The sequence below is a fragment of the Temnothorax americanus genome, unplaced genomic scaffold (assembly GCF_048541705.1).
Source record: "Temnothorax americanus isolate GAGA-0224 unplaced genomic scaffold, ASM4854170v1 Scaffold35, whole genome shotgun sequence".
NCBI lineage: Eukaryota > Metazoa > Arthropoda > Insecta > Hymenoptera > Formicidae > Temnothorax > Temnothorax americanus.
This window is the reverse complement of record NW_027509496.1, coordinates 1,774,448-1,846,536: the sequence shown is the minus strand read 5'-3', so window position 1 is coordinate 1,846,536 and position 72,089 is coordinate 1,774,448. Positions and strand designations below refer to the sequence as shown.

The 72,089-nt window shown below is 41.8% G+C and overlaps 2 protein-coding genes and 2 long non-coding RNA genes across 8 annotated transcripts in view; all 4 read left to right on the top strand.

The window, feature by feature from the left end:
* Positions 1-20,781, top strand: part of LOC143901636 (uncharacterized) — a 226,935-nt gene extending 206,154 nt beyond the window's left edge. Inside the window, exons 6-8 of the mRNA XM_077414064.1 lie at positions 6,646-6,850; positions 20,203-20,387; positions 20,500-20,781. Of these exons, the coding sequence (XP_077270190.1) occupies positions 6,646-6,850; positions 20,203-20,387; positions 20,500-20,508 (399 nt within the window). The 3' untranslated portion in view covers positions 20,509-20,781. The remainder of the gene's footprint in view (positions 1-6,645; positions 6,851-20,202; positions 20,388-20,499) is intronic.
* Positions 20,782-32,922: 12,141 nt separating this feature from the next.
* LOC143901583 (uncharacterized) lies at positions 32,923-38,153 on the top strand. Of its 2 annotated transcripts, none has more exons than XR_013258132.1 (3): positions 32,923-36,913; positions 37,129-37,291; positions 37,371-38,153. It is a non-coding gene; the product is annotated as an uncharacterized LOC143901583 (long non-coding RNA). The 2 variants fall into 2 exon arrangements; XR_013258131.1 differs by having other exon boundaries at positions 32,923-36,944.
* An 8,180-nt stretch (positions 38,154-46,333) lies between these two features.
* LOC143901638 (uncharacterized) lies at positions 46,334-48,197 on the top strand. 4 transcript variants are annotated; one of them, XR_013258137.1, is made up of 3 exons: positions 46,334-47,303; positions 47,519-47,681; positions 47,761-48,197. It is a non-coding gene; the product is annotated as an uncharacterized LOC143901638 (long non-coding RNA). The 4 variants fall into 4 exon arrangements; XR_013258136.1 differs by having other exon boundaries at positions 46,334-47,334; XR_013258138.1 differs by having other exon boundaries at positions 46,334-47,434.
* A 21,190-nt stretch (positions 48,198-69,387) lies between these two features.
* Positions 69,388-71,037, top strand: LOC143901625 (E3 SUMO-protein ligase ZBED1-like). Its single transcript, XM_077414051.1, has one exon. It carries the CDS (start codon positions 69,388-69,390, stop codon positions 71,035-71,037), a length of 1,650 nt encoding a protein of 549 aa, XP_077270177.1.
* The last annotated feature ends 1,052 nt before the right edge of the window (positions 71,038-72,089 follow it).

Genomic DNA, 72,089 nt, shown 5'->3' with positions numbered 1-72,089 from the left:
CCTCAGGAAGGGTACCGTATCGATTCCGCAATCGAGCGGGTCTAGCGTTTTTACTCTCTGGTCGTCCGTCGGCGAGATACGTTTCGTAAGATACGCGATAGCCACCCCGAGTCGGGTATTTCGATACTTGTCTGGAGGATCGAGGATCGTGGTGGAGGGCGACGGCGAGGAGCCCAGGAGGAGGCGTATTCCCGGTGAGGTTGCCCGTAAATCGCGATATGTAAAGCCACGACACCGCCCTCCGGTACACGCTCTCGCTCGGGATAACGTCTGTTAAGATTGAGTGTAATTTCGCGATCGATAACGAGAGCGAAGGGCCTCGGGATGGTATCGTGGCCGCGGAATCGTGGTACAAGCGTTGTGGCGAATCCCTGGAGATCACGATAGGCGTTAATGAGTCGATATCGCGAGTATATTGCGTTGTCCTCGCGACCTTGGTGTACGGCCGCATACGGGCCGGTAGTTCGTCAATTGCGTACCGTTTCTTCGCGTCGGGAAATTCTGGTGTTTGAGCGTCGGTGTTAGCGTATCGATCGGTGTTCGGATCTCGTTATTACGGGTTGATAATTGTGCTCTCGCGTTGAGAAACTTTTCGTCCGGTATTACTTGCGTTGCGTCCTATACTCGCGTTAAGAAATTACCGGCGTTCACACGCTTCGTGCGTTTAGATGTTAATTGCGTAGTTCTTCCTGGCGTTCCGTGGATATTAGATACGCACTTCGAGTCAACGGTGGTGTGGCCTTCTCCACACCTGGCGCCCAACATTATTAACGATATCGCGACTGGCTTGGTTAAATGACTCGGCGCCTCCCCGTTGCGCCCGAGCCGAATATCTCGCGTTAAGTTAAGATATTATTGCGACAGAGTTTTTGTACGGTCCCGGACGTGGTTTCCACGCAATCCAAGCGTGACGCACCATTATTTCGCGACATTTTGTGTTGGACCTCACTCTCGTGAGTGATATTAAGCGTCTTATTATTATTCACATTATTCATGTAATATTAGTTCTGTTAAATGAATCTCGACACCCCGCCACCGGCTATTTTTAATTTATTTTTCGAAATTATCTTGTGTGTGTGTGTGTGTGTGTGTGTGTGTGTGTGTGTGTGTGTGTGTGTGTGTGTGTGTGTGTGTGTGTGTTTGATCGAAGCCGGATGGATAAACGTTGTTATTTTCCCGACAACCAGTACTCAATAAATGTTATATTCTTTATTATCTGACTGAGTAAGCAATTAACGTGTCACCCCGCCGAGTATCGCGCCGCCCTTCATTAACCCCGCCCGTGATTAGGTCAAGCTAGCCGATTCCACGCACCTCCACACTTCGTCTTGCGTCTCGTTTAGGTTTTCGCGATTTCGTGGACGCGAAGGTACGCGTCTAACATTCGGAACATTTCGTGGAGTATCGGAGGTGCGAGAAAATCACTGGAGAGGCCAACCATCCCGCTCTCCTAGGTCCTTTTGATCCGGCTCACGTCCCGGAGCGGTCCGGGAGTGCAAAAAGTCGTGACAATACATTCGATCAAATTGTGTATTATTGAACTATTACTGAACCTTATATTAAAGATGTATGTCAGATAGCTATATGTAGTATAATTTTGTTTTTTGATTAAACAGTGTAGATCTAATCTCAGAAATTATTCATAAACAACATGGTATCATTGGGACAGAAAAAACGTAAAAATCGTCGCGAGCGAGTCGTCTCAGTGCGTGTACATTCCGCATCACCCCGTTATTCGCGAAAGCAGTACCACCACTCGGTTACGGGTCGTCTTTAATGCATCGAATCCGACGAGCAACGGCACGTCACTGAATAACCACTTGCTAACCGGGCAAAAACTACAAACCGATTTAGCTGCAGTTCTGCTATGATAGCTGCTACCTCGATACGTTTACTCCGCCGACATCACAAAAATGTATCGTCAAATCGAGATTGATCCCCGTGACGTCAACTAGCTATCAGCAAATATTTATGGTTGGATCGCTAAACTCGAGCCATTGTTGCATTTCTGCTGTTAGTCTTAACGTACGGAACGGTTAACGCCTCTCACGATGCACTTCGCGTTCTGGAACAACTAGTTCGGGACGAGGGAGGCTCATTTTCGTTGGCGGTTCCGGTGATTCGAAAAAGCCGGTATATAGACGACTTTCTCTTCGGGACGGACGACATCCCGCTGCTTCGTCAGACGCGCGATCAAGTATGCGCGTTACTGAGTCGGGGGCGATTCAAATTACGAAAGTGGGCGAGCAACTCTCCGCAACTTCTGACCGACATTGACGTGGAAAATCACGGATTAGCGTGTTCCAAAACGTTGCAGGCCGATGAGCAACTGAAAGTGCTCGGAATAACCTGGAAACCCGTACTCGATGTTTTCCAGTTTGACGTTTCGCTTCCTCCCCTCGTTCCAAAAACCAAAAGATTAATTTTATCCCTGGTAGCGAAAATATTTGATCCGTTAGGCTGGGTCACGCCCGTGACAATAAACGCAAAGATTCTGTTGCAAAAACTTTGGCTGGCGAAGCTGGAGTGGGACGAGGCCATCGCAGACAATCTTCTCGCGCAGTGGGAGACGATTCACGCGTCCCTGGCGACGATCAACGGTCTTCACGTGGACCGGTGGGTGCGATACGGTTCCGACACGGCAAACTGCGAGCTTCACGGCTTCTGCGACCACCGCATTCGCGGCTGCAGTTTATATTCGCGTCACCTCCTTTGCAGGCGAGACCACTTCCAGATTGCTCGTCGCCAAGTCAAAGGTCGCTTCGATCAAATCTCTCAGCATTCCTCGGTTGGAATTGTCTGCTGCCGTTCTATTGGCTCGGCTGTTAGAGTTCGTGCGATCGTCGCTGCAATTAACTGCCATACCTTGCTTTTGTTAGACGGACGCCAGCGTCGTTCTAGCGTGGGTGACTCAACACCTTTCAAAGTGGAAAACCTTTGTTTTCAATCGAATCTCAGAAATTCAATCTCATATTCCTTTCGCCGCCTGGAGACATGTGCCGACAGAAGACAATCCAGCCGACTGTGCTTCTCGCGGCATCCTCGGATGTCATCTCGCGTCCTACCATTTGTGGTGGCAAGGGCCTTCGTGGTTGAGACTTCCAAAAAATGAGTGACCAGCTCAACGCGAACTGTCGTCTCACGATACGACACTCGAGCAAAATCCGCGCATTAACACGCACATAGCTAAGCCGGTCGAGCAGTGGGATTTAATGGCGCGTTACTCGTCGTGGCCAAAATTAATTCAGGTCACCGCTTATATTCTTCGGTTCATATCTCGAACTCGCCGCCTCGACGCTAGCGTCAGCGAGGCAAGTCCGCTTGCTCTGTTCGCGGATGAGTGCCGATCGGCACGAAACTTTTGGCTCAGACGAATCCAGAAAGAAAAATTTCCCGTTGAACGAGAGGCGCTCTTGAGCCGAAAGACAATCTCGTCGAAAAGTGCGCTCATATTGCTCAATCCTTTCATCGGAGAGGATAAATTAATTCGCGTAGGCGAGCGGTTGGCCCACGATCCGCTATCACTAACCGCGAAACACCCAATCATCCTCTCTTCTCACCCCCTAGTCTCCCTACTAGTCCAGCACGCACAATTAAGGTCACTTTACGCCGGCACGCAGCTCACCCTCGCTATTTTACGCCGGAAATTTTGGATCCTGCGCGCGCAAAATATCGTAAAGGCCGCAATCCACCAATGCGTAACATGCGCCCGCGAAAAGGCGGCAACTTCCACTCCGATCATGGGACAGCTGTCTCACGTGAGAGTCTCCCCTCCCGCGCGCGCGTTTCAGCATTGCGGTCTGGATTACGCGGGTCCGATGCATGTTTGCCCGATGTCCGGTCGTGGGATCTCGCACTTCATTCCTCAGGCAGCCCCTCATTTCGGCGGGTTATGGGAAGCCGGAGTTCGAAGCGTGAAGCACCACCTTCGAGAAGTGCTAGAAATGCATACTCTCACGTTCGAGGAATTTGCGACACTCCTGTGCAACATAGAAGCCTGTCTAAACTCCAGGCCGCTAACTCTGTTCACCGACTCCGCTGACGAATATGAGGCGCTCACTCCCGGTTATTTCTTGATAGGCGCCGCGCTAACCGCGAGTCCCGAAGCCTCCGTGCTTCATCTAAATGAAAATCGGCTTTTGCGTTGGCAAGTGGTCCGTCAGATGACGGAACGGTTCTGGAAGCTGTGGCAGACCGACTACGTCAACACGCTACAGCAAAGAGCTAAGTGGCAAAAACCCGGGAAAGAGCGAATTCGAGTAGGGCAGCTCGTACTCCTTCAAAACCCTTTACTTCCACCGTGCAAGTGGGAGTTAGCCCGCATAATTCAATGTCACGCGGGCTCCGATAACGTCGTACGCGTCGTGACAATAAAGACCGCGACGTCCGATTATAAGCGGCCCGTTGTAAAAGTCTGCATGTTACCGATCGACATCGATAACGCCGAAACGCCGGCGTAAATCTGTAAACATTCCTGTATATATATCCAGATTGCCCGAACTTAGCGACCGCCTCAAGCAACGCGCGTCAGCTCAGCCATTCGTTTTGAAACGATGGTTTCGAGGCGGATGGTATGTTGGGGATACCAGCGATTAATTGTTGTTAAATTTGTATCTTTCCGTTACATGTATTGTTATATATTTTTTTTCATTCCTGTTTATCACGCCAAATAATATACATAAGTTAGGAAACGCCGAGAGGCCCGGAATCAATATTGACACGCGCCTGAGTTCGACGAGCGCCAATTAGAGCAATCTTAACGTTAATCCTTGCCAGAAAACCGTTCCCGAAAAGACTCCCGACACAGTCGTCCGGACCTCTCGCAAATGTACACATCAATAATCACAAGCAATTCGAGCAAAGTTCAATCCGCGTTTCGACGATTCAATTTCTGTGCGCTAGGCCGTTCCGTTTTCTCGCGCTGGGCGCGCAACTCTACGCGAACGTTTTTTTTTTCTCTCGCGCCGTGCGTGCATTTAATCGAATTGTGAAAAGCGGTGCGATTCGCAACCGCAGCGTTTAGATAAACCTTCTTCTCGCTATCTGTTGGAAGGACGACTGCTAGACTCGCGGTGCCTCCGCCCAAGTGTCTCGGCCTTTCCAAATTCCATTCCGGACAAGCAACAAGTTAATAAACAGAATAAATTTTGTTAAATTTTAAACGCTGTACTTTCATTTTGCGGTATATAACGGATCGACAATCTTTGTCTGTTGCCTTTGTTCGTCAGTCGTCCTCGTCAACAGTATCGGTCACCGGGTTTAAAGTGTGACTTCCGTACGAAAAACAAAGCGGAGCCGCACGTGATATCTCGCGTCTTTTCTAGATGGTTCCGGCGGTTCGTTCGGCGTCAACTCAGTGCACGCCCGAACATTCTTGTAAGGAAACTATTGTCACTATGTTATGTCTCTTTCCAAATCATACAACTTTTATACATAAACCGAAAGTACATTCGTAATTCGCCAACGATATAATGAACATTAGACGTTCATTTCGTCGACCATAATTGGCAAATAATCCTCGTTTTGGTCCGATTGATCGTCAAGACGTTAATAATCTTTGATACTTATATATATATATATATATATAAGCATCTCATTTTTAAATAATTTAAATTAAATTAAATTATTAAATTTATTACGAAAAATTTAATTACTTAATTATTTAATTTTATTTAAGGTAGTTCGATGATGAACAACTTTTGCCAAAAGTGATAGGTTTTATTTTTTATATCGAAAAAAGGAACTCTCCTGAATCGATTAAGCCCAGAAAAAAGATAATTCACCGTCCCGTTCTCAAGATATTTAATTTTAAAATTAGGTGATTTTAATGATTTTAACATTGGTCTAATAGGAAAAGAGGTTATTTTCCTATGAATAACACGAGTTTGCGAAAAATCTTTTGCCAAAAATGTCTGAACAATATATATCGATGGAAAGAGGATACTGTGAGGAAGCCTATAGTTGAAGGTGAACACGATCCACCGTACAGTTTTTTTTTAATTAACAATTAAAGTTGAAAACTAGTCAAGCGACGCGTTAACACACACTTTATTTAATCTATTTTAGGCAAAATATTCTACAACGTAAAAATTATTTACTAATGGTCTTTTTACGTCGTTACGAAGCTTTGCGATGCGTTATTCTATTTTTTTATAATTATATAAATAAAAAATTATAAACATTGTTTTGACTTCGGCCTTTCATCATCGAACTACCTTAAATTATTTAAAAATGAAATGCTTATATATATAAGTATAAAAAATTATTAATGTATTGACGATCAATCGGACCAAAACCAATGGTCGAATCGTCACGATGATTATTTGCGCCAATTGTAGTCGATGAAATAAACGTCTAATGGTTTTTATACATAACTTTATTCTCATTGTTTGAAATATTTAAGGTAAACAAAATTAGTGGAACACCCTCTATATCGCTTCTAATACTATTTGATAAAAACGTTAAAATTTTGTACCACGTAGAACGTAACTTATATTTAAATAAAAACTTATAATATTTTGAAGTGTAGAATTTTGAAAAATTTTATGTGTGATAGCCAACGTATTTTTCAATTTTTTTGAATGTACTCACTTATCGGAGAAACTAAAAAATATGTTTATAATTATATAAAATTAATTTTTGTAGGACCCCTCAACTGGAGTAAGCACAAATGTCTCCTTATCAATGTTCATGGTTGAAAGCGGAAAAAGATATAGATATCGTATGATCAGTGCTTTCAGTACGGTTTGTTTGGCTGAAGTAACGATCGAGAAGCATTTCATGCAGATAATTGCAACAGATGGCGAAAATGTGCAGCCAATATTGGTAGATGCAATTACTTTGGCCTCAGGTAATATTTACTTGAAGTATATACGGTGAAACAAAGTAATAACCAAATAGATAATATAAACAATGTACCTAATATTTAATATTTTTACATGCTTTTTTTAAGATAAATCTATGGATATGTAGAGTGTCCTAAAATTCCCGCATGTACAAGTGATTCTTTATGTTTCTCTATGATTCTCTAAAAAATGCTCTTAAAGAAACAACTTTTTTCTTTAGCAAAATTGTCCTTAACATTTAACCCTAAAACATCCTGTATAATAAGTTATATATAGCTGCCAAGGCCTTTTTTATATAAAAAAAAAAAATTGAACAAAACTTATTTCTGTAATAGTCTTTGACTAGTACTAAAACATAGTAAAAGGCTATCTTGTTCACTAAAAATTGTTTAAACAATAGTATCAAAAACAAATTATTTTTAACTATTTTGTTCACTAAAAATTCATATTGTTTCTTTATAATGGTAACCGCATTGATCCAAAAGTGATATCTTTGTTGGTCTGACTACTCTGACCTCAGGCTTCTAAGGGTTGAAACGCTGAAACTGCCCATTTTTTGACATTTTGCCTGAGAAAATAAAAGGGACCCAAAAAGTATAACATATTAAAAATTCAGCCATTTTCACCGAGGCCCAAGATCACGTGGTTTAGTGCGGGGTCCATACATTTACAATAAGACATTTACATATATACATCGTTTACATTTAATAGTTTATTGCTCTCATGCTTGATATGACTCCAATTGACTTTGTTATTAGCCATCGATACGAATCCTCAATTCTAATATTTTATTACATTATCTTTAATTTATTATGTAACTTATATTCAATTATTTACTTAACATTGTTTGTCGACTGAAAAAGACTCTGTGCAGTTCGAAACGTCCCGACGTAATATGTATTGTTGCACTCGCGCTGAGTCCGTCAGCTTCGCCCAGTATTTTCCGTCGCGCAACGTCCTTAGCAACGGGCGTTGCTATGGGTTGTTGAAACAGCCCGGCTGTCAGATTTCCGCCGAATTTAAAGATTCGGGCGGACGTTTTCGGTTCGCGCTCCAAGATTGTAAACGTTTCGAGATTGTAAACCATCCTTTTTCCACGCTAAACTTGGTGTTCCCTTATTCCGCGAGTCACGAGTAAACGCGCGAGCAAGTGCGGGAGTGCGGAGAGAGTGTGCTGAAGCCGCCAGAGTGCAACATTTTGGGGACTCGTCCAGGATAGGACAAGCGATCACAGAGACGAGCGGGATGGCTTCGTCAGCGGCTTCCTCGAGAAAGAGAACGCGGGACGAGACCCTTCCATAGACCACGACGCAAGCTGAGACTCTCCAAGCGGTTCTTCAGGAGATGCGGGCGATGCGCGAGGAGCAGGCGCAGGCAGTTTTCACAGCGGAGTTACCACGCCGGGACGAAGAGCTATTACTCCTCCGCCAACAGCTAAGTCCCTTCAATAATAAAGCGTCCTGGGATTCAGACACGCGTTTCGCGCTTCCGGGGGCGAGTGATGTGCGCGCGGACCCTACGGTTTAAGCCGCAAATTCGAGAGTGAGCGACGCACGAGAGAGTACTGGGGCGCGGGGCGCGGTTACGGGCGTGAACGACGTGCGCGCGGAGCTCAGGTACAAGCTTAAGCCCGACGTTTATGACGGTTCGGTACCGTTGCGGGAGTTTTTCTCCCAATTCGAGATTATCGCTCGCGCAAATAAATGTAGCGACGCGTCAAGGACCATCGCATTAGCCTCTTGTTTAAGGAGAAAAGCGCGCTCGACTCTGAACTCAGTAGACCACGTTGAAAACCTAGAATACGCAGAGCTGAAATCAAAGCTTGAATTGCTTTTCGGGAACGGGCACCTCTCTCAAAATTATTACTCCTTCTTCACGAATCGTAAACAGAAATTTGGGGAGGACTTTGCATCTCTCGGCTCCGAGTTGGAGAAACTTGCCCGGTTGGCGTACCCCGAGTGTCCCTTCGCTGTTCGAGATAAGATTGCGTGCTCGCAATTTATCTCTGCCTTAACGGACGGCTTTGTGAAGAGGACTCTCCAGTTGGAGGGAGTTATCTCATTGAAATTAGCAGTAGAGAGGGCGAAGGCCGTTAAGGCCATACAGGGAAAGAAGAGGAAAAGAAGAGGGTAACGTCCGCAAAGATTTCTCGCGCAATTATCGGTACCGCGTCTCCGCAAAAGAATGCTAGCTTTGTGGTAAAGTTGGGCATTTCTGGGTCGAATATCCTGCGAACACGGAAATGGGAAACGCGGAATAGTTACTCTCAGTGGGGGGAGAGTGACCCGCGCAGATAAAACCCCGAAAGTTACAATTTGTTTAATTAGTAATAAGGATATCTTTTACGTATTTGAAATGAATGAAAATATCAATAACTGATTGTAGAGGAACAAAAATATCTAGAGCCATACATATATTAACTCTTCATTCAATGTATTGAATTTTTACCCTACAACAATGACATAATTAAAAAATTGTCATTTTTGAACTGTTTGTAAAAAAAGGGTAAAAATTATATAATATTATATATATTATGTTCTTCTTTTTCACTCACAATCAGACAATATTTTCTTAAATATTTAAAATATATTTTTTAAATATTAATTTAAATCTACATATTTAGTTTTATAATCTTGTTCCAAAAAATATTTAAAAATATTTTAAATTTATTATTGATTCTATGAGATCTTTTTCAAATATTTTTAAAATATTATAAAATATTCCTAATTAAGAAAGATGCATGGTAGCGCATTTTTCCTGGATGTCCTTCGGATTTCCAGAGGATGTCATTGTGCTAGTTTATAACAACGCCACTAGGCGGCGCATAATGGTAAGACAACTCGTAAGAAGATTTCAGTTGAGGGCTAATATAAGCAGGTCTCCGGCAATGCAAAATCATGGCATTCGCAATATGTGTATATTTTTGAAATATTAAGATGTATATTTTTTAGATATTAAAAAAATCTTCCAAACATAAAACAATTATTGCTGATTGAGTTAATAGCTCGATTTTACTTTTAGAATCTTTCCTTTCAGACGCCTAAAAAATGTCCATAACGTATCCCATAGAAGTCCTCAGGACGTCTGATGGGATATCCTCAGGATGTCATGAGGACTAGAATTCGGGGATCATTTGCTATTCCTTAGGACATCCAAAGTATATCCCGGAATTTAATGGGGATATCCCTAGGATATCCCGGTTGTCCGTCCTGGATGTCCTTTGGATTTCCCGAAAATGTTATTGTGCTATCTGGGGTGGTTTCGGCAGAAAACATTACTACAGACTCCGATAAGATTTCCCCTGTAAAAGAATGCCCGGTCCTTTATTCCAAAAGACAATTACGCAGTTTTCTCGGTTTTTGTTATTATTATCGAAAGTTCATAAAAGGTTTCTCTTCTTTAGCGAAGCCCTTTTGTGCTTACCGGAAATCAAGTAAAATTTATTTGGGGGGAGGAGTATCAGAACTCGTTTGAGAATTTAAAGCAGGTGTTAACATCCTCTCCTGTACTTTTTTTCCGAGAGGGGAGAGTAAATTTGTGTTGGACATGTAGAGTGCAGAAGCCGCCGGAATGCAACAATATTATTAACATTAAAACAAACTTTTAAATTTGACATTTACTTATTGGCTATTGTTTTTTCATTGAAAGACTTAAGTTTAAGCAAAACTTATTGTTTAAATAAAAGACCTTACAACAGACCTCATGGAAATGGGGTCACGGTCAAATTGGCTGAAATTTTGATATGATGTAGGTTTTGACTCACTGATAAAAAGTCTCAATGATTACCAGGCCAGAAAATCAAAAGTTTTTGTTATGGCGTTTAAAATACCAAAAATTGACTTCGTCAGCCGGCATGACAACCGTTGCCCGACTTTTACGACGTAGACGTAATGGTAGGTACTTGAGATTTAATGTGTTTCATCTTTTTGAGAGTCTTCATTTACACTTTTATTTATGCACACACTTACACACCTACACAAACGAATACAACATACACATTTATACATACACACTGTCACGTTTTTTTATTAGTTGATTGCGCACAAGGCGCAAGATGGATCAAAAGGGAAGGTGAAGAGAGAAAGATGATAGGCCTCTCCAACTGGTCCCTCACACAGCCCGATAATTACACTCTAAACAAAAAATTGAGCGCCAGACACGTAATGCTCGCGTCCACTAAATTATTAAAAAATCGCGAAATTCATACGCTAAACCGTGATAGCTAATTTAGTTGGTCAGGCGAGAGATCGGCCAGTTCCACCTAACGGCGAAATGGTTGATGCTGGGCTGCGCTAATATTCGGCGGGGTGACAGTCAAGCAACACACAGACGTTTAATAATAGTCAGTAACAATATTTATTATAAACTTGGAAATACTGTTGAGGTCGAAAGCAAACTGAATAGAATAGCGGAAATCAGAATTAAACTGAGTCGGATTATTAAATAGCAGAGATCAAAAATTAAATATAAGATAAATATTAAAAAAAACTAAATAGAAGAATTAATAGAATTAGATAATGTAACGTAAGAGAACATTTATTACGGAATCGAATCAAACATAACAGAAAAGTAAACGCAAAATAATAAAAGTAAAAAGGAAATCTCAACATCTCGTATTCTCGCAACTCGTCGCGTCGCGTAAAAGAGTCACGGTCGGTCTCGCTCCGCGTGTACTTGGCGCGAGACACTGCCGTGTCTCTTGATAGTGTAGAACGTAAGCTAGACTTGCCTATAAAATAACAAGAAACATGAAATACACTTAATTACGAAGTTGAAGAGAATATTAATTACAGATGCAATCAGTGTTGCACCACGCTCGGCGCGCAAGGACTTGACGTCCGAAACCGCAAAAAGATTCTCGCCGGGGCACGTTACGCTCAAAGGAGACGCAGAGTCTTTACTCACATAGATCAGATATAACGCTATTAATAATGCGAAATAACAACACGCGATAATCCGAACGCAGAATCTAACACGCACAATAACACTCAATCCGACGCACTAGATCACGCAATAACACTCAATGCAGCGCGAAGGATTAGACACATTAGGTAACACTAAATATTTTGCACAATAGAACTCGCGATAACACTAAATGTCTGAAAACGCGAAATATAATGCAAGATAATACTAAATCTAACACAAATACCGCGGAATCTTACGCAAGTACGCGGCAACACAAATTACAACGTAAAATGATACACAGAATGTTACACGCGGTCGCGAGCATGAATAACGCGAGAAATATGGCGGATTCGCAATCTCCAAATTCCAGGAGCCTGTAATAAATAATTCGCGATCTCTTTCAGCCTATGAGACTATCCCGGGGCCCCTCGCGCCCGATGCCGACTGCTGACGCTAACACTAAAACTACGCCGTTCCGGCCATTTAGTCTAATTAATCGCATGTCAGCGCCCGAGCGAGACACGACCAAGAGGGCGGTTTCGTGGCTTTACAAAAAATCTTGAGGCAATCTCACAAAAGTCTGCTCCTCTCCCGCGCTGCTGCTTTTACTCGTCGAGGCTCAGGCTGGTTCTTCGCCAAAGTACGCAATAACGGGCGCGAAAAATAACGCAACTTTTCGCGAGCAGAAAAAGCGATCAAGAGGATTTGCTCGATAGCAAAATTGATGACGCGCCCCACTCAGGGCTTGCGCAGCCCTTCGGCGCGATAGCGCGGGCCAATTAAAGGCAGGCTTGCGAGCTCGCGACGGATCCTCGCGTAGTGCCGCCGGTAGCAGATTCTGCGGGGGCGTCTTATGACCCCTCGCTCTCGCAGCGGCCTCCCGGGATCTATATGCAGTGGTCCGGACATGCAGGTTCTCCTAAGATCCTCCCTGGCGGCCCGGGGATGATGGCCAGCCACCATCCGAGTCCAGTCATAACTCAAAAACTTTTGATTTTCTAGCCTGGTGACTGTTAAGACTTTTGATCAGTGAGTCAAAACCTACATCATATCAAAATTTTAGCCAGTTTGACCGGGACCCTATTTCCATAAAGACTTGCGGGATCCTTTTATCATTAATCCTTGCAAGAAATAAAAAATAAAATAAAAAGAAAACTGTTACCCTTAAAAAATGTTTTTAATAAAAGTAATTGTGGCGGTCTCCCGACCGCACAATCAAGACGGTACGCGCGCCGCGCGCGCGCCCACCGATCACGCGCCGAGCGCGTGGGCCAGACTACGGCCCGCGAAGCTATACGAAAGCGCCGCCGACAGGTGGCAGACTTTCTCGCGTTTCAGTTCCCGACAGGGAAGAATAAAAGGCCACAAGGCGACGGCCTAGACAGCTTTCGACTACTCTTCGGCTCATAGCCAAGAACAGGAGAAGCATTTTTGATAACCGATCTCGCCTTCACCTTACCGCCGCCGAAGCTACGGCCACCACCGAGACGAGCTGCGCCACTTCGCCTGCCGCTACCTCCACAACCTCAGCGGCCCCTGGACTACCGCCCAGGCCAACCGTGGAAGCTCGTCCAGCTCCAGCTCTCGCCGGTGCGACTGACTCGTCCTCCACGTGCGCTCATCACAACGTGGGACGTACGAGTTCGGCGCTACACGTCTCCTCGACTAACGTGGACGGTGCCTCCACTCCTGTCGCCGCTGCCACCGTCACCCTCCGAGCGGGTACACCAGGGGACGCAGACCATCCCGCCTGCGCGGGTACACCGAGGCGTGCAGCACCAGCCATCACGCGGCACTCAGGAAGTGCAGACGGACACGGAGTGGGAGACCACCTCATCTCAGGGGACGCAGACCGAGGAGCCGTCGGCACTCTTTCCGGAGTCGACACCGACTGCGGAACCGGAGCAGTCCCTCACACCACCGGGGACACCGCCGGCGTGGCGGAAGTTCAGCTCCTTCCGGAGGACCACGACGCAGCCGAGCACCATCTGGCGTGAGCGACTCCGCGACTAGGAGGAGAAGAAACCAATCGGCCCTTTTTAGGGCCACCTCCACGGCCCTTCTCAGGGCCTTCTTCAGCACACTGACACACCGACATCTGTATAACAGGACCTAGAATAAAAGACCTATTTATTGTACACCTCTGTCTCTCAGTTCACTCGGCGATCCCTCCCTCGCTACGACATATCCTCTGCGAAGGGCACGCGACGCTCCAGCGTAAGTGGCTAGCGCCCACAGTAATTAATTTTTATATAATAACTATTATATTGAGAAACACGGATTTTTTGTCGGGCCAATGGCAACTAATTTTGATAGATTTTTTTCTGTAGAATCCAAATCTGAAAACAAAAATAATGAATTAGCTCTAATTTAAAAAAAAGTTCAAAACACCAGGATCAAAAGTACAAAAAAAACGTGTTTTAGGCCATTTTTGAACATGTAGGAAAACAACGGGAGCTCCTGGAATCTTCTAAATGGGATGAAATGAGAGCTTAAACCTTGCCCTTTTAGGCTATATTTCGAAATATTAAGTGTCATTAACTTGGAGTACTCAGTAGCAGTTTTTCATACAAGCGCGCACCGATTCCGCCACATACTTTCCTAGCCGCACGCACATAATACTTGTTAATGCTTTGTTAGTTTACTTTTGCGAAGAAAAATAAAATAAAAAATTATTGCACATTGTTAGCTAACATACTTTAATTTTTAGTTTCCTTGTACCTTTTCTTTATCTTTTCTAGGGCCGGGTACTCACCAGGACTATGCAACGTGCAACGCAACGGTTGCTACAATTTTTTTACAATGTGTTTGTTCCGGAATAAGACGTATTTACGCAGCAACCGTTGCGTTGCACGTTGTACGGTTCTAGTGAGTATCCGGCATAAGAGAAAGCTTTATCTCGAAAACGCTAGAGCTAATCTAATAAAACGTATAACAAATTTAGAATCAACAACAGTAAATCACTCTGAAATTAACTTAATACTTAATAATAAAATAGCTGGAGAGCGGAGAAAACTGCGCGCAGCCAGGAAAGCATGTGGCGGAATAGGTGCGCGCTTGTATAAAAAACTGTTATTCCAAGTTAATGGTACTTAATATTTTAATTTATATCCTAAAATAAAAGGGTAATGTTTAAGCTTTTATTTTATCCCAATTAGAAAGTTAGAGGAGCTCCCGTTGTTCTACAGGTGTTAAAAAATGACCAAAAACAAGTTTTTTGGCACTTTGACTCCGTTTATTTAAAAAACCAGAGACAATTTAGTATTTACAAGGCCAGATTCTTCTTTAGTGCAACCAAATTAGTAAAAAATACCCATTCTTTTAAAAACAATCTGAAAACAATAAGATTTTGTTGACCAGTATTATTGAATAATATTAATTATTCGTTACTTGAAATATTATCTACAAATTAGCTTCAAAAATTTGTTAATAATATTTAGTTTAAAATATTATTAACAAATTGGCTTCAGAGTGATGGCAAACGCCTATTTTTTGGACCTCGAACTTCAAACTTTTTTTCATGTCAAATAGTACTATTAAATGAAACATTAATCCAAGTAAAATTTCAAGATGAGCATAAGCACGGTTCCGGAGATACAGGGGGGTGAAAGTGATGATTTCCAGTCAGGGTGTATTGCATAAGGAAGAATGCGTGGCTGAAGTTCACGTATTATTGAGAGCATTTTCTGTCGCCATCCCAATATGTGAAAAACAAGGAGACTCATAGTAAGCAGCCCGATCCGTAAGAGGCGGTATCAAGTTTCACTTCAACTCGATCTATCTCAGGGAATTTTCATGCTAGACGAAAACTAAGGTCATATTTAAATCTGGCGTAAAAAAAATCCATAAGAAACGATATGTTTCACTTCATTATATATATTTTATTTCTTGGTATCCCGGGAAAAAATGGAAGAGATCTGAAAAGATCTCATCAGATCCAATCCACTCAGATCTAGTTTGATCAAAATATTGGCCCTATCTGATCAGATCCAATCAGACATGAGTTGATCCGATCCTAGAGGATAGAGTCAGATATGTAACGATAATAATATAATCTATTATATCTGCTCAGATCTAATCAGACATGAGTAGATCTAATCCGATCCGGTGTCCATCCACTGCAGAAAATTGTTGTTTTCAAATGTTATTTTTTAAATGTGCCACTTTATTATAAAAGTGGACTCCACGATACAAAAGTTGTGCCGTTCCACGATTTACATAACTTGGCGCAACTTAGCATAACACTGCCGTGTCTGATACCGTTCTTATACCACTGTTCATCAAATTTTAAATACGAGAATCAGTGTAGGGAGCAGCATATCTGTCTCCCTTCCGATTGGTCAGCCCCCTCTCCTGCGCTAGCAAGAGGGTTGAGAGTTACGAGGTTGGCAAAACTGAGTTTCGACGACCGTTACATTTGTACTGACTCGTGTGGCTGTTGCGTGGTCTGCAATAAAGTATTATTATATCAGCAGTAATCGAGTGTGTAATCATTCCTCGATACCTCTCGTCAAGACGTCGGTAGTAGGCCGACACCCGGAGGAATAATCGATCTCCTGTGGTACCGAATTCCTACATCAGATTCCGTCGGATGCCATCTATCGGATACTTTGAGATGCAACATTATGATCTGATCATATATAATCTTATATGACTATATAAGTTTATATGTAATTATATTATTTTATCAGTTTAAATTATAAGGTATGTTTGCAAAATAATTAAAAAATTTATGTTTTATATATACATATATACACATTAATTTTTTATATTTATCTATTATTAATTAATTTTGCACGGTACTTTTTAAATGGAATATTTATAATAATTTCTAAATATGGTGTCAAAATTAACAATTATTATTAAATATATTGGCAGAGATTATATTTATTATATAATGTTAATGTTTCAAAATTGAGAAAACTGTTTTTAATATAAAAATTAATTGATTTTTTGCTCAAGATCAAGATCAAGATCTTGATCAAGATCAGAAGGATCCGTGGGTCTATGTTTATTTGGTAAAAAAACAGTGTGTTTGGCCTCGAAAGACAGTACCGAGTGTACTAATCTACCGCCCACCCTGAGCACACCAGTAGGATCGAGAAAAGAAGCGAGCTTAAGAAGCTGCTTGGGGATTCGTTTTCCTTGTCTAAGCTGCTCGATTACAAGTCTTACTAAAACCAATAGCGACGAGTTTAATTTAAACCGATCAACAGCTACGGTAGATTCCGCGCGCGTATTCTCGTCGCGAAGCTACAGTAAAATTGCGATCGAGAAATATCGCGGCGGACAAATTATGAATCCGTGTTTGGTGCGTGATCTATGGAAGATCTCTTAGGCAATATGCTAGAACACGACAAATTTTATCCAGAGAGGAGAAGCGATCCAGAAATTTGTTCACGAGACTTGTTGGATCAAGCGAAGTGAGAGAGACGATCTTTTCTTCCTCGCAGGGAAAAGATTCTAAACTAAAGGAAAGTTCAACTCGAGGCTCAGAGCGTACGAGCCACTCAGGTCCAGTCCATCACATCGAATTACTCATTAAAACGCGGGAAAAAAGTCCACGGAAGCAATGATCCGCCGGATTCGACTCAGTATTGACATAGCCTCAAACTGAGACCTGTACGTTATCCTGTGTGCGGGCAACGCCATTGCGAACTGTGTCTTCAACCGATGTGGAGACGAGCGAATCCAAACGAAAAGAACCTCGGAATCTGACCAGGCATATTTGGCATCGACGCTAAGATATCCTTGAAGGATTTGACGAATGTAAGCGATCAATTTTAAAAGAAATAGAACTACACAAAGTTTTAAACAAGGTGTTGTAATAGACCGAAGCGGTGCTACTTTAGATTTAGCGCAGAGTAAACGAATCACTACACCATCTCGTGTAACAAAGCGTAAATAAATCACGGCTCCGTAACCCAGCTCACTGGCATCGCAAAAACCATGAAGCTCACAACGAACTACATTGCACGTATCAAACGTGCGAAGAATGCGAAAGGAAGCCAACGCGTCGAACTCAGTCTGATAGCGTTCGCAACTGCGATAGATATCTATCGGAAGCTCGTCATCCCACTCCAGCTTCAGCGTCCGCAAACGTTGTATTAGACATTTTGCAGTAAACGTGAGTGGAGCCAGGAATCCCAAGGGGTCGAAATCCAAAACTATCTGACTGTGGATGCCAACAAAGGCCTAAGGACCGTTCGGGCAGCTTGACAAATTCCATATGACCGCTATCGAGATAGTCTTGCATGAAACTATTGGAACTAATTCTAAGTTTTAGATTGGATTTGAATCGGCGCTCGAGTGCGCGGAGACGACTAACAGCTATAGAACGCGAGTCGACAAATGTAAAAGAATCTGACGCAAAAAGATATAAAACTACGAAGCGACCCAAGTGGTAACGCTAAGTGGTCTTTGCGAAGATCTCCTTACATCGACGATCTTCTTCCGAACAAGAAGTGTGTTCCGGTACTTCTTCTAATTGCCAAAATTAACCCACTGCGGCCTCGATAGACTCGAGAGTGGTGGGGTACTATTTGTAACGACGGGGACACCGCGCCCGTCAAGACCTAGCCGAATACTGTGTTGAAGGCGTCCGGTTCCCCATCTCCTCCTTTACGACGACCATCACGCAATACTAAGCCAAACAATTCTGCCCCCAGTAGAATGTCAATATTGTCGGGCAAATAATACTCGGGATCCGCGAGCGGCAATCCCTTTAAGTGATTTCACGATTGGACTGCGACTTTACTATTAGGCAACGGCAATGTTTTGCGCGGGAGGACCGTAACCTCGATTGAAAAACGAATATCGCCGCGACCTCGAGCACGGATTAGAAATAAGGCCCTTCATGGTGGCTGTCTTAGCTTCGTTTACCGCGAACACCGTAGCACTGTGCTTGGTCCGACGAAAGCCGCTTTTCCGAAGGCAACCTTCGCTTAGCAACACCGATTAATCGTTAATGCTATTGCGCGAACGAAGCTATTAAGCAAACATTAGGAAACGAGCGAAAGATCGGCAGTATACATTAACGCGATAATCCGGCTCGAAGGACCAGATAGAAAGGGTTGTCTTATGTCCCCTCGTTTGCGAGAAAACTATGAAATGACTCGAAGGAACAGAAGGAGGGTATCTTCCTCGCCTTTAGAGGCGCGAAGAAGCGAAATGCAAGCGAACAAATTAAAAGGCGATTTACCGCCCGGCACGTACCTTGTATTCCGCTCGGCAAGGCCTGGTAATTTCCTGCGTCCGCGATATTAGGCAGCAGTCAATAGGCAACAAAGCAGTGGTTCCAAGGACACGTTGTTCTGAACTGATTTCCGGAGCGATCCTGCAAGCGTGGTCGTGAACGAGTAATCGGCTCCTCCTTATCGTTACCGTCGGCGGATGAGCAATGGCAGCACCGATTGATGAGTCACGCGTAGGCATATCAATCAAAGCTATCGATCGCAATTTGCCGACGTTTCGCGAGACAATAAATGTACAAGACGAACTTATCAAATAATGATTACTAACTAACTATTTACAAAGCAGTACCAAACAATAATTATTATATGAAAATAAATTATTGTTTATTGCAAATATTTTTTAAGATTAATAACATTCTTTATATTTTTTGTAAAAATTAGATATTGATATTTATTTTAAAAAGTAAAGTTTTAGTTAAATTCAACTTTTGTATTCCCATCTATGCTAAAAAAAAAAAAAAAAAAAAAAAAAAAATTGTAAAATGGTCGATGAGAATTAAACGCGGGCCAGCAGCATAGCAGTCAAGAGCTATAGCTGTTTCGCTGCACTACTTCGACGAAAATTACCTCTTACGAGCTGATAAACTTGCGTTGCCTATTTTCCAAAAGCATTCTCGAAAACGGCTAAACATTGCGCGCTAGCTTTTCACTATGTTTTAGTATTAGTGAAGGACTATTACAGAAATAAGTTTCGTTCAAATCCGTTTTCCAGTCCTCAAACTCTCCCTTTGTCAGCGATGTGTCACGCTTTTCCCACTTTGCTTGCCCATGCACGTGGATATTCTCTCGTTGGACGGAGCAGTCACCCTTTTTATGTATTTGATGTCGCGACGCTATCGCGTCGTTTGACGTACCTACTTTGTAAACTATTAATTTTTTAATAATTACTTAAACGTTTTGCATGTATAGAATGATGAAATAAATACATTCACATATGCAGAAAACGTATGATTTTATTTAAAAAAAAATATATTTATATGTTGCCAATAATTGTACCTATAGAACAAATAATGTTATGAGAAGGTAGATAGCATTATGCTCTTTAGGTTTATGCTTTTATTATATTTTATCATTTGTAAAAGATATTTCTTATAATTATACATGAATTATTCCATATATTGTACTGTGAGAATAATGTGGTTTTGCAGTTTATTCGGATAAGTGGAATAGAATTCTAAAAATATACAATTTGTGTGTAGGTGAACGTGTTGATTTTGTTCTATATGCGAATCAAACTCCAGGTTTTTATTGGTTACATGTACGAGGACTCGGAGAATGTCAAGAAAGACAAATATATCAATTAGGGATTCTCGCCTATCAGGATAGTTCTAAATCATCATTATCATCAAATCCAGGATACTATTTTAACCAATCCAATAATGTTGTGAGTATATATATATATATATATATAACACCAAATAAATATTAAATATAGTAAATTTTGCATTTTTAAATTTGTTATAAATTGCATAGTAAAAATCCATCTTTTTCTTTAGCTCAAATAATGGTTATCTTAACTCTTAACTCTTTGAGAATGTAAGAGAAACAAAATGCAGAAAGATATGTGAAAAGTGTCGCAGTAACAAGCGAGCATTTATAATAGACTTACTTGGTACTATTTTTCTATTGCAATCATTAAAACTCACTTAGCCATAAATCAAACTATCGTCTAATAAGTATATATTTACTTACTAACTACAATGACATACTAACAAAGAAACATTTAACCAAACATTCCTTCCTCAGCCCTCGTTCAATTTTGATGAACTTTGTATATGTCATTATATAGATCAAAACAAGAAATTTGTATTTTTTTTTATAAATGCTTAATTTGGCTTTAAGGATTTGAAACATTCTTTTGAAGCAAAACTGATATTGTTTGCGCGCGTGTGAGTGAGGAAAGGATAGTGGGTAAGAGACCACTGACACCGAAGCTTGAAGTAACACAAAGTAACACAATAGTTTATTTTAACAACCAAAAATACATGATAAAATTAAAAAATAACATAATTTAGAAATGTATTTGGATTTAACTGAGCTCGGAAACGCGGGCGTTTTAAATGAAATCTTTATTGACACTTTCTCGCTTGGCGCGAATGTACGCAGAGGCGAAAACGCGTGAGATCCCGTCAATAAATTCTCTATCCCGGCTGGTAGTTAGGATCTCGATTTTGGTCGAATGAGAACAGCGGAATGATCGATGAAATTAGGAGCTGGCTCACGGCGGAATCTGATAATTAGCAAAAATTCGCGGAGTTTTATACCCCGAATTTGCGACGCTGGTGGCGGAGGAATGGTGCCGGTGCACGCGAACGCCGGGGTTGATCGGATGGCGCGGTCGGGAATTACGGACGCCCGACGGCGCGATCGCGCTCGACGGGTTTCGGGCGACATTGGCTTTGCTCGGCGCTTCGAGCCGGTGCTGCGGATCGCGAGTCCGTTAGGACTTCGAGCGCAAATAATAACGTTTAAAAAATAGGTGGGCACACTATGCCCGTTCTTCGTCCGGCGGATGGTCGACCGGGCGGCATCGGCAAGATGTTCAGCCGGGTCGATGCGGGTTTTTCGGGAGCGCATCGCTACACCTTATAGTGATGCTAGATTTAAAAAAAATGTTTTTGTTTAACATACATTCTTTGATTTTTAAAAATTTTATAGCAAATATTAAAAAACATTTAACTTCAAATTTTATTACATATAATAAAGATAGTAAATGATAGGTTGGAAAATTATCACAAAAATAAAATATCACAGAAAAATCACTGTACACATCCCATTCGTTCTTGTCTGATAGTATTCTCGCGCGTGTCGGCCGACGTTGCGGCGCCCTTCTGCAGACGCCATACCCTCGCCCACTGCTCATGGCATTCCCTATGCGTCCCACTTCCTCACCCGACCCCCGACACACTCCGTGAGGTGGAAATAAAGTCGTACACGGTGTGCACTTCGTGAAACGTTGAACGAACATGCTGTAATTAATAGCGTTTTTCACTGGGAGAACTAGTGCGCACTGAGTGCGCACTCGTCATGGGCAACGTGTTTCACTGGGCATTTCGGTGCGCATGAAAACGGTGCGTGCTGTTTCACTGGAAAGTCTAGTGCCGAGTTTTCGCACTTTAGTGCAAGAATTCGGCACGAGCTCTGAGAGACGGTGCCAGTTTAGTGCAATATGGCTGGGCGGGATGCACGATTAATATTTGAGCTGTTAGATTTGCTTTCATCATCATCATCATCTAGCAGTGATGAAGATAATTTTTTACAAGAAAAAAATCCGCGAAAAATTCCAAAGATTGCAAACTTTCTTCAGGTAGTACATAACCTTACGGATAAGGATGTAAGCATACATATATGTACATTTTATTATCTTTATAGATTATAATTTGTATTATTATTGTATTATTATGTAAAACAATAATATGTTTTGTATAAATTAGTATCAATATTACAAATAATTATATTATTATAGTTTAAAAGTCATTTTCGCGTTACACGAACAACAGCCTACAAGATAATAGAGATGTATGCACATTCTGGATTCTATCCATCTGATCGGAGCAAAGGAGGTAGCGAACCTACCACTCCAGAATTCGATATTTTGTCATTTTCACAAATTCTTTGTAAATTATCATTGATGTCCGATAACTTTAAAACTCATGAATCATGGATCTTTCTTGGAATTTCAGTAAAGACATCAATCAATTTTTTTCGTGCATCACATATATCCTGTAATGTAATTGCAGGAATATCGTGCCTATTATATATGTATATATATATATATATATATATATATATACTAGCTGGTTACCCGGGCTTCGCCCCGGAGGACACGCCCTGAAAGACATATTTAATGAGACACGCAAATAGATGATAGCGTATATTTACATTTAACGCCAATAGATTTCCGCATCACCCTTGAGGTACTATTATAAATGCGTTTTTTTTTTTAGTGGTTTCCCCAGTAGGCCTATTCCACTGTAAAGAAATCCGTGCTTTCTTCCCGTATTTAATTACTTTAAATACATGTCTCTCACAGACATGGTATCTCTTACAGACATGGTGTCTCTTACAGATATGGTGTTTCTTACAGACATGGTGTCTTTTACTCTCTCACCTTTTTTAAAATTAGGTCATTTTTTCCATAAAAATTAGCAAAATTATATAAACCTCTTTCACACATGTTTTTCTCCTTATTTGTTTTCTCAAACAGGCATGATGTCTTTCACATACATGTTTTTCTCTCTCATGCGAACATTATATTTTTTATCATAATTTTTTTTTAAAAATGCTCCAAAAATATCTACAACCTTTTTTTTCTATTTTAGAACTTCTTTGTATACCACATTAGTGGTTCTCCCCTCAGGCGCTAGTATCACAAGACTGTTTGGTGAGCTCACTCTCGAACATGCCACATAGAACTGCCCATGTGAGAAACAGTCTTCACTTAAATCAATTCCTGCTACTTTTAACGACTGCCCCTGGGACTTGTTGATAGTCATCGCAAAACAAACTTTGATAGGAAACTGCAACCTCTTAAACTCAAAAAGATACTCTGACGATATTAGTGGTATGCGTGGTATAAATACCGTCTCTCCCCGTGCACATCCGGTGAATATTGTGGCCTCGATAACATTTCTATGTAGAGCCTTCACTTGAAGCCTTGTGCCATTGCAAAGTTTTGGCGGATTCAAATTTCTCAACAACATCACTGGTGCCCCCACTTTAAGAAAAAGCTTATGGGCTGGTAAGCCAGGAGGGTTCATTGTGTTAAGAAACTCTACTGGGTAGTTGACCGCGTCATCCGTATCTACCACCGAGTCCACAGATCTGTAATTCATTTCTCCTTCCTCGAATGATTTAAGAAGAATGTTATTAATGACACCAGCTTTATCATTCCTAGGGGTCAGAATGGCACGCTCGCACAGCCAATCCATAGATTTTTCTTTGATATCCGCAATATCAGGGTATATCTTATTAATAAGACTCTCTAGGCTTTTTACTACTAAACCTAGATTTGCAGGAATAATCACTTTTCCTTCCATCTCAGGATACTCTCCATCTCCAATTTTTAATAGTAGTTTTGAAAATTGCCCTGCAAAAACATCACCTTTCAAGTGTACCCTCATGTTTTTCCTGATAGAGATTTTCCTGATAAGGGACCACAAATGTGATTTCTTTACACAGGTCTTAACTTCGTCTGCTCGAGTTCCCCTTGGCACTACTGGCAAAGTCTGTCTGAAATCTCCAGCAAGCAGCACGGTCACTCCCCCCATTACTCCATCGTTACCCCTAATATCTTTGAGGGTTGTGCTCAATGCCTCAAAACCCCCCTTATGTGCCATGGTACTTTCATCCCAAACAATGAGCTTACAATCCCGTAGTACTTTAGCCATGTTACTTTGTTTTGAAATATTGCACAGAGGTATTTCTGTTTGAATTAAATTCAGAGGAAGCTTAAAAGCAGCGTGAGCGGTCCTCCCTCCCTCCAACAAAGTAGCAGCGATACCTGACGATGCAACAGCCAAGGCAATTCCACGTTCTCTCCTTACCCTCGCCAGAAGTAAGTTGATGAGGAAGGTTTTCCCAGTACCACCTGGAGCATCTAAGAAAAATACCTGACCATCTCCTGACTCTACGCTACTAAGAACCTGCCGATAGACAGCGAGTTGCTCATCTGTTAATAAACCCTCGTTATTCAATACCACTTCTTCCAAGGCATTTACATCGTAGTTTGTCTCCCTCAAATAGTCTCTGTTCCCCAATACCTCTCCAAACCTTTTTGGCTGAGGCAGGCCATACTGTTCCAACTCCTGTCCTCCCAAAGACATCACTGCGTCCTCAATCATTACCAGGCATCTGTTGTACACCTCATCTATCATGTTCTGCGCACTACCTTTCAACTCTCTCTCTACCTGTCGCATAATATCCTCTGAGAAGCTGTCTTTGTACTTTTCCCAAAGACTCAGAGGTTCACAAAGTTGGCAAAATGCCAACATCACTGTGAAAAGCTCCCTCAGCTTTAAAGGTGAATCACATAATGCAGCTTCCTCCAAGGTATTGTCCCATTGCTTGTCATCTTCCAATAAACCTAATGCCTTGCATGTAGACTGGAATGTGGAACAGAGGACACCATTCACAGTCCTCAGATCTAAAAAAGACGTTGGACCTCGAATCTCATGTAGCAACAAACGCAGATAATAACACTCAGTGTTGTTTGGATGGATGGTATACACTCTTCCCAGTACGTGGTCCTTCTTTATTCCTGACCAACCATCCACATCTTTCCCCCTCTTTCTTCTCTCGAACTTATTATTTTTCCACACATAGTATGAAGGAACCTCATAGTACAGGAGAGTTTTTGCAAATTCGTCAGTTTTGCAAAGTTCAAAAAAAGCCAATAGTGTTGTCTGAGGTGGGTTATTCATCCTCTCAATTAAGTTTGTAGAGTTGAAGTACACACGCTGACCATTTTCAAGGTGAACATTGAGATGGAAGACAGAGGGGTACCTCTCATGTATTGGGAACGCCAAGATTCTCCAAACCGCCTCTGAGCTACTGATGTACCGCCCACTCTCGTACATCTTCACCTCATCCTTCTCACTCTCCAGGGCAAAAACCGCCTGGTCACTTCCCTTGTTCACGTACTTGCAAATGTATTTAATAGACTTTACAGAATTGCATAATTCCACATTAATATGAGCATTAAAAATACGTAACAATACAGGGTTGTACGGCACCACCCAACGATTGTCCAGTTCTATTCCATTGATTTCTACGGTGTATCCACCATTAGCTGAAGACCTCCTCCGATACTGTGGGTATCCATCGCCTCCTGTCTGAGTGTCATTTTGAAATATTCGCGGATACCTCTTACTGCAGCTACCATCTTTCATGCAAGGCGAATTGTGGTTTAAGCCCCCGCATGGACCATGAATCATGTTGGCTTTAACGATATTGTGTAGAAGAGAGTCTTTTAAAGGATTAGGTATTTCCGCACAGATGACTTTGTCGATCATATCAGAGAAGATGCGCTGCTCTAGCCACAGCAATATGTGTATGTGAGGCAGACCTCGCTTTTGCCACTCCACAGAGTACATATAGCAACACACTTTTCCAAACAGACTACCTTTATTCAATAGAGCCATCATTTTCTTCACCTTAAGATGAAATACCCTTGCTATAATGTCGTGTCGATCGTGAGTTTTTTGCCCAGGCAATAATGCATCTGTTATATCCTTCCACTTTGGATTACAGGTAAAAGTGATAAACAAATCAGGACGGCCGTGGTAGCGAACGTATGTCATTGCGTCTTGTGTCCGCTCATGCATGTAGCGAGGTCCTCCAGTGAAAGATGACGGAAGCACCACCATTTTACCCAGCTGAGAAACGTCAGCATCCTGCCTTCCCACGGCATCCCTCAGGTGAATGTAGCTTTCTGCCCTAAGCTGCGCCTGGTTGTTCCTAATATAGTTCAACCTTTCTGTCTCTATTTTGGCGTACATGTCAACCAGAAACTGACTAAAAAGAGAACGGAAGTACACTAAGTGGTTAACTTCCCCTTCTCTAATCATAATTCGATATGAGTAAAAGCTCGCTGCGGAAACTAAATTCTTATGTTGCAACTTGGTCTGATGGTCTCGCTGAGGAATGGCAATCGAGTATCCATCCTCGCCACGGCAAAACATGAGCGGGTACTGCAAGGCGTCGTACGACCGGTGGACCTCGCTGATGCGCCGCAGTTTGTTATCGTGGCTCTGCAGCACGATGTCTCGCTTGTTGAATTCCTGACCCACAATCACCAGAGCTACCTCATTTGCTATTGGTGCGTTAAAGCAACCTCTATGAGCGTCATCTGGTTTTCTGTCTGCATGGATAACAACTTCAAACTTTTTGCAATTTGGAGATACCTTATCCAAAGTGGTTTTCAGGTCCTTTATATAGGTGTTGACGTCATGTAGCATTCTCTGTAGTTCTTTGACTAATCCCTGTTTGACATCTGAAAAATTGCTACATCTTAAACGCACTTCCCTGTCATCCTCTCCCACAAAATAAATTTGAAGAAATTGAGCTTCCTGTTCAGGTAATGGCAGCAGACTTCCTACCAAGTGATATACCTGCCCCTGAACTTTAAAGGTCGGTATAAAGCCATCTTGTAGAACCTGCTTACCGCCGAATGATGTCATACTAAAGCAACCATTGTACTTTCTAATATTGTTCATAAAGTGAACGTGCTCTGGATGTCTGCCCATTACCAAACTATATAGAGGCTCGGGCAGAGGTTCTAAGGGTGCAAGTTGCACCTTTCCAGCGCTGCAACACATGCCAGGGGATTCTTCCTGCCATTTAAGAGCATTGCAATATTTGCACTTGTGACTCATGGTTCCCAAAGCTATAGTGCTCTCTGTCTCATAAGCCACGTCTGGATCATATGCCATACCTGAATGAGCTTTAACCGTCCACGGAAGTATTCGCCTTTCTACTCTTCTTCCAGGATTACTTTGTTCATATCGAGACTCTGCCTCTCTGTGCACCTCAGGATTATTTTTTTGGTACCTAGTCACTGCTGTTCTGTGCATTTCTGGATTTTTTTGTTGGTACCTAGTCACTGCTATTCTGTGCATTTCTGGATTTTTTTGTTGGTACCTAGTCACTGCTGTTCTGTGCATTTCTGGATTTTTTTGTTGATACCTAGTCACTGCTGTTCTGTGCATTTCTGGATTTTTTTGTTGGTACCTAGTCACTGCTGTTCTGTGCATTTCTGGATTTTTTTGTTGATACCTAGTCACTGCTGTTCTGTGCATTTCTGGATTTTTTTGTTGGTACCTAGTCACTGCTGTTCTGTGCATTTCTGGATTTTTTTGTTGGTACCTAGTCACTGCTGTTCTGTGCATTTCTGGATTTTTTTGTTGATACCTAGTCACTGCTGTTCTGTGCATTTCTGGATTTTTTTGTTGGTACCTAGTCACTGCTGTTCTGTGCATTTCTGGATTTTTTTGTTGGTACCTAGTCACTGCTGTTCTGTGCATTTCTGGATTTTTTTGTTGATACCTAGTCACTGCTGTTCTGTGCATTTCTGGATTTTTTTGTTGATACCTAGTCACCGCTGTTCTGTGCATTTCTGGATTTTTTTGTTGGTACCTAGTCACTGCTGTTCTGTGCACCTCAGGGTTATTCTGTGCATATTTTTTGGACGCATTTATAAGTTGCTTCCTCCTTTTGACATTAGTGTATCTCTTTCGTCGTTTTACATGAGCCTCATTAGGAATAGGAATAAGTATATGCTTTGAGAGGTGTGAGTTTGAGTCAGGCTGAGAGAAGGACGGTTTGTTGTTCTCTTCATCAGGTTTACGTTGTTCGTACGCATCAAAATGTCCCTTAGAAATATCTTGTGTGAAACGTATTCTCCTAACAGGGTTACCTTCCTCACCGAAACTCTCATAGAGCTTACCATTACGGTAAACCTCAAAAACAAACCCGAAAAGTTGCCCAGCCGCCACCAACTCGCATAAACCACCATAAGTAAAGGGTTTCGACATTTCATCGAGATACTCGCTAGAACTATTGTAATTGTTCCCCAAGCTGTCGTGGGACATAATTGAAAATTCCTCCCAATTATCCACCACATGACTCACGATTATCTCACGCACATCCCTCGCCATTAACTGTGTGTTATACATGAGATAGGAGAGGGCCCGGAAAAGGCAAGCTCCATCCCCTATAATGGGGACAATAGTGTAAGGTACCATCTCCCCATTAACATTTAAAAAATCGATTGCCATCCCGATTTAATTAAAAGTGACAAAGCGCTCTCAAAAATTAAATAATTAAAAGTGACAAAAGCGCTCTCAAAAATTAAATTATTTTTCCTTAAATCTATATCTATAAAGAAAAGATATTTAACGGCAGGAAAAGGGTCAATAAATCTAAATCGATACTATTGCCTTTCCTTCTTTATTAGAAACTAACTAATTACCTGATTAACTGCAAACACGAAATTAACGTAAAAGATACTTTACAGTTTTCTCCTTCTCTCTCTTTCTCTTTCTCTTTCTACCTCTCTCTCTCTCTCTCTCTCTCTCTCTCTCTCTCTCTCTCTCTCTCTGTCTTTCTCTCTTTCTTTTTCTGTCTGTCTAAATTAAACAGATAACGATTATTAAAACATAATAATTTCAGGAATGTAAATATTATGTTAAGCTATGACAACAATTCTAATAATTAAATATAGTATGTTGAATCATAATATTTACATAAATAAAAATTCACAAACGAAATACCCTCTAGGTGCACCAACCAACAATGGCTAGGTATCAACAAAATAACCTTCTTATTAAAACGTAATAATTTCATGATTTTCAATATTATGTTGTTATGATAGTAAGTTACTGAATTAAATATAGTATGTTGAAACATAATAATTAAAGGAATAGAAATTCACAAATTAATCTATCTATATCTATATCCAGTTTCATTGCTTAAAATAATACAGATAATAATTTATGATTTCTTTAAAGTAAATTTTAAAATATATGTTATATTTATTTTATCGGTTTAGATTTATTGGCCCTTTTCCTGCCGTTAAATATCTTTGCTTTATAGATATAGATTTTTAAAAAAGTAATTTAAAAAAAAAAAGTAATAACTCTCTCTCTCTCTCTCTCTCTGTTTATTTTTCTCTCTCTTTCTTTCTTTCATTAATTTTATTAATTATGCAAATCTATCTCAAATAAATATATTTTACTCTTTATTAAATGTATGCTTTTTTAATGGTTAACATTAATAAAAATGTCCCAAATTATTTAAGTTTTCATCTTTTAAATTTACCACGTATATAACTTTACCTGTTTAAAAAATTTTTCTCTTCGTCTTTCTCTTCTTCAAAAAATACAGTTCCTCTAATAGTTTTACTTTAAAAAATTATCTTTCAATCTCACTTTCGAATAATTTATTTCTTCTTCCTTCCTTCCAATTCGACTCTCAATATCTTTAAAGAATAAAGAAAACTATATAAAGGCTATAATAAACGTTCATACATACACACAAACACACACACACACTCTCTCTCTCTCTCTTTTTCTCTCTCTAACATTAATTACGTTTTTTTTATAAATTTCCTGTCTTTCAAAACATATTACCACTTACTCTGTTCTCTCCCTTCCTTTCGTCTTCTTCTTCTCCTTACAAAGACACTATCTCCCTCTCTTTCTCTCTCTCTCTCTCTCTCTCTCTCTCTCTCTCTCTCTCTCGAACTTTCTTCAGCAATGATTACGTTAAGTTTTTTAAATTTGTAGTGTTCGAGGCAAACCTCGCAAGATGATAAATATATTTGAAGCATGCCACATATAAAACAGAAGAATGAGTTATCAATTATTTCCATTTATATAAGTGAATACATTGCTTAATTAAATTCGAGATATTCAATTAAAAAGATTTTAAAGAAATGATATATTTTTATAAAATAAAATTTAATTTATTTAACTTTTGATATTAAATTTTTTTTCCTCAGAACTCTGGTGTAAATATTAAATTTTTTGAAATATTTTCTCCTGGAATTAATGTTGGACATATTGATCATTTTCTAAAATCAAAAAATATTTTCATAAAAAATAAAGTTTTTTCTGGACGTTGATGAGTCAGTCAGTCAGGACAGTCGTGAAAACACATTTTACCCCTTTTCACCCCCTTATTTCTTCAGTCAGTCAGGACAGTCATATTTTGGTAAAAATTATTTGAAAAAATTTCGATACCGGCTTCCAAAAAATCGGTAACGAAAAATTATGATGATGAGTCAGTCAGTCAGTCAGTCAAAACAATCGTGAAAAAAACACATTTTACCTCTTTTCACCCCCTTAGGGGTGGAATTTCTAAAAATCCTTTCTTAGTGGATGCTTACGTCATGAGAGGAATACACCCTCCAAATTTCAAGTCTCTAGGTTCAGGGGTTTGGCCTGGGCGTTGATGAGTCAGTCAGTCAGTCAGTCAATCAGTCAGTCAGTCAGTCAGTCAGTCAGTCAGTCAGTCAGGACATCTTCCTTTATAGATATAGATATATATATATAGCATGTATGTCAATAATTATTAACACTAATTTAAGAATTAGGCGAGTAAAGTATATATAAATTAAAATTATTTATAAAGATATATAAATTTTTAGGTTGCTGGTTTTCCTAATGTGATTGGTTGTGTCGATGGGACGTCGATTAAAGTTCGAACACCAGCACATAAAATAAAGTCCACTTACGTAAATAGGCACGATATTCCTGCAATTACATTACAGGGTATATGTGATGCTCGAAAAAGATTCATTGATGTCTTCACTGGGATTCCAGGAAAGATCCATGATACCCGAGTTTTAAAGTTATCGGACATCAATGATAATTTACAAAAAATTTGTGAAGGGAAATTTCATATATTGGGAGATGCGGCATACCCTATAAGGGAATGGCTAATGATTCCCTATAGGGATTATGGAAATCTGTCCGATAAACAGAAAAAATTTAATAAGAAGTTTTGTGCAACACGAGTACTGATAAAGCTTTCCATATTCAGAGCGACAAATATGCACAGAACTGCACTGAGATGTTTAGCTGGAAGCGCAAGAAATTCGCACTTTCAGTGCACTCGGACAGTGCCATCTGAACTCAACGAGTTTTCGGTGCGCACTCAGTGCTATCCAGTGAAAAACGCTATAAGATACAACACCGAAGAAGCGCCACCGTTGGCAACCCCCGTCTGCCGACGCCATCCTCTCGCCCACCGCTTACGGCATTCCTCCGCGCGTCCCACTTTATAACCCCCGACCCCCCGACAAAAACACTTCTTGAGGTCGAAATTGATTGTTCACACGCCGCTCGTCGCTCTTGGAACGTTCGAAAACTACTGATCGCTCTGTAGTACGGCAAAGTCGTTGAATCCCCGTCTGGTGGCGCGAGCGAGCGAGCAACGACGACTACGGTAATCGATCGTCGGTCCATGGTGATCAAATGGTCTCACAGATCACTGACTATTTAAACAAACATAATCTTTTGAATCCTAGACAGTCTGCGTATCGTTCAGGTTACAACACGCAATCTGCACTTTTACGCGTCTGTGATGACATAAAAAGGGAATTGATGACAGGCTTATCACAATTATGATTCTCATCGACTTCAGTAAAGCCTTTGATACTGTTCCACATCTTCGTTTACTTATGAAGTTAAAAGAATTAGTATTCTCTGACGAGGTCCTTGTGTGGATATTCTCTTATCTCACTGGCAGTTCTCAAGTTGTAATTAATGATGAAGGTAATCTCTCAAACTGGCTGTTCACATCGTCCGGCGTCCCTCAAGGTTCTGTACTTGGTCCTCTTCTGTTTGCACTGTATATTAACGATATAGGTGGTTTTCTGTCGTTTGTGTATCATATGCTCTTTGCTGATAATATACAAATATATCTCCAATGTTCTCGTGCTGACATTCTCCATGGTTTTGAAATGAATTTTAGAGATGCGAATGCTATTTTTGACTATGCAAATTTGAATAGTCTTACAGGCGCAAGGTTTTTTTTTAAATGTTTATTAGAAAACATACTTCATTGACGTTCATAAAAATGTCTCTGTCATCACAAAGGTTTGAAGCGAATCGCCACGCGTATCAAATCATGTTCTTAAAGATTGGAGAGAACAGCAGGTGATGTACAATAGATTGAATTTTAATGCAATTTTCTCGAGAATTAATTAAAATGCCTGTAAAATATCTGCGTTCGTACGGTGTGCTAGATGCCGTGAAACTTACTGTTTCCCTTGCTTTTACGATGAATATCATCCTGGTTTGTGCAATATTGACGTGTAAAACGACTGTATACAATATATTTTAAACTATATATTTCATATCATATAATTTATTTTTAAAAATTAAACAATATTTTTATTAATATCATTTTTGCGCTGTATTTTCTCGTAATTTTCAAAAATATAAAACCATTTTATTTCCTACCTGACGTTTTTCATTTTTGTACCAATATTCAAAATAAGAAGGTGTAAATTTTTTATTGAAAACGAAATTGAAAACGATTAAATATTAATTAACATGGATTTGATAAATTTTACATTAAAATTAAAATTCTGTGTACATAGCACGCCGGAATTCTTCAAAGTCGATTTTCTCGAGTTTTTCTGAAAAACGCGCCTTAATATTTTGGGAAATTGATGTCCGAATGATAACTCTCAAGTACAGTAAGTACGAAAAAAAAAAACAAAAATCCGTTAGCCTGAAGGTCCCCTTGTTAGACTTAATCCTGCGAAATCAAAGGTATTAATTTTTGGTAGTCATTCCTATGTCAATAATATTGACTTCCATTGCTTACCACTAATTATTGTAAACCAAACACCTTTACCCTTTGTTAATAAAGCCAGGTATTTGGGTGTAATTTTTACGTCTAACTTGTCTTGGAGGAAACACATTTTACACATCTCTCAAAAAGTTCATTATTCTTTGCATAAACTTAAGTTTAATCAAAATTCTCTTTCTACGAGGTTAAGGATAAGGCTGGTATTAGCTCTAATTATGCCACAAATCGATTACTGCTGCTTAGTCTATCATGGTTTAAGTGGTGAGTTAAATACTTTATTACAGAGACTTGTCAATTGTTGCATCTGCTTTATCTTTGATCTTAAGAGAGATGAACATATTACTCCGTATAGATGCCAATTAAGATGGCTATCAGAAAATAGAAGATTATATTTTCTTGGTTGTCAAATGTTTCGCATACTTCACATGTGCTCTCCTTCTTACTTGCGGGAAAATTTCACGTTGCCTGATCTGCTGTTGAGGAGATCTGACTGCCTGCCTTTTGCGCCTCATACATTTTATATTTCCTCTCATAGAACAACCACCTACTAAAACTTTTTTCATTTTTCTTCTATTTATTTCTGGCACTCCTGTTAATATCACCTCTACTTCCTCATTCCTTACCTTTAAGAATCTTCTCAAAGCATTTTTGCTTGCTCGAGAAACAGGGTAACATTCTTACTTATGTCTTCTGTTTTCTTCTGTACTTCTTGTTTATTGTTGTTGTTTCTTGACTAGATAATTATACTGTATATATAACTAGTTAAGTTGCGTTAGTTGTTAGTTACATTGTATATACTACTAGTTAAGTTGCGTTAATTCTTAGTTGTACTATAGGTTATTGGACACTTCAGTATCCAGCTCTTCGCTACTTCATCCTTGCCTGTCTCATATGCGAGGGAGAGCACGCATATATTTTCTTTTGTACTGCAGCACTGTATCTTATTTTTGCCCTTTAGCCTTGCTTCGGCATAATAAATCATATCATATCATCTCTCTCTCTCTCGCTCTCGCTCTCGCTCTCGCTCTCGCTCTCGCTCTCGCTCTCGCTCTCGCTCTCGCTCTCGCTCTCGCTCTCGCTCCCGCTCTCTCGCTCTCTCGCTCTCGCTCTCGCTCTCTCTCTCTAAGAAGAAATGAAAATGGAGGATGATAAGTTTATCATTGTATCTATCAGTTGATAGATACAATCAAGAAGCAGAATAGAATTGGCGAAGAATCCTGTATGCACCTAGTAAAAAAAATATTAAGAAGAAAAAATAAGGATACTGAGCAAAGATCCGTAATAATTGAAGTAGATGAAAGCACTCATAATTCACTAATAAACAAAGGAAAAATAAATTTAGGATGGCGAAAGTGTCCTATATTTAATTATATTAGTGTTAGAAGATGTTTTAAATGCTGGGGTTATTACCATATTGCCAAGAATTGCACGAGACAGGAAACATGCTATAAATGTGCAAGAAATCATAAGGCGAATGAATGTACGACGGCGAAGAAAAGATGTGTAAACTGTACCTATAAGAATCAGACGTACAACTTGAAGATAAATGTTGAACACGAGGCGCTGGATTCGGAATGTCCGACATTTAAGAAAGTATTGGAGGAAGAGAAAAAAAGAGCCGGCTGGGAAGATGCAAAATAGCAACTACAGGGAGAAGCGGAATTACTCTGGTATACAAATGCGCAAAGCTTCTTGGCGCATAAGGATGAAATTCAACATCAGATTATGAAGAGGGTGAATCCTGCGATTCTAGCGTTATCGGAGACTAGATTGACTGTAGAAATTGAGGATAGTGAGGTCAATGTACCGGGGTATAGTATAGTTAGATGTGATGCTGAAAATAGAAACACAGGAGGAGTACTGTTATATATATATATATATATATATATATATATATATATATGTTAGAGATGATATTAAATTTAAAATAGTTGATAAGAAAAAGATAGTGTCAAATTGTTGGTGCGTGGTGATAGAAATAAGAGAGAATTTATATAAAGGTATGATAGCAGTAGTGTATCATTCGCCGAGTGCGTCAAATGGCGATTTTGTGAGATTTTTGGAAGATACGGTTGAAGATCTAATAATAAAGTATGACTGTATAGTGATAGGGGACTTTAATATAGATATAATGGTAGATTCATTTTACACAAAGAAATTATTAACGGTAATGCAAAACCTAGGGATGAGGCAATACGTTGATTGTCCAACGAGAGTTACAAAAGATAGTCGTACAATGATAGATTTAATTTTTTCGAATAAAGAAATAAAGGTACAAGTGAATGAGAAACCGAAAATAACGGACCATGCATGGCTAAAAGTAGAATCTAATATGAATAAAAAGAGAAATAAATATAAAGAATTCAGAGGCAGGGACTATAGTAAATTTAATGTAGATGAATTTCTTAGAATAATGGAAGAAAGAACTGAGCAAGGTCAAGGGCTAGATATAAGTATAAGGGCGGAGAGATTTGTTAATAGTATAGTAAGTGTAATGGATATTGTAGCACCTAAGAAAAAGTTTAAGATTCCGAAAATATGGGAAGGGAAAATGTGGTATTCAGATGAAATTAGAATGGCAACAGATAGAAGGGATGAGGCTCACAGTAGAGCAATAAGCTCAGGCAAAGAACAGGACTGGGGATTTTTCAAGAATGAAAGAAATGCAGTAGTTAAACTTATTAGGGCAAAAAAGAAAGAATATTATGAGAATATGATAGATAATAATAGGAGTGATTCTACAAAAATGTGGAAAACTGAAAGAATTAATTAAAGGTGAGCAAAGGGGTTCAGAGAACATCGATAATGTAGATTTCGAAATATTAGAAGACATAGAAGAATGCAATATAGCTGATAATTTAATATATATTATGTAAAAAGTATTAGCAACATTGTGCAATCTATTAGTAATAAGGGGATAGAAGGCACAGGTAGAAGACCTATTTATGTAATCGAGAATAAGGGAATTATGGAAAATTTTGAGCCAATTAGTGCAAGTGATCTGGAACAAATTGTTAGGGAACTACCACGAAAGAACGGAACAGAGGAAGGAATAAATAATGATATACTGAAAATAATGCAACCTGTGATAAAAGATGAGTTTGTAGGGGTAATAAATGATTCGCTTAGGACAGGTAAATTTCCAGAAGGATGTGTTACGTCCGGACGATCGTTCGGACGTCGGGGTGGGTTAATCAGTGAGGAAGAGTGAATTGAAACCTTCGCGATATTGTGTGAGTGCCTCACATGAACGAGGAGAGACGGTAAGTCTACTATATATATATATACATTTCTTCTTTAATTTTTGACTGGGTTGGTACGGACTTCTCTAAGTATCAGGCGGATTTTTTGCGTTAACGTCTCGATTTTCGTTATCTTAGGTAACTGTGGGTCTTGGACCATGGCACTTGATTGCTCCCGATTTGCAACGACCGGTGATTCTACGCGAGGATCAGTTTTTACTGTCGGTGGCGGAACGGTGTTTAGCACGCGCGGATCCAAATCGCCGCCGGAATAATAGGCTCGTTGTAGCCTTTTCAGTTGATGAGCACGTCCCGATCGTCTGGATCACACCATTGATGAAAAAATGTACCTACCTTGGTAACTTGCTGACCTCCGAGTACGTTATATAAGTATATAGTGACTGGTTCAACTTCCTTTCTCCATCAATCGCATGCAAGCGTGTGTGTGTGCGTGTGTTCTTGCGAGTACGCGTGTGTGTAAGGACCCTTACGGTAACGTGCAGGCAGTCGTAATTAATATATATATATATTTTCGCTGATTTAGATTAATATATGTTATAGGAACAAAGAAGGAACAGAGGAATTTAGAGAACGCCCTGAGAGAGGCGCGCATCTGTTTAAGGAGCTGTCACGAACGCCCTGAGAGAGGCGCGCATTGACGGAAGGATCGGTTGAGAACGCCCTGAGGGAGGCGCGCATCAACGGGTATCCGGTAGAAATCAGTGTAAGATAAAAGAAGGATAAATCTTTATGTCTGGTAGAATGAGTATTTATTAATGCTGATGGCGTTTCGTTTATTACAGAGTATCCGGCAGCACGACGCGTGAGAAGGCACCACGATCTGTACACTCTCGCGGCTATGTCCCTCGAGCTCGCAAGGCTCTCGCGGCTAAGTCCCTTCGGACGATAACGGTCTCGCGACTAAGTCCCTTCTCGACTCGCGGTGCTCTCGAACTCGAAATGCAACTGAGAGAATCTGAGGGAATCTGCCTGGCCCGTCTCGCAGGGCCCGTATTTATACTACCCGGTCGGTGGCGTTCGGGGGAAAGGGGATATTGTAATCACGCGACTACGAGAATATATCACGTGAAACTCTCTGTACACCGTGTTATTGATCGCGAGCGTCGCGCGTCGGTCCAGACTACGAATCGATTGATCGATGACGAATTTATCTAATTATGCGAATATTATTTCCACGTTCCTTTATATTGTTGCGGTTATATTTTACACTGTTGCTTTAAATAATCTGTAATAAATTTTAAGAACAATACTGATAATACTTAACACTATTATTAACAGGCGATTTACTTAAACCTACGAATTATAATAATATCAATACTGTCATGAGTCGTAAATTATATATACATTTATTCATGTGTAACATTGAACGGTGACAATATTAATATTATTATTCGTGCATCTACTAATTCCTATTTCTACGCAAAATACAGTATCTATACGTGCAACCTACTCTAAGCGTAATTTTACAGCAATATCAGTGTTGCAAGCAATATGTATGTCGTGTCGTTTACATGCGGCCTTGAGATTTTTCGCGGTTTGTTACACCCCCCTCGTTAAGTGGAGGAACAGCGGTTTTTAACGCTGTGACTGCGAGTTGATCGAGCCAGGGTCTTGCGTCAGGGAGAGACACTTATTGATACGTTGCTCTAGGTGTTGAAGTGTCTTAGTAACGTTGGCCAATTCGACGGGGATGTTGGTAGGTGTGTCTTGCCCGCTGGCTACAGGCCTTCGGTAAAATGACTCGCCTCGATCGCTGGTAGGTACTTGTATAGCACGTGTTACGGTTGCCTCGTTTCTAAATGTTGTGTACCAAGATTGGCCAGGAATCACCCTCACTCTTGTTCTCTCCTTCGTACGTAGCCTAAGGGTTAAGATTAAACCCATTAGTAACAGTCCGATTATCGATAAGCGGACAGTAATTTTAATTTCTGGCTGTGTAGAGGTTTGCTGTGAACGGTCTCCCGGTTCGATCCTGGCTTCCTCTTTAGTTGTGTGTCCAGCGGTGGTTATTTGCGGTGGCCCGGTAGGTCTAGGGCGGCCCCAGGGAAGCGTCCATGGGCTGACCACCTCAGGCGGCGTTGTTACGTTTTCTGGCTTCGGTGTAAGGGTGTACCATTGGCTCTTGATCTGATACATTGCAGTCTGGAGTGGGTCGCAACCAATTTCAGTCCCCTTTGTAGTAATGATGCGAGTTCTGGGTAATAAGTAGGCAGGCTTCCCATTTACTAAGATCGGAAGTTCCTTGAAGCAGTCTCCAGTGGGACGCTGTTGCACGGGTACAGGGGTGCATCTAAACACCAGAGCAGCTTCTCCTCGTACATAAGCCGAGTAACCCGGGCTGTCCATAATAGAATATGCGAACATGTGTGGGTCCTGGTAGGCCAATAACATGCTGGTACGCAAGCAATTTTAATTGTTCCTTGAGGCATCTATCGCGAGCAATTTTAACATATTGATTTACAACATTGATACTAGAATCATTGACAACAACAATGTAACGAGGAAGTGTAGGTACAATAAAAGAACGCAACTTATTCTGGTTTTGTGAACCTTTTAAATGTCCTGCATCGATCTCCTTTATGACAATCCGAGGGTGTTCGGTTTGAAATACAGTAATATTACACGCGTCGTGGCGTGTGCGGACGAAGAGTAATATCTTGGACTTATTATATGTCACTGAATAAGCAATTTGATTGTTGGCTAATTGTATTCTTTGGGCGTTACCTCTATATATAACAGTCTGCGGCAAGGCAGTGCACCCGTCGTGAAATGACGGAGACCAGAAATTTTGATAACCGTCTTCGTCTTCACACTCGAGATCGGTGTAGGTACATTCAGTTCCCACGGGTAACCTTAACTTATTATTTTCTAAATTTAATTTAACCATATGTCGCTTAATTACTATGTGAACATACGTTTTAATAGTGGCGTTACCGCGCAGATTAACCTGTAGCGGAACAGCGGTTTTAATTAATTTATTATTTCCAAACTCTGGAATCAAATAAGTATTCGTGACATCTAGGAGTATATTATCGAAAGTAGTGTTTCTCATGTGAAACCTCCCCCGAGAGTGCATCTGTATGCACATAGGTAAATTGGTAGGTGCGAAATGTCGCCGATTCTCGGAGGAAATTCCAGCATTGAAGCCCTCTTCCTGATCGTAACTTATTACTATTTCTATTTCGATTCGGCAGCTCAACACGTCCACCGTAGCGAGTCTGGACTTCTGTGCCAATTCTATTTGCACACTGTGAGAGGTAGGACTCTCGTCAGGTAATTGGCATTCGTCCGTATCAACAAGAGAGACGGTGGTGCTATTAGCGCTGGGTGTATCACAGTCATAGCCCATTAATGCGTTCCCGATACGCACCAGTAGAGTAATTAAGTAGATACCGTAAATCATCTGCAACAAAAAGTTCATCCTGGCTCGCTATGGTAGGCTCTTTTGAGTTGATTACAATGGATTATTTTCGAGGAATTTCCTATCTTAATTTTGACGTTTCCATGATCAAGCACTTCTAAAACGCGATAAGGTCCGTTATATTGCGGGCTAAGTTTATCTAATTTTCTATTGTTAATCAACATTACGAGATCGTTTTCATGAAATGTTTCTGGGTGAGCGCGGAGGTCGTAGTACTCCTTGGATCGCTGCTTTGCCCTAATTAGATTACTCCTGGCTGACTCCTGTAGATCTTGAATTTCTTTAAACAGATTTGTAAGGTGGGAGTAATATGTGGAGAGGTCATCTTCTCGATTGAATTTGGACGGAATCCGAGCGACTTGACCAAATACTAACTCATGAGGAGTGTAGCCAGTTCCTTCGTGAACAGATGTGTTATATGAGAAACTTGCGCGGTCTATGAGATCGTCCCATTGCTCTTCTTTTCTTTACTAAGGAAACATTTCAAATATTCAACGAGTACGAGATGTGATCTTTCCAGTGATCCATTGGTTTGCGGATGATATGCTGTGGTGCGAAAATGCCTAATGCGAAATTTGATTGCGATATTTTTCATGATTAATCCAGTAAAGACGGTACCTTGGTCAGTTAATATAGCCCTAGGACATCCAAATCGACATATAAAAAAGTGTATGAAGGCGTTTGCTACTGTTTCGGCTCTGACATCCTGCAACGGGGCGTATACCGAGTATTTCGTGAGAAGATCCTGCATTGTCAGCACATACGCATTGCCTTGAGCAGATCTTCGAAATGGTCCAAGAAGATCGAGAGCAACTTTGTCGAACGCACGTCCGGGCGTATCAGTAATTATCATTGGCTGTCGGGTTTTTCTCCTCGTGAGTTTCTGGGTTCGACATACGTGACATTTTCTAATAAAGTTTTGGATATCAGTTTTCATGTTTTTCCAGATGAAGCGTTGGCGTTGTTTAATCCGACGGTATGTTTTTGTGACTCCTTTGTGTCCGCCACTCGCAGATTCGTGATGTTCCTGGATGATCGGTATTCGATAGTTTGCAGGAAGAATAAATGTCCGTCCATGGCATATGGTGATATTAATGGCTCGTTCTGCCATGGCAAGCTGCAAAGAAAGGCGAACGGAACCCCATGGGAGCGAATCTAAAAGTTCGGTTTTCCGTAAACTTACGGTAGGTAGGTCCAATTCCGCAACTACACCCAATAGAGAGGCAAAGCATTCATTTAATATATTCTTATCTAGACGTACGCTAGGTCTTTCCTTCGTTGGTAATACAATAATATGTCGTTCAGGGAATGTTGACGGATAGACTCTGGCTCTTCCGAGCATGAGATCGTTAAGCGGCGGCATTTTTCCAGCATTTTCTAACTCAAAAGCACCATCATCAAACGGACGTTTATTTACGGAAACCATAATAACAATGTTATCGTCCCGGTCGAGTAACATGTCGCTTTCTCTCATATGACACCGTATTCCATGTGCAATTACAACTTGTGATTCTTCCAATGAATTTTCGTTCCAATTGGAAACGCGTTCTTCATCCGTAGCAGTATTCTCGTCGTGATCTCCTTGAGGCTCCTCTTCCTCTTCTTCCTCATCATCTTCTCGTGGTCCATCAGGTGGTTCGGCAATAGCGATCGTGCTCTTCGGTCGCAGGTTATATCTACTCGTAGATGCAGGTTCGACTGTATTGGATGGAATCAGGGGTGTTGGTAGGGATAGTTGCGTCGGAGTCGATGGGGTGGATACTGTCTCTTCAGAATCATTCGAAATAGCATATTGCTTTCGCGGTCGATCATCATCAAAGTCAGTGTCACTTTCGTTCCCCAAGGAGGCATGAGCTTTTCCTGATTCGATGCGTTGTTTTTTGAAAATGGGAAGAAGGGATGCGAAGGAAATATCTGCAGGAGGGTTTCGGGATAATGCATCCGCGTTTTTATTATTGATACCTGCTTTATACACGATTTTATAGTCGTATTCTTCGAGTTTTAAACGCCATCGCATAAGGCGAGATGTAGGGTCTTTGACTCGGTGCAGCCACACCAACGGTTGATGATCGGTAATGAGCGTAAACTTGTGCCCGTATAAATAAGGCCTAAAATGATGAATGCAGTATGTAATTGCGAGTAGTTCTTTCTCAATGGTCGAATAGTTCTTTTCGGCCGCATTTAATACTCGTGAAGCGTAAGCAACAGGAAGGTCTTGGCCTATTATACCCTGACTTAATACTCCGCCTACGGCGTGGTTAGAGGCGTCGGTGGTGAGCAAAAATTCACGCTCAAAATCCGGGTATTGTAAAATTGGTTTCTTGCACAGCAAATCTCGGAGAGTCTCGAATGCTTGTTGTGTTACTTCGTTCCACACGAAGGTAGAATCCTTTTTGAGAAGGTTAGATAACGGACTAGCAATTTTCGAAAATTCGGGTATGAAGCGGCGATAATATCCCGCTAAACCGAGAAACTGGCGAACATTTTTCAAGTTTCGCGGTTTGGGAAAGTTTTTAACGGCTGCTATCTTTTGTGGGTCGGGCCTTACTCCATCTTTGCCCACCACATGTCCAAGATAATTTACTTCATGACGCAGAAATTCGCACTTATCGGGCTGTATGCTCAAATTTGCAGCTCTAAATCGAGCCAAGACTTTTTCCAATCTTTCATTATGTTCGCGTAATGTTTTACCGACCACTATTACGTCGTCGATAAACCCGAATACTCCTTCTAATCCCCGCAGAGCGTTATTCATCATGCGTTGAAAAGTGGCAGGCCCATTCTTGAGTCCAAAAGCCATGCGAGAATGCTCGAAATGTCCGTCTGGCGTTGAGAAGGCGGTTTTGTGGGCGTCGGCCGGATCCATGGGAATTTGTTGAAAACCGCTGGCAAGATCTATCACCGTAAAATACACCGCGCCACCGCATTGATCAATTATGTCAATTATGTTAGGCATTGGATGAGCATCGCCTTCCGTTTTTTCGTTTAAATCGCGGTAATCGTTGACCATACGCCATCTTTTCCTACCCATTGAATCAGGTTTCTTCGGTACTATCCATAACGGCGAGCTATACGGTGAAGTAGAAGGCCTCACTATTCCCTTCTCGATCAAATCGTCGATTTGGCGTCTTATCTCCTCTCGATGCATCGGGGGAAACCGATACTGTTTAGTGGATACGGGTATGTCATCCTTGGTAATTATTTTGTGCGTGGTCAGATTCGTTTCTCCTAGATATTCGTGTGGCAAATGGAATCGATCGCTATACTCGCTGATTATTCTAATAATGCTGTCCCTTTCGTCAGATTTAAGGTGATCGAGTCGCAGAAGTCTTAATACATGAGATAATCTATCAGAGTTTTTATTAATATCGAAAAGTTGCACAGGAGTGAGTTCGCATTTATCCGTTCGCTTATGTATAAAATTTTCGAGAAGCCTTTCCGCCGAGGGAGGCTGTGTGTGAAGCGCGCGGGGAGGATTCCACTTCGGATCCACCGGAGTATTTATAGATCCCTCATGGGAGTGAGTCGTATTCGACTGAGTAGATTCAGCGGATTTAATGCAGGAATGTCGACCTTGGTCGACGACGCACCTTGACGCGTCATAGGGGAGGCACTGCTCATGCCCTTGGAAAAGCGAATTGGTAAGTAACTCTGATTTATCATGTGACTCGACTTTAGAATTTGGCGGCCTGTCATCGCTGACTGTTTTCTGAATTATTTCAGTGAGTGTCACTGTAGGAACTTCGATTTCTACCTCGTGGTCTAACGTATTGGCGATGCGAACGTAGGCCTTATTGTTAATACAAGTTACTTCGGCGTCTCCGCAGTGGACTCCTTCGCATGCGCGTAGGCGAGGAAGATAGCCGGTTTTTATTTCCGGGTTGGAAACGCGAATCATAAATCCCATGCTCGTATAGGGAGGTACCACAATTGTTCCCCTTTCTTTGAAGGGGAAAGTAGAATTTCGCCATGTGACTTGGTTGTTTGCATAATCGATGCAAGCGTTATGTTCGGTGAAGAATGGGGATCCTAATATTCCCTGCGTAACGATAGGAAAATCATCCGACACTACGTGGAAAATCACGGGTACGTCCGCAATGTAAGCCATGATTGTACCAAGCGTGTTAACCACGTTTTTTGTAATTCCCGAGAGTTGGATAATTTCCCTTGCGTTGATAACAATGCCGTCTCTAATAGAACCTTCTCTTATTATATTGGGTTGCGCCCCGGAATCTAACATGAAGGCGGTTGGTCCGCGAAAGGAAGAGGATTGAAGTTCGACTGAGGGTACGTTTCCGTTATCGCCTCTGAGGACGTAGACGGATCTGGGTTCGTCTCCAGAGTATAAACGGGACGCGCATTCCCGAGGCCTCGAGCTGTCCCGTTCGTTGAGACCTCCGGATTGTTTCCCGGGTACCGTGCGACAGTATTATCCTGGCCCATTCGATTATTATTATTATTAGTATTGACATTATGGTTGAAATTGTTTTCGCGATACTGCCTTTTCCGGCACTCGTTTATCAAGTGGCCAAAGTTTTTACAGTAGCTACAAATCTTTCGACCCGTATTCTCAGATCCGTTACTTGCAGAGGCGGTAGTGGAACCTGGGGTGGTAGCGGGTTCGCGTTGAAGGGTACGAATTTGCGGCGCGGATGCTGAATTTTCCCGACCGCTTTGGGTATTACGGTATCGAGCCTCTTCTCTCTCGAGTCTTCTACCGATCTCGACGGTCTTTGCGCACGCTTCCGAGAGGTTACGATATCCTTCCGCTCGAAGCTCGAGGCGATAATCGCGCGGAAGCCCTTCATAAAAGGCTTCAAGAGCGAAGGAATCTATAGTAGCCACTTCCGATTCGAGCAATGGACGATTTAAACTCGTTTGATCACCCTCTACAATGGCTGTTCGGAGATCCTTAATGCGTCCGATATAATCCAGTATGTGTTCAGTAGGTCTTTTAAATGCCATACTGAGTTGACCACGATAATAATTAGAACTTCTTCCCGGCCCGAAAGCTCTCTTTAAAGCGTCGATAAATTTGTCGACAGTGGCGTGCATTTCATCTTTGACTGCCAAATAGGCATGATGAGTCAATTTATTGCGTAACATTCGGACGAACAGAGCTTCATCAATCAGCGGTACGGACTCTTTCGCTCTTTTACAAGCTCGCGCAAATTGCCAAACGGGAATGTTATGGCCGTCATATTTCGGTACTAACTCGAGTGCCTCTCGGAGATAAGCTTTCAGAAACATAGAAGGTAATGAGGAGTTGTTAATTCCGGGTTGTGGGCTCGCGGATAGGCTTCCAGCAGGAAACTGGAAGCTCAATGATGGCGGAAAATTTCCCGATGCCGGTTCTACTATAGGAGTAGAGGAGATAGGCTCGGTGATACGAACACCGGATAAGGCGCTAGTAAGGGTTCGCAGCATATTTTCCAACATTTCAGTACGCTGGGAAAGTTCTCTTTCTTTTTCTTTTACATCTTTAATAGCCTGCTCATAATCAACTTTTCTTTCGTCTTTCTGTTGCAACACATTAGAAGCATCGGCAAATTCCGCTGTGCGATCGTCGGAATGATCCATTTTGGACAATAATGGTTATATTGCTTCACTATTTAACTATTTCCTTTTATTCTTATTAAATATTATAGAAATACTTAATGATAATATATTTTTTCTTTTTGTTAAAAGTTGAGTATGATCAAAGGTTTCGTTATCAGAATGATGGGTATAGGGTAATAAATTGACTCGTAAATACATACACATAAATTATCACTTAAGCAAATATAGTATTCCTTTTATTATTATATTTCAAAATCAAATATCAATTCAGCAATAACGACACAGAACAATAACATGTTATATAAATCGTGAGCCTTAATAGTATCCATGTATTGTGTGTATTCAATGAAAACAAATTTCAAGTTTCATAATAAACCTTTGGTGTGTTTCGATTTATTCTTTCGTTTTTGCTTGTTTCAAATTGTAGCGTCAACGGTACTTATTAATATTAACTCTCTACTAATAATATATATATACACAGCAAAGAAAAACATTATTTGCATAAAAGGAGAAATGATTATACCGCGCTAATACTCTAATAATAACTGTAAACCAAAAATTGCACTTAAATGTTGATTTTGCAATTGATATTCGTGTATGATAATATAATCGATAAGCCAATATACTCTTGACGCTCCTGATAATTTCGAGCATTTACCTTGATTTTCTCCTTAAATCCTCCATAGTATTATTTTTAGAATTTAGCATAACTGAAAAGATTGAGTGATAAGAAAATGCTTCATGTAGAGAATGAGAAATTTTTCTTGAGCAGGTATTTTGCAATACGTAAAATAACGATGTTAATAATTAAATTTTAAGAGCTCTTGCAATCTTAAACAGCTAGGGTTAGCAATTTGTATATAAATATAATAATATTGCTATATAATGATATAATAATATTAATATTGCAATTTATCGCTTAAGAGCATGTAATCGCATTGAGTGCAGAATTCTGACTTCAAAAATTATTATGTGCATTACACAAAAAAAAAGGGAGAGAAAACATATATTCTCCGAGCAGTGAAAAATATGAGCGTTCACACTGATATTTTGCTTCATAGCCATATGCAGACTTCCTTATTGGCTTATTTATTATAGTTATAACACTTATATACCGTTATGATATTTACGTACTTAGATAGTTAGATAGATAGATAATTATATACATATTATTTACATGATATTTTTAAGGCACACGAAGAAAATCAAGCAATTCAAGAAATATCTTTAAGTGCGATGTCGCAACATCCGCGATATTTTCACATCAGGGATGCTTTGACATCCCACCGCTGTCACCAGTTGTTACGTCCGGACGATCGTTCGGACGTCGGGGTGGGTTAATCAGTGAGAAAGAGTAAATTGAAACCTTCGCGATATTGTGTGAGTGCCTCACATGAACGAGGAGAGACGGTAAGTCTACTATATATATATATACATTTCTTCTTTAATTTTTGACTGGGTTGGTACTGACTTCTCTAAGTATCAGGCGGATTTTTTGCGTTAACGTCTCGATTTTCGTTATCTTAGGTAACTGTGGGTCTTGGACCATGGCACTCGATTGCTCCCGATTTGCAACGACCGGTGATTCTACGCGAGGATCAGTTTTTACTGTCGGTGGCGGAACGGTGTTTAGCACGCGCGGATCGAAATCGCCGCCGAAATAATAGGCTCGTTGTAGCCTTTTCAGTTGATGAGCACGTCCCGATCGTCTGGATCGCACCATTGATGAAAAAATGTACCTACCTTGGTAACTTGCTGACCTCCGAGTACGTTATATAAGTATATAGTGACTGGTTCAACTTCCTTTCTCCATCAATCGCATGCAAGCGTGTGTGTGTGCGTGTGTTCTTGCGAGTACGCGTGTGTGTAAGGACCCTTACGGTAACGTGCAGGCAGTCGTAATTAATATATATATATATTTTTGCTGATTTAGATTAATATATGTTATAGGAACAAAGAAGGAACAGAGGAATTTAGAGAACGCCCTGAGAGAGGCGCGCATCCGTTTAAGGAGCTGTCACGAACGCCCTGAGAGAGGCGCGCATTGACGGAAGGATCGGTTGAGAACGCCCTGAGGGAGGCGCGCATCAACGGGTATCCGGTAGAAATCAGTGTAAGATAAAAGAAGGATAAATCTTTATGTCTGGTAGAATGAGTATTTATTAATGCTGATGGCGTTTCGTTTATTACAGAGTATCCGGCAGCACGACGCGTGAGAAGGCACCACGATCTGTACACTCTCGCGGCTATGTCCCTCGAGCTCGCAAGGCTCTCGCGGCTAAGTCCCTTCGGACGATAACGGTCTCGCGACTAAGTCCCTTCTCGACTCGCGGTGCTCTCGAACTCGAAATGAAACTGAGAGAATCTGAGGGAATCTACTTGGCCCGTCTCGCAGGGCCCGTATTTATACTACCCGGTCGGTGGCGTCCGGGGTAAAGGGAATATTGTAATCACGCGAGTACGTGAATTTATCACGTGAAACTCTCTGTACACCGTGTTATTGATCGAGAGCGTCGCGCGTCGGTCCAGACTACGAATCAATTGATCGATGACGAATTTATCTAATTATGCGAATATTATTTCCACGTTCCTTTATATTGTTGCGGTTATATTTTACACTGTTGCTTTAAATAATCTGTAATGTAATAAATTTTAAGAACAATACTGATAATACTTAACACTATTATTAACAGGCGATTTACTTAAACCTACGAATCATAATAATATCAATACTGTCATGAGTCGTAAATTATATACATTTATTCATGTGTAACATTGAACGGTGACAATATTAATATTATTATTCGTGCATCTACTAATTCCTATTTCTACGCAAAATACAGTATCTATACGTGCAACCTACTCTAAGCGTAATTTTACAGCAGTATCAGTGTTGCAAGCAATATGTATGTCGTGTCGTTTACATGCGGCCTTGAGATTTTTCGCGGTTTGTTACAGATGGAAAACATCCACGATAATACCGATACTAAAGGTAAACAAACCAAAAAAAGCGAGCGAGTATAGACCGATCAATATGTTACCGATATATGAAAAAGTATTAGAGTTAGTTGTAAAAAAACAGTTGGAAAAATTTCTAGAAGACAATGAAATAATAACCGAATACCAATCTCGATTTAGGACTGAGACAGCAATTCAAAGTTTTATCGAGGAATGGAAATTGATAATTAAGGAAAAAAAATGGTAAGGGTGTTATTCCTGGATCTTAGGAGAGCGTTTGAGACAATAGATAGAGTAAGATTAGTGAAAAAATTATATCAGTATGGAATAAGAGGAGTGGTACTGGAATGGATAATATCGTATTTAAGTAATAGAAAGCAACAAATTAGATGCAATGATATATATTCTAAAATAATTGAGACAGTATATGGCGTGCCACAGGGATCAGTATGAGGACCTCTATTTATTATAAATGATATAGTAAAAGTCTGTCCGGAAAGAAGTATATTTAGATTATTTGCAGATGACACGACCGCAAGTGTAACAGGAGAAAGTTGTGAGGAATTAGAAATAAAACTAAATATGGTGCTCGGTATACTTGAAAAATGGATGAATGTGAATATGTTAAAAATGAATGCAGATAAGACCAAATATATGATAGTTAGGAGTATAAGGAAAGAAATAAAAACAGACATAATAGTAAAAAAATTGGATGGAACTGTAATTGAGCGTGTCGAGATAACGAAACATCTGGGTGTAATGATCGATAGTAAACTCCGTTGGGAGAATCACTGTGATTATATGTTAAAGAAAATAGGGAAAAAAGTGAGTTTTCTGAATAGAATAGGAAATGATATATCGGCGTACACTCGATGTACTGTGTATAAGTCTATCATAGCGCCTCACTTTGAATATTGCGCAACGATGTTAATAGGCATGGGTGAGACGCAACTGAATCGACTGCAAGTGGCACAAAACCGTGCTATGAGAGTCATACTTCAATGCTAGCGATATACAAAGGTAGAATTGATGCTGCAAACCCTTAAGTTTATGAATGTAAGACAGAGGCTAATGTACAATGTATGTATTTTTATTTTTAAGATAGTAAGAGGCATAATGCCAAAACATTTAAGTAATAGGATAGAAATAGTAGGAGATGTGAGTGGACGGCAAACGAGGCAGACTGAGAATATTAGAATTCAATATCGCAGGACGAGAAGCGCACAGAAAAGTATATTTTATGAAGGTTTGAATATGTATAACGCCCTGCCGATAAAAATTAAGCAATGCGAAAGAATTGAACCTTTCAAACGTAAGTTAAGAGAATATATTGTACCTCATGTAGAGGAATTACTTTAAGGATATTTTATGTAAAAAATAGCCAAAAAGGCTAATAAAGCTCTCTCTCTCTCTCTCTCTCTCTCTCTCTCTCTCTCGCGTGAGTATGGTGTGCACGTCCGTTGTGTTTGCTCCTGCTTTAATCAGATATATCTCTGCCGTAAGTTGCCTTCGGGCTCTTTTGTTGCAAGTTTAGGCATGTCTTTTTGCCGCTTGTCACGCGCTATTATCATTTTCTATTGTGCCATTGCCGAATTCTCTGTATTTGCGTGACGAGTGTTTCTCAATATTCCAACCTAATTTCCGAGAATCATTCTACGGATGTGTTACCTCTGCTGCGCATGTGCCTGTCGTCTATCTGCTCTTTCCTGCACTTGCCTGTTACTGCTTTGATGTGCACGCCGATTTAGAGTGGTACCGCTGGTGGACCTGCGCGCGATTAACCTGGAGTGTCGATATCGAGGTGCACCAAAACCATTGCCGGCTTGGCGGAATCGTGTCCTGAGTGTCATCGGGTGTTTCACCCGGGCTGTGTTAAGGCGTATCTTGCCACCAAAGCAGCCCGTGACTGTTGTAAGACTCGGCTGTCCACCATGCCGCTTACACTCAGAGACACACAAGTATCTCGTTCTGCTGATCTTCGCAGATCTGCTTCTCCGGGTGCGGGGGCTGCCTCCCCCGGGGCACAATCATCTACTGATGCATTGCTGCAGTCGATCCTTAAGAAGTTGGACGAATCTGAAAAAAAGATCACTGCCAGGTTCGACGAATCAGACAGGAGGATTACGGCGTTCATCGAGCATCAGGAGACTGTGAATGCGGACTTCGCGCATAAACTTGAACAATTGCCTGTGCTACTAAAGACTGCGTCTGACCATAGTGAAAGAATTGCAGCGTTGGAGGCTGAAAGTGTACAGCTCTCTGGCTCTGGCTCTCAGTATGCGGGTCACGGTTTGTCTCCTGCGTCGCGCGTTTCTGGAACATCCGACTTAATTATCTCAGGCGTTCCAACTAATTTCATTGATACATCGAGTGAGATTGTTGAATGCGTTTTCCGCGCTTTTGACATCTCTCAACTCTCTGCGGATGTTCTTGAGACCCGCGACGTCGCGAAGAGTGCGCCTGCTGCGCAGGGTGGGGCGTCGGGCTCCTCTCATTTCCCCGATACTCGGCTCAGTTCCGGAAGCAGATCTGTTATTGTCGTTCTTAAATCGCGTGAAGTTCGCGATTACATTCTGCGTGTAATGCGGCGAAAGCGTGGACTGTCTGTCGAGGAGGTTTTTTCTAAAAATATTCCCGGGCACATATATGTGAATGAGCTTCTTCCGACTGACACTTACAATCTGTTGCGACGCGCGAGGGTGAGAGCCGGGCAGCTGTCCTTCAAATATGTATGGTGCAGGGACGGTCAGATCCTTATCCGGAAAGACCAGGGTTTGCCCCCGATTTCTATAGCTTCTGAGGCTGATCTTGCGAAGCTTCAGTGACCGGCTACAGCGGATGTCGCTCCTCCTGCTTCGTCGGGTCGCCTCAGGATTGCTTGTTTTAGCGCCTGCTCCCTTTCTGCCCATCTTGAGTCAATCCAGGTCTTCTTTACGTCTAATTTCTTTCACGTTATCTCGATCTCCGAGACCTGGCTAATAAAGCTCAATCAATCAATCAATCTCTCTCTCTCTCTCTCTTTCTCTCTTATCTCTCTCTCGGCCGATCTCAGGCTGTGGTGGATGATGTTGGAAACATGTCAGAGTGGCTGTTCACATCATCTGGAGTACCACAGGGCTCAGTACTCGGTCCTCCGTTGTTTTCCTTATATATCAACGATATAGCGCGTGCTTTGCTATACACCTGTCATATGTTTTTGCTGATAACGTTCAGGCTTATCTCTCATGTCCATCGGCCGACATAAATCGTGGTCTCGAATTGATTACTAGGGATGCCAGGGTCATTTTTGACTATGCTGGTGTAAACGGTCTAAAGCTCAATCCGAACAAATCTAAGATCATTATATTTCGTAGTCGAGCTCACATTGGAACCATCGATCTAAACCTCTTACAGCCTGTGGTGGTAGACAACACGCCGATACCTTTTGTGAGTGAAGTCAGGAACCTTGGTGTCATCCTTACGTCAGATCTTTTCTGGAAGAAGTATGTCATCCACGTCTCTCAAAATGTCCATCACGCACTGTATAGTCTCAAATTCAACAAAAATTTTCTCTCGATTGCGCTTAAGATAAAACTAGTTGTTACCCTAATATTGCCTTACATTGATTATTGCTGTCTAGTTTATCATAGCATGACCGACGAGTTAAATATTAAATTACAGAGACTAGTAAATTGCAGTATTCGATTCATATATAATCTCAGACGTGATGAGCGCATAACACTGTACAGGCGTAAATTGGGATGGCTTCGTGTCGAAAATAGGAGACTCTACTTCATGGGCTGCCAGATGTATCGGATCCTCCATATGCGATCACTTTCTTACCTTCGTGAGCTTTTCACCGTACCTGACCCACTGCTGAGGAGATCCAAGCGTCTGGCCGCCTCTACTCAGGCCTTCCACATTCCTGCCCATCAAACAGTAACATACAAGAACTCATTTCATATCTCCGCAATTTATTTCTGGCACTCGCTCCCTGACAGCATAGCATCGTCGTTAGTATCATTTAACAGTCTTCTTCGATCATTTCTGCTGACATCTGAATCTGACTGAACGTATCTACTTGCTGTTCTTTTCTTATCTTTATATCGAGGTCAGTCTAGATGTTAAATAGTCGGTTGGTGGACTGACTCTAAGTACGTTAGCTGTAAGTAGTTTACTGTTATAATGCGTTAGTTATATAAGTGCGTTAGTCTTAAGTTGTTTATTTGTACAGTTCTACACATTTTGGTTGCTTTATATCGTATTGGGAAATGTTATCTCAATCGATTTATTAATTTCTTTTATGTTATACCATGTTGAGCAAATCTTATGTTACTTTGGCTTCCTACGTTATAAGCTTGTGGCGGTCTAATTCAATATTGAGTGAGAGCACTTGTATCTCATCTTGTTATATCTTTATTGTTGTATCTGCAATAATTCTGTAAAAAGTATATTACTTTTTGCCCTTTAAATTTCGCTTGGGCATAATAAATCTCATATATCATCTATCCATCTCTCTCTCTTCCTCTCACACATACGTTCCCGGCAAGCGCGAGACGCGCGATCGTAATTTGATGTTGTTGTTGTTGCGGTTATTTGTCAATGCAGTCACGGGGATGACTTTAGGAAACGACGTTCTAGGACGCACTGTTATCTGCTGCCGTACTAACCCCGTACATCCGTCGCGGCTATTTTCGTTCGTTCTTCAAGGTCTCGGGAAGAAAACGACGCAGTTACCTCTGACTCTCTTTTCCGTCGCCAATTGGGCGACGAGATCGGATGCGCGCGGTTCTCGGGGCGTATATAAGCGTAAGAAAACACGAATCTTCGCGCAATTAGATTGTCATTTTGAAGTTTTTGAAAGCGCGAAAACGTTGATGGTCGGAGCTCGTGCGGTACTGCACGCTTTCTCTATATGGAGAGAAAGAGTGCCATGAAGAGTGAATTGAAAGATAAAGAAGTTCTGATGTCGTTGTTGGACAAGCCGTTTAAAGATCAGGTCGTAGAAGTCGTACGCACGTCGACGAATATCGAATCGGTCAATTTCGCTTTGCTCGATCTGCTGCGCAAAATTTGGAATCCTGAATGTTCGGCGTCGCGGAATTTAAAACTGTTGCTCGCGCACGGGTCGCAAGCGACAGTTACTGTGCCAGTTATGGGATCAAACGGCGGACGATTTAAAGAAAATTCCCAAGGTTATGAAGAAAACGAGAACGTTGTCTATAATAGCGGCCGGAGCGACGTTTAAAAAAAAATTATGTCGCGCTAATACTTTTTACTTACGCATACTTTTTTTATTACAGAGATAAAAAATACATTTAAATATACGTATGTGTTCGAGATTCCGTTACCGTTGCGCCGCCCAATCAGATGGCAGCATCGATCGGATATCGACGCCGCATCACCGCGGCAGCTGGCGCAAGCACGGGCGCGGTCAACGCCAACGTCTTCCTCGCGATCGAGGCAATTGTGCAAATGGCCGCGCGGAGACTAGTCGCGTAACGTGTGCTTTGTACGTTTTGCATCGTGACTCCGGTTAATCGTGCACATCGCAGTGACCACACTGACTAGATCGTCTCGTACATTGTGAAATAGACCGCTCATCAACTCTGGTGCCTCAACACGACAGCTCAAGCTCACACGGGCGCGAGTGCCGACCGCCACGTGTCCCAAAGCTCACGGGCGATTCATCGAAGAGAACGGCATTTGATATAATTGTCTCTCGCTTATAAGGACAAACAAGACACCTCATTTGTACACCGCTCATCCATCTCAGGTCAGACTGTAACAACTTCGATACATTAAAGACGGCTCAAACTGTGGTCTTAGCTACACAAAAAATAAAGTGAATAATTAGTGAACACTTTCCACGCGCGTCCTTCTCATCCCGCTCCCATCGTCGGAATTAATCAGCGTTTTCGCGAACAGTATGTGTATCTCGAGACGAATAAATATACATATATCCGAATCATTTTCTACCCTACGCTGTTATTTCTTCCTTTTCCTTATTCATAAACTATTCTTTAAAGACACAGAGAATATCGGGAAAGAGGATAAAAAGTACAGTAACGGACGAAGTTTTGTAACAGAGATGGACATTATTCACTAATTTTTTATTTAAATAACATAAAGTTAAAGATTAAAAATTTATTTGTTATTTTCTTATCCATTAAATGATAAATAAAAATTTATTCGTTTATTCTCTTATCCATGGAATAATGAACAAAAATGTATTCGTTATTCTCTTATCCATTAAATAATGAATAAAGATTTATTTGTTTGTTACGTCCGGCGGTTTAATAACACATAAATGCTACGGAATATATATATAGATGTACGAAAAATAGAAACCACACACAAAACCTTATATCTTTCGTATGATTTGTATTGAAAGGCTTCGCAGTCAATTTTGCTGAATGGAAAAAATTTCTCGTACGATCACAAAAGTAATACAATTACGATTCTATGTCAATGAATTTGAGACGGCTGTTACGTACGTGGAAGGACGCGATAGCGGAGACAAAGCGCTGCCCAGGCCGAGCGGAAGAACAAGCGCTTTTGCGACGGTAGAGTGGCGCGAGGTCGCGACTTACGAGATTTCGTTACTCAAAGATCTGATCGAAGGTGGACGTCGTTGTCGAATGGGACTGCCATCTTGTGAATATTCCGTGTCACGCACCTTCAGGCTGGTTACCTGAGGATCTCGAGTGGCGTTTGCACTGACTGTTGAAAAATTCGCGACACAAGACGTGCCCGCGTCTCGAGGCAGGGCCTTATATTGCTGACCCCGGCGCGGTACGGGGGTAGGAGGAGGGCCCCCGGGCCGTGCGTATCAAGTGCAAGCGTCGCTCGGTACGGGAGTCTTTCCTTGCTTCCTATTGTTACGGATAAATTTGAATGGATAACTTAACTACTACGCAGGGTTGCTTCTACTTCGATCTAGCTTATGATCCTAGTCTTCTAGGCAATTTCTAGCGCGGGAAAAGGCGAGCGGTTAGTGTCGGCGTTGTCGCTGTCGTTGCTGATGCACATCTGTACCGTTTCTGATAGTAATTCGTGATTGATTCCAAAATTCTGTACTGTAACTCGAAGAGAGTTTGTAATTAATTATTTCTAGCGGATAGAAGCAAGGCGTTTTTGCCCTGGGAAGGTGCTGATGACAGCATCCGTATCGAGATAACCGGCTCGGGTGAGAACGTCTGGCTCTCCGCGCGCCTTCTCGGAACTGTTGACGACATGCATTCCTTAACATTATTATTAATCTATTGCCAAGCCGTTATAAAAAGTTATTAACTATTGTCCCTTTAAGTTGTATCTACGCGGATCGCGAGCCGCATCCAGCTTACATAACCGGTCAGTGTAATTGTTTATTACAACTATCCCTGAGACGGGATGATAATCGTGTGTGTGTTGTCGGGTGTGTGTGGTGGTCTATTATGCCGCCATACGTACAGGAGGCCATCGTTACCGTTACACCGGTTATGAATAAAAATAATAAGAAGTTAACGAAACTTATTCGAGGGGTACATGCGATGCGCGTGCCGAAACTTGAACTGCGATAGCGTCGTATACGTGTGGTAGTTTCTTTACTTCATGGCTGTATTATCGTGAGGCGGCTGGCTCGGAATTACGCCCGTTAATCTACGTTAATAAGGATTGATCTATCTACAGCTACGTAGCGAAGGCAAAACATAAGATAGCGAACTGCGAGAGTACGCGCGCGCGTGGGCAAGCGCGTAGTGCAATAATAAGTAACAATACTAGGAAACAAACGCGTTCGGTAGGCTCAAATGGTTTGTCGCTAACGATATTTAGTTAATTCGTTTTTGCGTTGTGTACGGCGGAAAATATAAGGAATGAAGATGTACTGTACGCGTTGAGAGGATGGTGCTGAATAGGCAAGATAACAGGCGGTCCGATAACGCTCGCCGCGCGGTAGGGCCGGCGAACGCTACGGGAGTTATGTCCGTTATCATTCCGTTTTAATGAATTAAAACATTGCCGACCGAAGTCACGTTCTCCCTATTACTGGTCTAGTATCTCCGCAAAATAGGACAAGCGATTATTAATAATACTCTTAATAATTAAAGTGTACAATGAGGCAACTAACAATAAGACGCACGCTACAGGAGAGAATTAACGCATGGGCGTCCAAAAGAGAGAGAGAAAAAAAGGGAAATGTATCGACGAACGTCACACCCCCGTCCTTAAGCTTCGAGCACGGGATGTGTGAGCGCCGAGGCAGCGAGGTCAGTCCTACGTGACGTTGAAATTAGGCTGCCGTGAGTCAACGCTCCTGCAGGCTGACAGGTGTTAAGGCACGTATCGATTCAAACGTTGCTCCAATGTTGAGAGGGACTCGTTAATAATCGCCAGTTCAGCTTGCTGGATGGGGTAGAGCGAAGAGGTGGATCCAGTCTGGTCCAAGAAGCGAGTGCTGTTGGACCGTGGTTTCACAGCAGAGTGGTCCGCTGTTTCGACGGGCGCGCTGTTTTTGTATAGGTTGTCTGTAGGCTGGGCGGTCCGTGGTGCTGGCGCTCGCTCTGCGGGCGATTGTCTTTTCCCGCCAAGGTGCAGCAAGAGGTTTGTTACGGAAGAAAATATAGCTCCCAACAAATGCACACTCTATCCGTAGACGGAGTGGAGAGCGTATCCGTGGATGATGGTATCTGCAACAATTTTAATAGCTTTGATTACCAGCCAAATCCCGATGAATCCGGCGGTGGTTGTGCCAAATTTCAGGAACCCGCCCCAGAGTCGTTCTGCTGTTGTTCCGGCGATCCTGCTAAGAGCGTCTTTGTCCAGGAGATTGTTAATGGAAAATTCGTCTAAGGGCACGCGACGTCCCGCGGCAGCCTTGGCGAAGTTCTTCATCTGAGTGGGGTGCTCGAGCGGGAACATGATGTGTTTTCGCAGACGACTGAGGTCCTTTTCGGTGTAAATCCCGCTACTAGCGAGATATTCGGCATCGGTGTAGTGCCACTCGGGCAGCGAAAGCGGTTCCAGGGTCTGCGGGGATGTCACCGCGGCTGGCAGTGGGGTCAAGCTGACCCATCCTCCTCTCATTAGGTACATTACGGGAATAAGAGGGTTGCAGTCGATCGCTGTCCCGGTACGTGTGATCACTTTAGTTTCGGGCGTTAGAAAGGCAGACTGATTATTAAAGGTAATCGGTAACTCTAGGAAACAGTCCTCCGTTGGCCTCCTAGCGACCTCGGTGGGTATACATCTGGTGATGTGGGCTACCTCCCCGACGATCACGGCCATATAGCCCGGTCCCTTCATCAGGTGATGAGCGAAGAGATCTGGTCTGATGTTAGCCAACGACAGGGCGTTTTTAAGTATTTGCTGTTCTAATTGACATTTTTTATATATAATATTTTGATAGAAAGCGTTGATTTGGTGCTTAATGTGATTCTCAACATAAATAAATTTGGAGTTTATATAGGTAAACGCGTCAAGGTTATTAGTGAGAATCCGGCCCTTGGGAGCAAACGGGTTGTCCTTGGCTGTTTCGACAATCACAAGTTTAGGATGTTCAGTCTGGATCAGTGTGAACCCGCAAATAGATCTTTCAGACCTTTTTGACAAGGCAAACGTCGTGTCTTCCGAGGTGAGAGAGTAGATGATGGGGTAGCGAGACACCGGGTCAAAAATTTTGGTAGCGATTCTTTGATAAAATACATCGTAAGAGTGATATTTACAAGAATTATCAGGAAGTGGGGACCAGAATACATTAGATCTGTCCTCGTCGACGCAAGTAAGCTCGGAGATTTTGCAATAGGTACCGGATCGTAAGATTATTAGGTCTTGTGAAGGTTTTGTCGTAGCGCGGTAGCTTTTGTAAGTTATGTAGATTGATCCTTCGACGACGACGATGTTCCAAGTGCCATAGGGGTCAAAGTATTGATACCCGTGGCACGTCCCGTCTATGGCGACGCTATTAGCAAGAGTTATAGTTCGATAGTTAGTGGAGTTTGGATCTAAGTCAACGATCGGTACGGACTGCCCGTAAAAGAAGCTTCGCGTGGCATGTAGTTTGAGGCATATCGTCTGGTCGACATCGACGAGATATTTACGGTGGCCTCCCTGTACCAGAGATACATGCGAGTGCATGCCGCAGTAGGTAATGTGTCGGTCAATTTCGATTCTAAGGTGTGGACAAACGTTTCGGCATATTCGGCTGTTTGCAGGAGTTGCAGGTACACGCTGGTAGTGTTCGGCTTGTCATCAGGTGCGTGGCATTCGCCGACGTCCAAGAAAGAGACAGTAGTTGAATTGAAGCTGGACCCTCCACAGTCATAACCCAAGAAGGCCTTGGTGACCCGAAGGAGTATGCTCACCAAAAAATTGAAGCCATCTGAAATAATAAATGCATTTCACCCGGGTTCCTCGTAGTATGCCTTCCTCAAGCGGTTTGTATGCACTATTTTACTAGTTCTAGTTATCTGCAAGCGAACATTATGATAGTCGAGTACTTCGATGATTTTATATGGGCCGACGTATTTGTCGGAGAACTTCGACTTCTTGTGATTCAGTAAGAAGACATAATCGCCCAATTCAAAGGTCTGTTGATTAATTTTTTGATTGTAATATTCCTTGGATCTTAGCTTAGCCTGCTCCAAATTTCGTTTGGCGTCAGCCTGTAACTCGCGTATGCAATCGAACAATTTGGTGAGGTGGTGGTCATACGTCTCTAGATCTCCGTCGTACGCGAGCTGCGATGGTGTGCGTGCAGTTCGACCATACACAAGTTCGTGCGGCGTGTACCTCGTGCCTTCGTGTACGAGGTACGAGGTATTGTACAAGAAATTGGCCCTTTTGATCAAGTCGTCCCAATTTTCGTTTCTGTTAACAAAACATTTTAGGTATTCCATGAGTACGAGATGTGAGCGCTCGAGGGAACCGTTGGACTATGGGTGGAAGGCGGTGGTGCTGACGGAAAATGCTGTATACGGAACTTCTTGGCAATGTTCTTCATTAAGAGGCTAGTGAAATTAGTGCCCTGGTCTGTCAAAATGCTCCTAGGGCACCCAAATCGACAAATAAAATTATAGACAAAGCTGGTAGCGGTGGCTTCCGCTGTGATTTCGGCCAGGGGTACCGCGATCAAGTATTTAATAAGCAAATCCTGCATGGTGAGAAGATACCGGTTTCCTTTCATCGTGCACCGCATGGGCCCTACTATGTCCATCGCGACCTTATTAAATGCTTGGCCCGGAGTGTCCGTGATGACCATTAGTTGTTTGGTCTTCTGCCTAACAAGCTTCTTCAGTTGACAGGTCTTGCACAGTCTGATAAAATTTAGAATGTCATCTTTTATTTTCGTCCAATAATATCTCTCCCGCACACGGTGGTAAGTCTTGGTCACGCTCTTATGACCTCCGACGACCGAACTATGAGCCTCCGCAATGATGTCTTTCTGTAATTCCGTTGGTAGGTTTAAAGTAAGCCCTAAGCATATGGTTATTGTTACGGGTCGTTCTACTAAGGTGTTTTGTAACGCTAACCGAATCTCATGCCAGGGGTGGTCATCTAAGCTTCCCGTTTTCCGAATGCTAATGGTACGGAGTTTCAAGTCGGTAACCACGTCGAATAGCGAAGCAAAGCTAGGATTAAGCGTCTAGGATTAAGCGGTCCAGTCTTATACTCTCTCGTTTCTTCGCGGCAAGAACTATGGTGTGTTTGTTGGGCGACTCGGCGGGGTATACGCGAGCTCGACCTAGTGTTAGTTCGTTTAGAGGGGGCAATTTCTGTTTCTGATAGAATTCGTGCGCTCCGGCGTCGAATGGACGGCCGTTGGCCGTTACTATAATGACTAGATTGTCGTCCTGGGAGAGCAGGGGATCGCGAGATTCCTTTATTCGACACTTTGTCCCGTGAGTGGTCGTGAGCTCTTCGTTAACTTTAGGTAAGCAGCAATCGTCATTACTAGTGAATGACGCGTTGGATTCAGATTCACTATCCTCGTCGTAGGTAATCGGTACGTCGGGTACATAGGCGTAGTCCTCGTAGCTGGTTTCCTCTTGTCCTCTTTTTCTCGTGGTATGACCCATTTCTACGCCCGTGTGACTGGTTGATGGTCCCGGTTCGTCGATAGAGATTGCTGGCATCGGAGGAGTGATAACCACGGTAAAGGGTTCCGGAGGTGGTAGTTTCTTAGGCCTGCCCCGTCCTCGTTTGGCGGGTTTATTGCTGGTGGAGACGATCACGGGAGGAGGTTCCGGAGGTGGTGATTTCCTAGGCCTGCCCCGTCCTTGTTTGGCAGGTTCATTACCGGTGGGAACGATTCACGGAAGGAGGTTCCGGAGGTGGTGATTTCCTAGGCCTGCCTTGTCCTCGTTTGGCGGGTTCATTTACCCCGTCTTCTTCTCTGTTGTCGCTTTCCTCGTCCCTTGGGTCTATGCGGCTGGCTGCGTCCTGCTGGCTGTATAATAGAGTGTGGGTTTCAGGTGGGTCGCGGAACCGCACTTTTCCTTCACGCAATCTATGTGTCGGAACATCATCAGGCGGGGACACGTTTGGGGGTGCCGATTGCGTTAGTCTTCCATCCGGTTCTGAAGCTTGCCCTCGACAGACCTCTCGTCGATGCTCCTCTTACGGGGGAACTTGACAGGATGGGATTTGCAGGCACGATTGCTCCGACTGCAGCTCCTGCATTTGTCATTGGTGTCGTCTGATCGGGCGTCTTCATGACTCCAACCGATCCACGGAGACTCGCTTCCGGAATCGAGACGCATTTTCTTCCTGGCAGGGTACAGTTCGAGGAAGGTGGAGGTTGATTCGATGGACGGAAATATGTCCTTCACCTTTTCTTCTGTGACGTCGATAATTTCAGCAATAATTATTTCTTCAGCCGGCGTAGGTTCCCGAGGTGGATTTCTTGAGAGAACGTCAGCGTTATTATTTGCGCTACCGCGTTTGTAAACTACTTCATAGTCATACTCTGCTAACTTCAGGCGCCAGCGCATGAGCCGAGACGTCGGGTCCTTCACCTTGTGCATCCAGGTAAGCGGCTGGTGGTCGGTGACGAGTGTGAATTTTTGCCCGTAGAGGTAGGGGCGGAAGTGGTTAGAGCAGTAGATGATAGCAAGAAGCTCCTTTTCTATGATGGAGTAGTTCCTTTCAGCGGAGTTGAGAATCCGCGAGGCGTATGCGATAGGCAGGTCGCCTGCCTTGTCGCCGCATTTTTGGCTCAATACGCCGCCAATCGCGAAATTCCAGGCGTCAGTCGTGAGGATAAAAAGTAGGGAAAAGTTCGGATATTGCAGGATAGGCTCACTACAGAGTGCTTCTTTTAATGCGGTAAAGGCGTCTTGTTGTTCCTTTCCCCATGTGAAGGGCGTTTCTTTTTTGGTGAGCTGCGACAATGGTTTCGCCACCTGCGAGAACTGCGGTATAAAGCGGCGGTAATACCCCGCCAGTCCGAGGAACTGGTGCACGTTTTTGAGGCTCCTTGGGGGTGAAAAATCCTTGACTGCTGAAATCTTCTGCGGATCGGGCCTGACGCCGTTCTCGCTGATAACGTGCCCGAGGTAAACTATCTCGCGACGCAAGAACTCGCACTTGTCGGACTGCAACTTGAGGTTGGCTTTTCGTAATCGTTCCATCAATTTCTCCATTCTAATGGCGTGTTCTTGTAGAGACCTAGCATAGACCATGATGTCGTCCATATACACAAAAACACCTTCGAGACCGGCTAGGACCTGGTCCATCAGGCGCTGGAAGGTCGCGGGTGCGTTCTTCAGTCCGAACGGCATCCTTTCGAATTGGAAGTGCCCTTGAGGTGTAGAGAAGGCTGTCTTATGGGCGTCGTTGAAATCCATTGATATTTGATGGAACAAACTTGCAAGGTCCAGAACCGAAAAATACTTAGCTCCGCCCAGTTGATCGAGGATATCGCAGATGTTACGCATAGGATAAGCGTCGCCTCTCGTCTTCCAATTCAGGTCTCTGTAATCGATTACCGTCCTCCAGCGCTTATTGCCGTGGGAATCTGCCTTCTTAGGCACGATCCAGACCGGTGAGTTGTATGGAGATGTGGAAGGCCTTACAATGCCTTCCTTCACAAGCTTCGCGACCTGTTGCATTATCTCTTGTTTGTAAATTGGCGGGAACCGGTACTGCTTGGTGTGGATAGGCGTATCGTCGGTTGTCACGATCCTGTGTGTTGTCACGTTTGTTTTCCCCAGATACTCCGTAGATAGGTGGAACGTTCAGGTGCTCTAAACGTAACAGGTTTATGACTTCCGTTATCCTAGAGCAGGCCTTGCGTTCACGTGCTTGCGTCTCGTTATCCTTGTCCATCGCCGGCGTCCGTTCGGTGGATTCCCGTGGTTTCTTAGACTCGTCGTTCTCTTCGATGGTGAGGTTATGGTTGTTAGTCTCGCAGTTTTCGAGAAAAAGGGCTAGGTCCTCTAAATGATATTCTTTGGCGTCTCGTCGTGGCAATTCCTTAAATGCGGACTCTTGGTCGACGCTACAGGAGTTGCAGGGATTCGCGTGTGTACGTTCGCTCGCTGGTGTAGGGCTTGTGGCCTCGATTTCCGGGGGACCCTTGGAGATATGGGCGCTTGCCTCGACCTTGATTCCTTCTTCCTCGACGCGCAAGATTGATGCTTCCACGGAGTCCCTTTGGGGGCTGGCTTCGGCGGGTGCAGACGATATTTCTTTATTATTGAACGATTCTTTAAGACAGTGGTCGACGAACGTCGCTTCTAGGTTGTTCGCAGTGGAGGCGAACGACGGTTCCTCAGGCTTGTCGGTGATGTTGCTCACCTCTTGGAATTCTAAGGTGGGTATTAGTATTTCCACCTCCTCGTCTAACGTATTTACGACTTGAATGTATGCTTTGTCGTTGACGCAGGTCACGAGAGAGTCTCCCATGAACACTCCGTTGCGAGTATAGAGTCGCGGTAGTTAACCCGTTCTGGTCCCGGGATTGGATATTCGTATCATGAAACCCGTATTCGTACGCGGGGGTATAACAATACTTTCGCGTTCCTTGAAGGGGAATAAACTATTACGCCATGTTATGCATTTGGTCTCATAGTTAATTTGCGCGTTGTTTTCTGTAAAGAACGAACTCCCGAGGATCCTTTGTGGTATTATTGGGAAATCGTCCGGGACTACGTGGAAAGTGACGGGCACCCGGAGAATTCGTGCCTTGATCGAGCCGATAGTTTCGACCGCGTCCGTGGTTATTCCCGTAAGTTGTAGTTTTCCGGTATAATCTATCTTTAGCTTGGGGTTCATTGACCCGACCTTGATTATATTAGGTTGTGCTCTAGTATCGAACATAAACGTAGTCGGTCCTACGAACGAGGGGAAAGTCAGTTCGACGGTGGGGACGTCCCCTGAGGCAGCTTTGAGGATGTGGATGGAGCAGGAACGGGAATGGCTTCCACGGCGAAAACGGGGCGGGGCGTCCCGAGGCCCCGTTTTGCCCCCGACGGCGAGGCCTCGCTGGCGTTTCCCGAAGACGCATGCGCGGGCCCGTACCCGCCACCAGCATTACCATTACCGCTATAGTTACTATTATTAGCGTTATTATATGCTCGTCTGCGACATTCGAAAATGAGGTGCCCGAATTTCTTGCAGTAACTGCAGATTTTGCGAGACATGTTATTGGAGACCGTTGGGGCAGGATTCTGGTTGAGGTGTCGGTCGGCGTTAGGCTCTCTTTGAAGAAGGGAAACTGCTAGCGAAGCGGCGCGGCGGGGAGGGACAAAGGTGCTCTTCCTTGTGGTTGAGCATTACGAGGTGTACGAGTGCGAGATTCATCCCTCTCTAACCGTTTATTTATGGCAATCGCTTTAGTGAAGACATCCGTTAGGCCGACATATCCTTCGGCTTTAAGCTCCGTTCTGAATTTTCATGGGAGGCTTTCATAAAACAATTCCAACACAAAAGAATCTATTAAGGCAGTTTCCTCGATTATTAATTGCCGTTTGAGCGCGGCTTGATCGCCTTCGATAATCGCGCTTTTTAAATCTTTTACTCTCCCAATGTAATCCAGAATATGCTCATTCGGCTTCTTATAGTTAATGCTTAATTGACCGCGGTAATAGTTCGAATTTCTTCCGGTTCCAAAGGTTTTGTTAAGCGAATCTAGAAATTTATCGACGGTATAATGAGTTTCGTCTTCTACGACCAGATACGCGTGACAGGTGAGCCTATTTCGGATTAAATTTACCAGGTGCGTTTCGTCGATGAATGGAACTGAATCGCGCGCACGCTTGCAAGCTCTCGAAAATTGCCAGACCGGTATGTTATGCCCATCATACTTCGGGACAAGTTTAAGGGCGTCTTGGATATAAGATTTCAGATATACGGGGGGTACTGGTCTGCGGGAAAGAATGAGGAAAGGCGTTACTACGACCCGGTGTAGAAAACGACGGCGGTACCGGGACGTGGCTCGGATCTTGTTCGGACGGAGCGGCGCCTGTTGTAAGCCGAGTGCAGACCGCTGAGAAGGTTTGAACCATCTGTTCTAAAAACTCCGTTTTTCGCGTCAGCTCTTGTATTTTCTTTACGGTCGCGTTATAATCGGCCGGGTTGTCTTTGGAACGCGAGGCGGTGCGGCCATTGTCACCGTCTGACGCATTCGCGAACTGTTTACTAAAAGAGTCGTGCTGCATTTTCCCGCGCTTTTTCCGAAATAACTTACTGAGGCTAATTTTGCTTCCTTGACTTGATATTAATGAAGGCGAACACCAAAAGTTCGCAACAACCGAGAGTCGTGCAGTTAAACGAGATCAATATCTGAGGCGATCTTCAATAAACGCGTATATAAAAGATGATAGGCGGAGAAATAATATAATCACTGCTCATTCGCGCTTATAATCAGAACGTCGCGGTTGGTATGTTAATCGTTAATGAAGTCAATCCCACCGCTGTCACTACTTTTTTATTGTATGTTGTTACGTCCGGCGGTTTAATAACACATAAATGCTACGGAATATATATATAGATGTACGAAAAATAGAAACCAGAGCCTTATATCTTTCGTATGATTTGTATTGAGAGGCTTCGCAGTCAATTTTGCTGAATAGAAAGAATTTCTCGTACGATCACAAAAGTAATACAATTACGATTCTATGTCAATGAATTTGAGACGGCTGTTACATACGTGGCGGGACGCGATAGCGGAGACAAAGCGTTGCCCGGGCCGAGCGGAAGAACAGGCGGGCGCTTTTGCGACGGTAGAGTGGCGCGAGGTCGCGACTTACGAGATTTCGTTACTCGAAGATCTGATCGAAGGTGGTCATCGTTGTCGAATGGAACTGCCACCTTGTGAATGTGAATATTCGGTGTCACGCACCTTCAGGCTGGTTACCTGAGGGTCTCGAGTGGCGTTTGCACTGACTGTTGAAAAATTCGCGACACAAGACGTGCCCGCGCTTCGAGGCAGGGCCTTATATTGCTGAGCGCGGCGCGGTACGGGGGTAGGAGGAGGGCCCCCGGGCCGTGCGTATCAAGTGCAAGCGTCGCTCAGTACGGGAGTTTTCCCTTGCTTCCTATTTTTTGTTACGGATAAATTTAAATAGATAACTTAACTACTACATAGGGTTGCTTCTACTTCGATCTAGCTTATGATCCTAGATTTCTAGGCAGTCTCTAGCGCGGGAGAAGGCGAGCGGTTAGCGTCGGCGCTATCGCTGTCGTTGCTGATGCACATCTGTACCGTTTCTGATAATAATTCGTGATTGATTCCAAAATTCTTTACTGTAACTCGAAGAGAGTTTGTAATTAATTATTTCTAGCGGTCAGAACGGATGCGTATTCGCCCTGGGCAGCTGCTGATTACAGCATCCGTATCGAGATAACCGACTCGTTTGTGCGTGAGAGCGTCTGGCTATTCGTTCGCCTTCTCGAAACTGTTGACGACTTGTATTCTTTAACATTATTATTATTAATCTATTGCCAAGTCGTTATAAAAAAATATTAGCTATTGTTCCTTTAAGTTGTATCTACGCGGATTGCGAGCTACATCCAGCTTACATAATCGGTCAGTGTAATTGTTTATTACAACTATCCCTAAGACGGGGTGATAATCGTGTGTGTGTTGTCGGGTGTGTGTGGTGGTCTATTATGCCGTTTTACGTACAAGAGGCCATCGTTACCATTACACCGGTTATGAATGAAAATAATGAGAAGTTAACGAAACTTATTCGAGGGGTACATGCGATGCGCGTGCCAAAACTTGAACTCCGATAGCGTCGTATACGTGTAGTAGCTTCTTTACTTCATGGCTGTATTGTCGTGAGGCTTCTGGCTCGGAATTACGCCCGTTAATCTACGTTAATAAGGAATGATCGATCTACTGTTACGTAGCGAAAGCAAAACATAAGATAGCGAACTGCGAGAGTACGCGCGCGCCTGGGCAAGCGCGTAGTGCAATAATAAGTAACAATACTAGGAAACAAACGCGTTCGGTAGGCTCAAATGGTTTGTCGCTAACGATATTTAGTTAATTCGTTTTTGCGTTGTGTACGGCGGAAAATATAAGGAATGAAGATGTACTGTACGCGTTGAGAGGATGGTGCTGAATAGGCAAGATAACAGGCGGTCCGATAACGTTCTTCGCGCGGTAGGGCCGGCGAACGCTACGGGAGTTATGTCCGTTATCATTCCGTTCTAATGAATTAAAACATTGCCGACCGAAGTCACGTTCTCCTTATTACTAGTCTAGTATCTTCGCGAAATAGGACAAGCGATTATTAATAATTATTCTTAATAATTATAAGGTGTACAATGAGGCAACTAACAATAAAACGCACGCTACGGGAGAGAATTAACGCATGGGCGTCCAAAAGAAAGAAAAAAAGGAAATGTATCGACGGACGTCACACGTTATTCTTTTTTCATTGAATACCAAATAAAAATTTATTCGTTATCTCTTATCCATTAAATAATGAATAAAAATTATTCGTTATTCTGTTATCCATTGAGTAATGAATTAAAATTTATTCGTTATTTGGCCACTCGTGAATAATAAATAAAAATTTATTTGTTATGCAATTTATTTCGAATAACGAGTAATTATTATTTTTATTTTTCTACAAATTTTGAATAATAAATAAAGGTTAATTTACAATTTATAACATATAATTCAGTTAGTAATTTAAATTAGACTTTCTATTACATCATTTTTATTTTATTAAATATATCTACTGTTCGAGAGCACGCGGTAGCGCGGTGTGCGCGAGGTAACGAGACGGCCACAAGAAAGAAAACAGCACGTACAGAAAAAATATAGTTTGTGATTTACACAAAAAGCAAAGTCTATTTCACACAGTATATACAAGTTATTTACAGTCTTTTTCAGGCCAATAACCGTTAGCGCGCACTGAATTTAGCACGGCGAAGCGGTTAAATGCAAGAATTGCCGGTGCGAACGCAAGTGCAGATAGTGAAGAGAAAAGCGGTTTGCAATAGTGGTGCGATTAAAATTCGATTATTCGTGATATCCGAATATTCGGATATTCGGATAACCACTTAAAATAAAAATTATTCGAATAGCTGAATATTTGGATAATAACTATTCGGTTATTCGGATAACTGGTTATTCGTATTATCCGAATAACACGCTATCCGTATTATTCGAATATTTTGAATATACATACGTATTATCCGAATATTTCTGATATTAAAATAATGCGCACGCAGATATGCATACTTTGAGTTGGTGAAAAGCGGGAAGAAAACTTTATGCTTTGCGGAGACAAATGTGGTCTGTTTGGGTACATTTCTCTACAAGTAGAAAACTGAAAACCTTAATTCTACTATATGCGGCTATCATGCTAAACTTCAAATTTTATTATGTCAACATAACACTTCTCGACTTACGTATTCATTTGTGCTACGTATTTGTTGATTTCACCTCGGTCGAGCGTTTAATGTCTAGTATAGCAGTGTCGTATAGGCAGCATAGGCGCACAACCATTAGCAAGCACTTGGTGTAGGGAGACCAGTAACAGCCATACAAAGGTTTGAAATCTAGTTAATACTATTTCAATCGGTATTCTGGATAGAAACTGAGTACGCAGCAAAAGCTAGAACATCTGAATCTTTCAGCGATGGGGAAAAGTAAAGTGTGGGAGCATTTCATGCAATCAGCCGACAATAGCGAGGCGGTATGCAGGTACTGTGAGTCAAAACTGTCTCATAAAGGTTCCACGACATGTCTGTGGAACCATTATAATACGAAACACAAAGTAGTGCTCGGAGCTTCATCGTCACGTATTCACAGGTAAGTTTTTTATTTTTAAAGCTGCCGTATTTTCGATACCATTCAACGTTTTCTTATGTTTTCCTTTTTAATGTTAAAACAGTATATTCCTTAAGAATGTTCTGGAAAGTTTGTCAAAATGCTATGAAGGTGATAAAATTTAATATCTGTACACAGAGAGAATTTTTTGTTATATTTTACTCTTAAATTCACTACAAACTTGGGACAACTTGGCATCCAAGAAATTTTTAAAATATACAAAAGACATTTTACAAACAACGTGATAAAAATTACCAAGCAGATTGGTAAATTTTGAAAAATTATTGAAATGTTCTAGATATATTTTAGTAAAATTAATCAAACATATTTTATATTTTAATGTAACAGATATTAATACTTTTTATTATGGTAGATATTAATCAGAATAGCTCGCATAAAATTCTTGAGTGATACACGTTGTCCCACAACTATCATGATTTCAGGGTAAATTCTATAAAAGAAAATTTTCTCCGTGTATATATCTAATATTTTGTATTCTCTTTTAAAGTTTGGGACCAAATTTCAGATCAATTCACAATTTAGATAAAAAGTTATTACTATGAATTTAGAATATAAAAATTTCAAAACTTTACTGGTTTCCAGGCAAACCATGAGCGATTCTGACTCGAGTTCTAATGGCCTAGACCAAGAATGTGAGCAGTCAGAACCTAACAGCAAGAAAAGGCGCTTCACTACATCTCAAAATATTATTTCAACGAAAAAACTTGTGAATTCTAGACGTGCAGAGGATATCACCATGGCTATTTGCAAAATGATTGCGATCGACATGCTCCCAACATCGATTGTAGAGAATGAAGGTTTTATTCAGTTCATGGCTATCAGTGTTCCAGGTTACAAAGTACCTTCAAGAAGGACGATTGACAACCGAATGCGCACTTTGTACAACGAGGCAGCGGAACAGGTGCGCACCACATTAGATAAAGTCAACGCTGTAGCCATTACAACAGATGCGTGGACGTCTAAGGCAAATGACAGTTATATAACATTATCAGCACACTACCTTGATGACAACTGGATCCCACACACCGTCAATTTGATGACGAGAGAAATGACTGAGAGCCACACTGCTGAACATTTGCAGAAAACAATTCGCGAGGTTGTGCAAGAATGGAATTTAACTAACAAAGTTACTGGACTTGTACATGACAATGCTAGTAATATTGTTAAGGCAGCTAAAGAATTAGGCGATACGGACGGTATGCTCAGTGTACGATGTGCAGCACACACCATACAATTGTCTGTCAATACAGCCTTAGAAGCACCAGAATGTGTGTCTGTGATAAAGAAAGAGGCAGAAATTGTTAGTGCATTCCGGCATTTTTATAGCAGAACAACCGCTTTAGAGGATAAGTTGAAAAGTCTCGGACTGCCAACATTGCGACTAATGCAGAGATGTCCGACACGTTGGGATTCCACATTCTTTATGTTAGATAGACTTCAAACTTTGCGATCCGGCATTATGGCAGCTTTAAGTGACCGGTCCGTATTCAAATCGGCGATTGCTGCTAAGTTAGAACTATGCGAAGCAGAGTGGGTAAAAGTTATGCAGCTTACAGTATTGCTAAAACCATTCCAACAAGCAACCACAATTTTATGCGCCGAAAAGTCCATCACATTGAGTATAGTGCGTCCTATTATCTACAATTTAATCAATCGCCATTTACTGGTAAAAGACGATGACAGTTCTTTACAAAGGACTTTTAAAGTTCGAGCGGCCTTAGACCTCACTGATCGATTCAAGATGGAAAATATTAACGTTAACAATGAAGTGACAGCGATGCAAATGGCCACTTTACTCGATCCTCGACATAAGAAGTTGATAGGGGAACCATCTGAAAGTGTACGCTCATTTATACACACAGAAGTGCAAAGGCGCACTAATTTAAACCATAGACATTTAGCCACACCTAATGGCAACGAGCAGCGTCAAGGCTCAACGGTCATGGATTTCCTTCTCGGAATGGACGAAAATCATGAGGGTGATGATTTTGCCAAATACGTCGCGGAAACTCAGATTGACCATAATCTTGATCTGTGCGCTTGGTGGAAGGCACATGAAGTATGCTTCCCAGCAGTGGCTAAAATAGCCCGCCAGATTTTGTGCATTCCTGCCTCATCTGCTACAGCGGAAAGGGTGTTTTCCAGTGCAGGAAACATTGTCTCGGCGAAACGAAGTTGTTTGTTACCAGAGAATGTATCTCATTTAATATTTCTGCACCAAAATAGGTCTTTTATTTGACCTAAGTAATCCTAAATAGTCCAGTTTTTCATCATTTAATTTATAATGTCTGGTTGAGTTACACTAATATATTTTTCAATAATTTTTTCTAATTAACTCTAATTAATTAATTATTTTTGTTGTCGGAAAGAGTGACCGCAAAAATCGCCTTTTTTTACCCTTGAATTTAAACTTTTACTTGGTACTAAATGATAGTCTATAATGAGTCATGAATCCTCAGAAAGTTTCACATTAAGCCGGTTTTTTATTTTCAAGATATGGAGGGTCAAAGTTGGTTGCGTATTCGCTGTTAAAACGTTTAAAACGTTGAAATAAAAACTTACATAATAATAGGTTCAAAAAACGTATTCGTTCGCTGTTATGTGATTATTTACAGGTATACGCGAATATATGTTAGTATAAATGTGATTAAAGTGAGTCCCCTCTCGCTTTTGGGCTGCTTGATTAGAGTGAGTTCCCTCGCTTTTTTTTTCAAACCCGGCTCAATCTGAAACTTTCTGAGGATTCATGACTCATTATAGACTATCAATTAGTACTAACTAAGTAGAAGTCTAAATTCAAGGGTGAAAAAAGACAAGGGTGAAAACAGGCGATTTTTGGCCTGTTTTTGCGGTCACTCTTTTTTCGCTTTTTTATGTTAGAATAGCAATCTCTTTGTTTATCAGCTAAATAACTTTAGAATCTGGGAAACCTACTAAAATAGAGAGAATTGTCTAAGAGTAAATAAATAAAAAAGATTTTTATTTTCCTTTTTTATATATATGATAGTCTTTGTTTGTCTAAAAGAGTAAATAAATAAAAGAGCTTTTTGTTTTCCTTTTTTATATATATGATAGTCCTTTGTTTGTCTAAAAGAGTAAATAAATGAAAGAGATTTTTATTTTCCTTTTTTATATATATGATAGTCTTTGTTTTTCTTACAGTGAACCTTGTTCTTTTCTGTGCATTATCTAATACTTGCTGTGACTTGAAAAGGCATGTATAGTCGACTAAATAAATAAATAATATTGTCGTTATTTTGATAACATCTGACTTTCTGTTCTGCTTGGGTC

Bases quoted from the DNA above. Each gene is read 5' to 3' on its own strand.
- LOC143901625 (XM_077414051.1), top strand. From the start codon at position 69,388: ATGAGCGATTCTGACTCGAGTTCTAATGGCCTAGACCAAGAATGTGAG.